This window comes from Bufo gargarizans, chromosome 7 (assembly GCF_014858855.1).
Source record: "Bufo gargarizans isolate SCDJY-AF-19 chromosome 7, ASM1485885v1, whole genome shotgun sequence".
NCBI lineage: Eukaryota > Metazoa > Chordata > Amphibia > Anura > Bufonidae > Bufo > Bufo gargarizans.
In genome coordinates this window covers 63,067,077-63,139,165 of record NC_058086.1, presented here as the reverse complement: position 1 = coordinate 63,139,165, position 72,089 = coordinate 63,067,077, and the positions used below count along the sequence as shown (strand labels likewise).

The 72,089-nt window shown below is 44.8% G+C and overlaps 1 protein-coding gene across 1 annotated transcript; it reads right to left on the bottom strand.

The window, feature by feature from the left end:
• Window positions 1-25,760: 25,760 nt before the first annotated feature.
• GLUL (glutamate-ammonia ligase) lies at window positions 25,761-38,366 on the bottom strand. The gene is made up of 7 exons (XM_044300534.1): window positions 38,216-38,366; window positions 35,430-35,615; window positions 34,622-34,783; window positions 30,847-30,993; window positions 29,533-29,660; window positions 28,756-28,955; window positions 25,761-28,202 (listed from the first exon to the last, which is right to left on the bottom strand). The coding sequence occupies exons 2-7, from the start codon at window positions 35,593-35,595 to the stop codon at window positions 27,884-27,886; spliced, it is 1,122 nt and encodes a 373-aa protein (XP_044156469.1). The 5' UTR covers window positions 35,596-35,615; window positions 38,216-38,366; the 3' UTR covers window positions 25,761-27,883.
• Between the last annotated feature and the right edge of the window lie 33,723 nt (window positions 38,367-72,089).

Below are 72,089 nucleotides of genomic sequence, written 5' to 3'. Positions count from 1 at the left end.
GTTCCCAAAATAACATAAATCACCTGACCACAGCAGGCTTTAGGGTGCTTGACTCCGAGCAGGGGGCTCTCATGCAGCTCTCAGCCTTGCAGTATGGCAGATCTCCTCAGCTCCCAAAAACCACAGCGCTCCCACATCTCCACTATCACTTGGCGATCATACCACACCCAGCTGAGCTGCTGGCTGGGTTTTTGAACCCAGCCCAAAACCTGGCCTGGACGTGAGGAACAGCCACCCACCCTGCTCTTTGGCTGCTCCCAATAAGAACCGGCCTGGATTGACTTTACAGCCACACTAAGTAAAACAGTGGCAGTGAGCACTAGCTGCCACTGACAAAGAAAATGACTGGTTCTTATCTCACCGAGGCCAAGAACCTCGGTGACAAGTATCTTCCGTCAATGACGGACCCTTGCGCCTTCCTACAGTGTACAAAAACGTTTCAGAGACCCAAAAGTCCTTGTAAGGACTATTGTGTGTGACAGCAGCAATATATTTTTGGAGCGCAACCTGCGCTAAATTGCTCGGTGTTAGGGAGAGCTGTGCATAGGAAGGGACAGACCGTGTAGGGAGTGTAATAGGAAGATTTTTATACAAAAAATCTTTTCAGAGACCCAAAAGTCCTTTTAAGAACTATTGCGTGTGACAGCAGCAACATATATTTTTAGCGCATCCTGCGCTAAATACTGTGTAATAGGCCGCTGCAAACAGTTAAATTATCTGCGCCACATCTCCTGTTTAAAGTGTGCGCATCCCTAAAATATCAGTGACATCCAGTGCAGTTTTTCGTAGACATGTTGGTGTTGTAATGCAGTCACTGCACACCTTGAAAAATAGCGGTGGCTGGGGACTGCGTAACGCGGGATGGCCGCCGACATCAGGCTGCAGAAGGCCTCAGTGTCCACTAGACTTTCACCAACCTGGTAAGGTGGCAAGCCGAGCGAGAGAGCAGTTCAGATGGGGTGAGATCTGCAGCACCGCAACAGGCTAGGAGAGGCAGTGGGGTGGCAAAAGGGAGAAGGCAGGCCACACCAAACAGGCCCACAACTGTTCCACGGAGCACCCCCTTGCAGAAATATCCCTTACCAAGGGGTAGATGTTCCGCAGTCTGGCGCTTTTTTGAAGAAAGTGTGAACGATAAAAGAATAGTAGTTTGCAATCTGTGCCATACGAAAATGAACCGGGGCGTGAACACTAAAATATCAGTGACATCCAGTACAGTTTTTCAGTAGACGGTGTCCACTGCGGACTGTTAAATTATCCGCGGCACATGTCCTGTTTCAAGTGTGCGCATTCCTAAAATATCAGTAACATTCAGTGCAGTTTTTCTGTGGACACTGCGAACTGTGACATTACCTGTGGTACTTGTCCTGTATAACATTTCCTCATCACAAATACTGTTGTAAATGACATACTTTCAAGAATATATCACATTTAAAATGAAGAAGGTGAGCAGTAGGGGATGGGGCAGTGGTCGTGATGCTGATGGTGCACACAGAGGCCATGGCCCTGGGCGTGGAGAAACTGTCCCTGCTGCCAGAGCACAAGAAAAAAATCATCCAAGATACCTAGCTTCATGTCCCAGTTTGTAGGGCAGCGCAGGACACCACTCTTGAAGTCAGCCCAGTGCGAGTAGGTGGTTGTTTGGATTGCAGCAGATAATGCTTCCAGTCGGTTAAGCACCACCCTGTCTTCCACCAAGTCCAGTCTCAGTAGCCAGGAGTCTGGTCCACTCAATCCTCACACTGATCCTCCTTCCTTCCACCATTTACAGTGTGGCCGAACAAGTGATCCCACACTCAGATATTACGAGTAGCTCTATTCAGCGCCATTACTTGATTTGGCCTTCTCGACAAGCGTGCTTGAAGAGGGACATGAGATCTTGTGCCCTGATTCCCAACCTCTTGAGCATCCACAGTCACAAGAACATGACAGTGGTGAACGGCAATTAGAGTTTAATGAGGTGGATGATGCTGAGAAACAGTTGCCAATGAGTCAATCGCAATTACTGTCTCAAGAGGTTGATGAAGAGGATGAGACACAGTTGGCAATCACTGAGGTTGTGGTTAGGTCAACAAATCAGGAGGATGCAAGAACAAAGACGACCGGCACTCGCTGTATTGGATGCAATTTTATCTTTTAAATCAGGAGGATGATCAGAGTGAGGAAGTGGAAGAGGAGGTGGGGGATGATGAGGCCACTGACCCAACCTGGTAAGGTGGCAAGCCAAGCGAGGAGAGCCGTTCAGATGGGGTGGGATCTGCAGCACCGCAACAGGCTGGAAGAGGCAGTGGGGTGGCAAAAGGGAGAAGGCAGGCCACACCAAACAGGCCCACAACAGTTCCACGGAGCACCCCCTTGTGGAAATCTCCCTTGCAAAGGGGTAGATGTTCCGCAGTCTGGCGCTTTTTTGAAGAATAGTAGTTTGCAACCTGTGCCATACGAAAATGAGTCGGGGCGTGAACACTAGCATCCTCACCACCACCACCAGCATGATCAGCCACATGGCATCCAAGCACTGTAATGAGTGGGAAGAACGCCTGGGTCCACAATCTGTGTCTGCGGGTCACACCACTGCCTCCTCTTCCCCTATGTTACGTGCTGGCCAATCCCCTGTCGAAGGAGCAGGCCCGGATGCCTCCCGCCCTGCACCTGGACCTTCGCAAGCACTATCAGCGACCACATCCACTTCCATTTCCCAGCACAGCGTACAAATGTCCTTACCCCAGGCCTTTGAATGCAAGCAAAAATACCCAGACACCCACCCAAAACAGGCCATGGCACTGAATGCGCATCTTTCCAAATTACTGGCCCTGGAAATGTTGCCATTTAGGCTAGTGGACACTGAGACCTTCTGCAGCCTGATGTTGGGGACCGTCCCGCGTTACGCAGTCCCCAGCCACCGCTATTTATTAAGGTGTGCTGTGCCCGCCTTACACCAACATGTGTCCTGTAACAACAAACGTGCCCTGACCAACGCAGTTCCTGGGAAGGTCTACTTAAAGAGGACCTTTCACTACTCTACAAACGAAAAACTAACTATACCTGTGGGCAGAGCGGCGCCCAGGGGTCCCCCTGCACTTACTAGTATGCCTGGGCGCCGCTCCGTTCGCCCGGTATAGGCTCCGGTGTCTGCGCTCCCTCTGACTGATTTCTTGTAGGAGGCGTGTCCCTTGCTGCACTGCTGGCCAATCGCAGTGCACAGCTCATAGCCTGGCTATGAGCTGTGCGCTGCGATTGGCCAGCAGTGCAGCAAGGGACACGCCTCCTACAAAAAAATCAGTCAGAGGGAGCGCAGACACCGGAGCCTATACCGGGCGAACGGAGCGGCGCCCAGGCATACTAGTAAGTGCAGGGGGACCCCTGGGCGCCGCTCTGCCCACAGGTATAGTTAGTTTTTCGTTTGTAGAGTAGTGAAAGGTCCTCTTTAACCACGGACACATGGATAAGTGCATTCGGCCAGGGATGCTACATTTCCCTGAAGGCACAGTGGGTGAATGTTGTGGAGGCTGGAAGCGAGTCGTACCCTGGGATGGCACAGGTGCTACCGACGCCAAGGATTGCGGTCCCTACGTTGATCAGGGTTTCCGCCAGCACCTAAGTTAGTGACTTCAACCTCCACTTCTCCTCCGCCTCCTCCTCCACTTCCACTTCTGAATTATCCACGGGCAGCACCAGTCAGTCATCAGTTGGTAGCTGGAAGCAGTGTAGCACTCCGGTGGGGAAGTGTCAACAGATCGTGCTGAAGCTGATATGCTTAGTGGACAAACAGCACATCGCCGCAGAGCTGTGGCAGGGGATAAGAGACCAGATTGAGTTGTGGCTCTCGCCACTCAACCTAGAAACAGGCATGGTTGTGTCTGATAATGGCCGTAACTTGGTGGAGGCTTTGGAGCTTGGCAAGCTTAGACACATCCCATGCCTTGTCCACGTCTTAAATCGTGTGGTTCAGCGGTTTCTCAAAATCTACCCCAATTTTCCTGAGCTACTGGTGAAGGTGTGCAGTGTGTGTAAACATTTCCGCAAGTCACCAACAGCTTCAGCTGGTCTGTCAATGCTGCAGCAGCGCTTGAAATTGCCAGCTCACCAGCGGTTGTGCGATTTGAGGACGCGCTGGAACTCCACGTTCCACATGTTGGCCAGGCATTGTGAGCAGCAGAGGGCAGTAGTGGAATACCAGCTGCAACATGGTCGTTGCCTTTCCAGTCAGCTTCCGCTGACTTTGATGAATCAACACAAAAGGTGAGCGGCGATAACGCTATTATCAGCGTAACCATCCCACTTCTGTGTCTACTCAAACGCTCGCTGCTCACAATTAAGGACGACACTTTGCATGTGGAAAAGGTGGAAAAGGTGGAAATGGGGGAAGACATTTCACTGGGTAATAGCCAGACCACCCTCAGTTCGTCTTCTCAGCGCAAATTGGATGATGAAGAGGAGGAGGAGGAGGAGCAGGAGACAGTTGCCTCCGCTACAGAGGGTAGTACCCATGAAAGGTAAATTCCATCTGTTCAGCGTGGATGGGCAGAAGAGGAGGAAGAGGATGAGGAGATTAAGAGTGATCCTCCTGATGACGACAGCGAAGTCTTGCCTGTTTGTAATCTGGCACACATGGCTGACTTCATGTTAGGCTGCCTTTTCCGCGACCCGCGTGTTATACGCATTTTAGACAATACGGATTACTGGTTGTTCACCCTTCTCGACCCCTGCTACAAAGAGAACTTCTCAACTCTCATTCTTCTGGTGGAGAGGACGAGCAAAACAGTGCAATACCAGAAGATCCTTGTTGAAAAATTGCTCCAAAAATTTCCATCTTACAACGCTGCGCGAACAAGTGGATGGGGTGAGTTAATTTTTATTTATTTTTTTAACCCCTCAAGCAACATTTTAGTAAGCATTCTGTATTAAGAATGCTATTATTTTCCTTTATAACCATGTTATAAGGGAAAATAATAAAATTAATACAACACCTAACCCAAACCCAAACTTCACTGAAGAAGTCCGGGTTCGGGTCTGGGTACCACATTCAGCTTTTTCTCACGCGCGTGCAAAACGCATTGCACACTAATCAGACGGAGCACACTAATCAGAGTCTGGAGACTTACTGGAGATGTTTTGTCTCTGAGAACCAGGAGTGGTCTTTGTTTTTGTCTTTGGCAGAGTTTGCCATAAATAATCGTAGACAGGAGTCCACTGGGAAGTCTCAGTTTTTTGGGGCATACGGGTTTCACCCGCAGTTTGGCACATTTTCTGATTTAGATACTTCAGGTATCTGAGGAGGAACGTTTTTCATCATCATTGTCATCTATATGGCGGAAAATTTAAGATAACTTGATGAATATGGGCAACAAGTATAAACGTGTGGCTGACAGGAAACGTATGAATGGTCCGGACCTAAGAGTGGGTGATTCTGTGTGGCTGTCCACAAGAACCATTAAGTTGAAGGTACCTTCTTGAAAGTCGGGTCCAAGGTTCATTGGTCCATATTAGATCACTGCCATTATTAATCCTGTAGCTTTTCGTCTTGAACTTCCTCAGGCCCTGAAATTCATAAAGTGTTTCATAAATCTTTGTTGACGAGATATGTTGAACCTTTGGAGCCGACTTCCTTGCCACCCGCTCCTGTCATGGTAGACGGTATTTTGGAATTTCAGATCGCCAAGATAATTGACTCTTGAGTTCTTTGTAGATCTCTTCGGTATCTTGTTCACTGGAAGGGTTATGGACCAGAGGATGTGGGTACCGGCATCTGATGTGAATGCCAGTCATTTGGTGAAAGCTTTTCACAGGTCTCACCTGGATAAGGTTGGTCCTGGGTGCCCGAAGGTCACCCGTAGAATGGGGGGGGGGTACTGCCACGGATGTACCAAGACATACGGACGTCCCGGAGACAGTGAGTGGCAGGAGATCTGTGAGACTGGCAACACATGATTTGATCTGACAGGTTTTCCTTGTGGATCAATAGGTGTCTGTGTCGTTCCTGGTAATGGCCACACCCCTTGCCTCCAGGTGTTGCTTATGTGGTCATTTAACCTTCCTTATTCATAGTTGCTTCTCCCACTATACTGTGCGGTTTATAGCTTCTGTGCCTGTGGATTGTTTGTGGTTGGATCTCGGCTAAGTTCCTGGTGCTTCCATTGCCTCTTTGGAGTAGTCTTTTCCTTTCCCTTTTGTATTTTGTTTGGGTTCTGTGTTTTGCATTTCCCTATTGTTTGTATTAGGCCTCAAGTAGACTCCTGTTCGTCCTTCCTTTTGGAGGAACAGGTAGTCTCGTCCCTGCCATTAGTACCAAGGTCCTTAACTGCTTGATAGGACTCTAGGTACAGTATTCCTGCGTATGAACTCACCTACCTTTGGGGTCTGTTCATACTGGTAGTCAGTCAGGATTTTGGTTAGGGTTTTCACTAGGAGGTGTCCATCTTCCTTTCCTAGTTCTCAGGCCTGATTCCCTGTTTCCCCCTTCTCTTCTATGCTCTGTGTGGTGTTTCCCTCCCACACCGAAGCGTGACACAGGGGTCCAGAGGTGGGACGGGACCCACACTGGTTGGATATGTATGCATACTTACCAACATTACAGTTGATAAATTAGGGACAAACAAACTCAGCCCCTGGGAACGTCCTCAAACTGCATGGGACCACCCATTTATGGACAGGACTTACACAAGTCGAACATGTTTTTTGTCCCTGGACTACTCAAATTTGCAAGTACTGTCCCTGCATTTTGGGGCTGTTGGCAACAATGTTTATGGTATAGCCTATTGTATGACATGAATGTCCAGATAGGGAAACCCCTTTAAAGTCTTGCATAAGTCGGTGTCGAGTGAAAGCTCACCACTGTCAACGCCTTCCCTTACTTACCTTCCTCCTAGTCAGAGGCACCTTCATTATGCATTACTATGTCCTATGCCAAATGCCTGAATTAAAATGGACACTGGCTGTAGCATCAGTGTGAGTTCTAAAATATTGGGACAGTTTTATCAAAATTGGTGATTTTGATAAATCTCCCTCATTGTCACTGGATGAGCACAAGGAACAGTTTGATCTGTATCCATGACAACAATGGAAAAGGAGGAAATAAAGAGGCAAATCCCTATTTTGCAATTCAGGTTAGGCTACTTTCACACTCGCATTTTGGCTTTCCAGTTTGTGAGATCCGTTCAGGGCTCTGACACGCGGTCCAAAACTGGATTAGTTTTGCCCTAATGCATTTTGAATGTATAAGGATCTGCTCAGAATGCATCAGTTTGCCTCCGTTCAGTCAGCATTCCGCTTCGGAGGTGAACACCAAAACGCTGACGAGACTGAGGCAAATGGATCCGTCCTGGGACACAATGTAATTCAATGGGGATGAATCCGTCTTGGCTATGTTAAAGATAATACAAACGCATCCGTTCAGAATGGATGCAGACTGTTGTATTATCTGAACAGAAGCGTTTTTAGCAGATCCATGATGTATTATGTTCTGCAGCTTCCATCTCTCAATGAGGACAGCATGTGAGCCGTATTTTGTTTCTACGTTTTCTGACAGAATTCAAATGATAAAACCATAGGAAAAGGGGACTGGTCCTAATGTTCTCAGTACAGAAGTGTAACCATGGCAACAAGGCAACTTACAGCGCCCAAAGACCTTCTACTAGGATTCAAGCTGGCGACCTCAAGCCGTGATTGATTTTTAAAGTAAACAGTTTGCAGCATCAAGTATTTGAACTGTGAAAATAAAATAAAAAAGCCTCATGAAAAGAAAAAATTGCAATGTAAATGGCATGTATTAAAGTGCACCACTCATCACTGTTGGCTTCTATAAACAGGCTGGTCATATATCTATACAGTAGCATAAGTCAGCCAGTGACTGGAAAAAAAATTGTATTCTAGCCGTTTTTTATAATGTGTCCCTCTGTATAGGAAGGTGTGACGTCCCTCTCAGGGGCGTAGCTAAAGGCTCATGGGCCCTGGTGCAAGAGTTCAGCTTGGGCCCCCCTTCCCTTGTTGGCAAGGGGCAGGGGAGCACATAGCCTTCCTGCTGCCAGAAGCAAATATTGAAAGGGCAACCCTTAATCTAAATTCTTGACCCAGCCCCTTTCCTCCAGCCAGAGATGTAAATTGACCAGCATGCACTTTCTATAATGCCAGTGTCTTATGTGGCACAAGGGTTTTTAGGCCTCCTCAGGCTCCTGGGCCCGGTAGCGACTGCTACCTCTGCACCCCCTATAGCTACGCCCCTGATCCCTCTGCTGAATAATGACAATGCATCTGTAGCTCTTACAACATGTGCTCCCATCCGACTGTTATCATCAGTAGTTGCAGGCCTAGAGGAGTCCATAGTGGACCTCTCCTCCAAGTCTGAGCTGGCTTGTAACTGCTGACTGTCCTCACAAAGCTAATCCTCACTGTAAAGCAGAGCAGAGCCAGCAGCATATTTTACTTGGCAAGCAGAAGGAGCAGCAAAAGCAAGAGGCAGGTTCAGGACAGGTGAGGACTCAGAGGCAGTTCCTGGTCCATGCCAACTAAGCGTTGTGTCAGAGGAGCCCACTGATTCCTGGCTGTGTGTATCTGTTGTCACCTGAGATGTTGTTAAAGAGCGAGTCAACCATTCCAGTACAGCTGGACTGTTAATCAAAACCCAAACGCTGGATGACAGTGGCATCTCTGGTCTGTTGCTGCAGCTGCTGCTACCACCAAGCCCTTCTTCTGCTGCTACTTGTGCCGGCTACAGCAATACTTTTGCCAATGCTCATTCCTCTGGAGGGCCCAGGCAACTGTCTGTTGGCCATAGTGTACAGTATTCGACTCAGTAATGTAACAGATTAAGTACGAATGGCGCAGCAAGTGAACAAGATAAATGCAGCAATATATTATACCACCTGTTAAAGGGAACCTGTCATGTGGATATTTTATTATAATCGAACTAATTATATGCAATCACTAACTACTAAAAAGTACCTTAGATGTATTCACTTACTGGTGTGACAGATGGTTACCTCCTAATATACACACAAAGATGCCACATGCCGCATGCTAATGAGCTGATTTGAGTCCAGCGTGACATCACTGAGTCCAGCGTTTTTTTTAATTCAGAGCTAAAGCCACGCCCCTGCCCACCTGCTGCTGATTAATATGGAAAATAACTGTCAATTAGCAGCAGGTAGGCGGGGAGAGTCAGGAGCTCATGAATATTCAGGACTCATCATTATGAACTGGAGCTTTTTAATAGAAGATGTTGGCAGATTGACTGGGTCAATTAAAGAAAGTGACCCAGCATTTTGCTAAGAGAATCAGTCTCTTATTTATGTTGCCCTTAGTTAGGACACCATAAAACTGGTGACAGGTTCCCTTTAAGACTAAGTCTGACGCACAGTAAGTCTATGTACAACAGAAAAGATTAAGTATGAATGGCACAGGCGGTGAACAAGATAAATACGGCGATATATTAGACCGCCTGTTGAGACTGAGTCTGATGCACAGTAAGTCTATGTGTATCAAAACAGATTAATTATGAATGGCGTAATTATGAATAGCAGTTTCAAAAAACTCTCCCTACGATCTACCTGCACTCTCCCTTTCCAATAGTCTTTGTTTAACTGTTTGTAGCAACACCACTGTCCCTAGCGCGTGATAGCTCTAAACTTCTAAGAGAGCATTTAACATGGGGATAACTACTGTGTTTGGGCACAGTGTGGGCTTCCATCATATACAGTGCAAGACCCCTGTTTGCCACTGGAACTCCCGAGGCACAGAATCGCCATCTATCCAATATATATGGTCATGCGACATAAGCGCAAGTATCGGACCCTAGTGGCCGAGTTTAAGATTTTACTATTTGTATTTCTTGTCCCCTTTTGTTGATTTTTGAGGGGGCTTTGGCCTTTATTAATAGTGAACCAACAGAAAAAATGATGTGGTGTTAAACAGGCAGGAGGTGCTCAAACCCATATGCAGTTGTGCATGTGTATACAGGGGAGCAAATCCTGCACTTGTCGCCCATTGCTAATGGCAATCCCCAGCAAAAATGCATACAGTGGAGGAGGCCCGCAGCGGTCCACAAGTACCACAATAGACATCCTACACAAGATAGCAATTATGTGGATGTGATAACCCATATAACAATATAATAACATTTGCAAAGACAGGGGCACTCTGCGGTCTTACTAAACCCTCATATTGATGTTAAAATTGATAGATTAGCCAACATATCCTACTGTGGACGACATGTCTGAGCCCGAGCACCGCGCCAAGGTTTCTTAAGTAGCTCGGGATCTAACAGTCCAGCAAATATGGCCTCCCCTGAACACCAGTCCTTGGGTAGAAGTGGATGAGAATGTATTACACTCCCTTTCAACAGAACCCATCCATGTTAGATTTGTCTTTTCCCAAGAAGTGCTTGCCCGGTTGCTGGTCAGTGGTAACGTCCCCTGTTGCCTCCTGGGTACCGATTTGCTTGCTTGATAAAACTCCCTGGTCCATGTTTGTGTCAGTACTCCCGGAAGATGAGAAGGAAGCCCTGCTTGCAGGAAGTGGAGATAAAAGCTGGCGCCCCACTTCCCAGGAAGATGTAGTACCTCTTGAGTATGGCACAATGAGACTTTTTGAAAGTAAAAGGGGTTATTAAAGAGATTGTAACCCCTTCTAACACTCTTTTGTACCCTGTGAAAAAGAAAAGGGAGAAGGGCAAACCCTCCTAGTACCAGATGGTACGCGACCTATGTGCTGTCAATGAAACCACAGTTTGTTGGCTCAGGTTCCCACTACCCCTACCCACTCCGCTGTGATTGATTTGACAGATGTTTTCTTTTCAGTGCCACTACATTCAGATAGTTGGTAGTTGTTTGCCTTCATACATGAGGGTAAACAGGATACCTGGGTGATACTACCGCAAGGAGCCCAGAACTTGCCCAGTATATATACTGCAGCCATGTCACTCCTGTCCTTTTTTTAACTGATCATGGCTGCAAGGTGTCAAAAATAAAACTTCAGTTTTTCTGCATTATTGTTACCTTCTTGGGGTGAAACATCTCATCTGTTTGCCCAGAAACATGAATGTACTGAGGACGTTTTTGGGCCTTGTTCCTTATTGCAAACCTTGGATAAGCAAGTTTGATGTAGCCTCTTTATGATTGTTTGTCTTTTAGTCCCTTCCACCTTACAGATGAGGTGGTAGATTCCTTTTATGCCTAAAGATGACAAGTTTGTGCTCCCCCGCACTGGGCCTATCAGATTACCACATTTAGATTGAATTGCACAGAAATGAATGGCCATTCTTCAGCTGTCCTCACCGAACTGCATGGCCAGCAACAACAATGCCCTGTGGCATATTATTCAGCCAGACTTGACCCCGTGGCTAGAGGTGCCCCTTACTACATCAGAGCTGTAGCAGTTGTACAAGCCATGCTTGATAAAGGCTCTGAGTTAGTCCTGAACCACAAAGTGACAGTGATATTATATCTATCCTCATGTAAGTATAGCCCAAGAACCTTTATGTTGTCCGCAGAGTTAGATGTGATAACTTGTGGTTAAACTCTGCTAAATCCCTATGTGCCGGAAGAAGGCCACAGTCCCGTTAGGACTGAACCTCGGTATGAGTGAATTGGTTCTCACATAGTTTTATAGGGCTGAGAAAAGACATCTGCCTATCCAGCTCAGCTTAGGAATTCAGTCCAAATTTCTCAAAAAGGCAAGATAGACACAACGACTAGTACACAAATGTGTGTTTCTCAATGGTATATATGTGTTTTAGTACACCAAAAAGTTACCAAATTAACAGTCAATAATTGATCCTGACCATATGTTTATTGTATTGATTTCTTAACCTACTACTAACACATAGGATCATGTCATGGATTCTAAATTGTATTACCTTTCTTGGTTTCTCACAATTGACACTGTTACAGATGATCATGACATATCAAAAACTTATTCCTGAAGCTTATAGATCAAGTTTTTTAAGTACTATCATGGATTCATCGTGTTGATTATTTGTCCTAATTACTAATATATGGGACCATTCTAGATAATATTATCTTTATGGAATTGTTTCTCTATGACAGAATTCCAGCTATTGTAACTTTTTCCATCAATCCATTCATCAAAACATTGTGCCTATCAGGGATATGATTGTGTTAATGTATGATCATACACTTTGTTTGATTAATGTAATGTGTTTTCGTTGACAAAGGGTATTCATATGACGCCTGAAATGTTCAAAGATGTAATATTTTGGATCCAGCCACCCTGTTGCCTCTAGAGCAAGGGGGAGGGAAGACTTAAACTTTTCTTCCAGACTTCCAGATCCAGGGGAAGAGGCTCATGACTGTTTACAGATAAATGTCACAAGGGACAGCAGGATTTGGTAAATCAGCTATTAGATAATCTAGATCATGTGCTCTTTGTGGATGGATCGAGGTATGGTCAGGATGGCAGTTACTTCACAGGCTGAGCAGTGGTGATTTAACATGACACTAAAAAGCAGAGTCTTTACCACCACACATGTCTGCCCAAGAAGCAGAGCTAAGGGCTCTGGAGATGGCTTGCAGTTATGCAGATAGAAAAACAGCCAACATTTACAGCTGATTTCAGGTACAGCCCATGACTATGGGCTCATTTGGAAGGCCAGAGCCTTCCTTACCGCTCCAGGTAAGCCCATTAAAATAGGGGAAGCAGTGAGGTCTCTTATAGAAGCCCTTATGTCGCCAACGTGAGTGGCGCTGATAAAAACAAAGGTTACTGTAAAACAGACTCAGAGGAGGCAAAGGGAAAAGCCTAGGCAGATCAGGCGGCAAAAATGGCTGCCAAATTGCCTAGGCAGACCCCTGCCTTAAGTGGCCACAGCTCAGGTCCCTGAAATAACTCCTCCTGTCTTACTGGAAGTTCTTAAGACCTTACAGAACCAGGTGGGGAAGGAGAAAGGGGCCTGGTGGATGGAAAAGGGGTACTACAAATGAGGAAGGCCTAACACAGTTCCAAGGGAAACTTCTGCCTTTCCAGGTCCCTCTAATCCACGATGGCACAGGCAACCCATGGAGTGACACACCAGTCAGAAACTGCTGTGTTTGATTTAGTACATAGCCCCAGGGTTTAGCACTGTAGCAGTTAGATATACTCAAGGATGTATGATTTTTGCCCAGAACAACATGAGACAAGGTGGTTAAGGTACCCCAGAAACACACATCTTGCCCTTTGTATCTGTTTCAACGCTTGCAGACTAGCTTCAACTAACCAAGGTGGGCATGTGTGAGTATGTATTGGTGTGTGATGACTTGTTTTCAGGATGACCAGAAGCATACCCAGTACCTGAGACCATTGAAAGTGACACAGGTGTTCACTTCACAGGTAAAGTGATGCAGAAGATAATGAAGGTTTTGGGTGTAGAACTTTGGGTGTAGCCTTACATGCTTCGTACCATCCACAAAGCAGTGGTAGAGTAGGGAAAAAAGGAACTGAACGGGACACTAAAGGTAAAGATAAAAAAAAAAAGCCATGGCAGAGACTGGTAAGCCATGAACAGAGTGCCTGCTGGTAGCCGTCTTTTCAGTAAGTTATACCCCTAACCGTGAGACAGGCTTTAGTCACTATTAGGTCCTTTGTGGGTCAGGCCCTAGGACAGGATTGTATTTCCCACAGTGGCTCCAGATGCAACATGGTTTTCTGACAGATTATGTGATCAGTTTGCACAAGCATTTGACTAAAATACACTCTCGAGTTTTTGCTTCACTTCCAGATATTGAAAAAGTACCAGGAACCCACCCACTTGTGTCTAGAGATTGGCTGGTGGTAAAAAGACACGTTAGAAAAGTCCTGTCTTCAAATCCTGGTTTCATGGTCCATTTCAAGTGTTGATGACCAGAATCACATGAATGAAGCTTGAAGGAAAGCCTAATTCGAGTAATTTCAAGAAAGTGTTGAGTCGGGAGACATGAAAGGATGTTTCTTGTTCCCCCATGTGTGACTGCTGATACTGACTAAAAGAATATGGATTCTAATTGAGATAGTAAAAATAGGTTTCTGGGCTGGGGAAGAGGTGTGCAAAAGGAAGAACAAAGTTGTTACAGTCCGATACTTCTAGCCAAGTGACCCATTAATAGTATAGCCCAAAGACTCCTAGTCTTAATAGTTCTTATGTTCACAATAATCAATGGCCAGGTCATGAATGTCATGAATGCTGTAAAAGGGCTTACTTCCTATTCCTGAATTTTATATTTAATTCTGCTATTTGCGTTAATTGTTTGATGTGTCATCCCCTGCATTAGGAGGTTTTTGTTCAAAGTCGTAGCTGAGGCTACCACTGAGATGCTCATGGGAGACCTCCATAAGGATGGGAGACCTCCGTGAGGATGGGAGACAAGGGCCACTTCGTTCTTTTGGCCCCCCCCTTCTTAGGATGCCACCTGGAGATCATCGATCATACGGACTGACATCTGACTTTCCCATGCTAAGTCCAGTGTCATGGGAGGCTATACACTAGGCTAGGTTGTCATGGAAGCTGGCAAAGAGGATTCAAAGCATGGGGACAGATGTGCTAGGCTTTCATTAGGGTAAGAATGATGTCCAAGGGGGGACTGATAGAGATGTGGACTACATTCTTTGATTCAGCTATGAAAGCTCCCACATACTTTAGCTTTCAGACAACACCTTAGGTTCCATCCTACTGAAGAGAACATGTCACTTACTCTGTCACATATGCTTTTTCTGCTGTTAGTGAAAACTCCATTACAAGATGGCGTTACAGCTAGATATTTACATAGTTCATATACCACAGTTAGTAAAACAATGCACAATGGGCAGATGCTAAGTGTTATCTCTTTTCTTATTTTCATATTTCAGCCAATGTAACAATGCCACATGCATCAGGGGGAATGCCTCTCTGATGTCTATATAAACGGCTGTACTTCCTATAAAAAACAAGAATTTGCTTTCACCCCAGTGTGTGTGTCACAGTTATCTTCTTCCAAACACGTAAAAGCCTTGGTTTACTATTCATTTTGAGCAGTAGAGCAAACATGATCGGCCCTGGGGCATCTTTCACAGTTGGCGCCCAACGTGGTCCCGAGCTACTTGAGAAACCTGGCGCTGTGCTCGGGCTCAGACATGTCCTCCACAGTAGTATATGTTGACTAATCTCTCAATTTTAACATCAGTATGAGGGTTAAGTAAGACCGCAGAGTGCACCTGTCTTTGCAAATGTTATTATATTGTTATATTGGTTATCACATCCACAAATTGCTATCTTGTGTAGGATGTCTATTGTGGTACTTGTGGTCCGCTGCGGGCCTCCTTCACTGTAAACATTTTTGCTGGGGATCGCCATTAGTAACGGGCTACAAGTGCAGGATTTGCTCCCCTGTATACACATGCACAACTGCAAATGGGTTTGAGCACTTCCTGCCTGTATAACATCACACCATTTTTTCAGTTGGTTTGTATATAGAGATGCTTGGAGATGTATAAACTCCAATTTAAATGTACCTATTTTCCATCCACAGGCTACATTTAGGTGCACCTGCGAGGCCTGGGCCATATCAGCCAGTCTTGAGTGGTACTCGTAATTGTGAGCAGCGAGCGTTTGAGTAGACACAGAAGTGAGATGGTTATGCTGATAATAACGTTATCGCCGTTCACCATCTGTGTTGACTCCTCAAAGTTTCTTAAAACCTCACAGAGGTCAGACTTCCATGCCCACTCCTCCCTTATGACTAGCGGAAGCTGACTGGAAAGGCGACGACCATGTTGCAGCTGGTATTCCAATGCTTCCCTTTACTGCTCACAAAGCCTGGCCAACATGTGGAACGTGGAGTTCCAGCGCGTACTCGCGTCGCACAACAGCCGGTGAGCTGGCAATTTCAAGTGCTGTTGCAGTGTTGACAGACCAGCTGAAGCTGTTGATGACTTGCAGAAATGGGCACACATGCGCCGCACCTTCACCAGTAGCTCAGGCAAATCGGAGTAGGTTTTGAGAAACTGCTGAACTACTAAGTTTAAGAAGTTGGTTAGGCATGGGATGTGTGTGAGCTTGCCGAGCTCCAAAGCCGTCACCTAATTATGGCCATTATCAGACACAACCATGCCTGGGTCTAGGTTGAGTGGCGAGAGCCACAGCTCAGTCTGGTCTCTTATCCCCTGCTACAGCTGTGTGGCAGTGTGTTGTTTGTCCCCTAAGCATATCAGCTTCAGCACGGCCTGTTGCCGCTTCCCCACTGCAGTGCTATACTGCTTCCAGCTACCGACTGATGACTGACTGGTGCTGTACGCGGATAATTCAGAGGTGGAAGTGGGGGTTGGAGCCACTAATGTAGGTGCTGGCGTGAACCCTGATCTACATAGGGCCCGCAATCATTGACATTGGTAACAACTATGCCATCCCAGGGTACGACTCGTTCCTGGCCTCCACAACATTCACCCAGTGTGCCGTCAGGGAAATGTAGCGTCCTTGGCCGAATGCACTTGTCCATGTGTCGGTGGTTAAGTGGACCTTCCCAGTAACTGCGTTGGTCAGGGCACATGTGATGTTACGGGACACATGGTGTAAGGCAGGCACGGCACACCTTGAAAAATAGTGGCGGCTGGGGTCTGCGTAATGCGGGACGGCCGCCGACATCAGGCTGCGGAAGGGCTCAGTGTCCACAAGCCTAAATGCCAACATTTCCAGGGCAAGTAATTTGGAAAGCTGCATATTTAGTGCTATGGCCTGTGGGTAGGTGGCTGGGTATTTGTACTTGCGTTCAAATGCCTGGGGTAAGGACATTTGGACACTGCGTTTGGACACAGAAGTGGATGTGGTCGCTGATGGTGCTTGCGAAGGTCCAGGTGCAGGGCGGGCTTGCTTCTTAGACAGGGGATTTGCCAGCATGTAACACAGGGGAAGAGGAGGCAGTGGTGTGACCCGTAGACACAGATTATGGACCCAGGCGTTCGGCCCACATCTTACAGTGATTTGATGCCATGTGGCGGAACATGCTGGTGGTGGTGAGGTTGCTAGTGTTCACGCCCCTGCTTATATTTGTATGGCACAGGTTGCAAATTGCAATTCTTTTATCGTCCGCACTTTCCTCAAAAAAGCGCCAGACTGCAGAACACCTACCCCTTGGCAAGGGAGATTTCCACAAGGGTGTGCTCCGGGGAACAGTTGCCGGCCTGTTTGGTGTGGCCCGCCTTCTCCCTTTTGCTACCCCACTGCCTCTTCCAGCCTGTTGCGGTGCAGCAGATCCCTCCCCTTCTGTACTGCTGTCCTAGCTCGGCTTTCCACCTTCCCAGGTTGGGTCAGTGACTTCATCGTCCACCACCTCCTCTTCCACTTCCTCACTCTGCTCATCCTCCTGAATTGTTGGCTTAACCACTACCTCAGTGATTGACAACTGTGTCTCATCCTCTTCATCAACCACTTGAGACAGTAATTGCCGTTGAGTTATTGGCAACTGTGTCTCATAATCATCCACCTCATTAAACAGTAATTGTTGTTCCCCACTGTCATTTTCTTGTGATTGTGGATGCTCAAGAGTTTGGGAATCAGGACACAAGATCTGTTCCTCTTCAAGTGTTCTTGGCGAGAGGGCCAAATCAAGGAATGGCACTGAAAAGAGCTCCTCAGCATATCCGAGTGTGGGATCACTTGTTGCCCAGACTCTCCATGGTGGGAGGAAGGAGGATCAGGATGAGGATTGGGTTGAGCAGACTCTTGGCTACTGAAACTGGACTACTGAAAGATAGGGTGGTGCTTAAGAAACTGGAAGCATTATCGGCTGCAAACCAACCGACCACCTGGTCGCACTGGTCTGACTTTAAGAGTGGTGTCTTGCGGCGCCGCCCTGCAAACTGGGACATGGAGCTAGATATCGTGGATGATTGTTTTTCTTTTGCTCTGGAAACGGCACAGTTTCACCGTGCCCAGGGCCACGGCCTCTGCCGACACCACTGCACCGTCCCTTACCACTCGCCTTCTTCATATTACATACTGTACTCGGCCGCGCATCGACTAAAATCATTCATTTGTGTCCCTAACCTGATCAATGTCCAGACAATATAAAAACCTTCATTCGAGAAGATGACTTGCGTGTAACTCACTCTTTATGGAAACATATTGTCAGCTGCATGTATCATATTAATAACTGGGGTTATTTGGTCTGTTTTTATCAATCCTGTAAATCCTGTTACTAAGTAATTAAATTTATTATCTCTTGCTGTTCTATAATTACCATCTCCACCTTATCCTCATGTGAGCCTAACGCCATGTGATTTCTGGATTTTGGGATGGTACACTGCTGCACATGCCAGGGCCAAGAAAAAAGGAACTGCATTTGTTTTAATTGGCAGAGAGGGAAATATTCAAGAACAATGCTCAGCCACTGTAGTATTGCCCCAAAAACTTAAACGGGTTGCCCCATGTAGACAACCTCCTCTTAAATGAAATTTAACATGGTGATCCATGCACACCCCCAGTGATATGTTGTTATTACCAGGGTGAATTGCTTCTTGCTGGACCATACTGCTCTAGTAGCATTACATAGCAGGCGTATACATAAAGGAGAAGGGGGCACAAGTGGGGTACCTCTGTCTATAACGTCTATATGGACTGATGCATTTATTCACCCATAGGTTTACACATGGATCCTGCTGAGACTTTTGAGGGCTCCTATATAGTACTGAATTATTACAAACCTATAGTTTAATTAAAGGAATATTCTAAAGTTATTCCCTATCCACAGTATAAGGGACCACTATTATATTGGTAGGGGGCCCTCATCAATCACAAAAATGGGGCCCTGTACCGCATGGAGCCCTCAAAATAAATGGAATGACCGGTCAGGCATGCCCGCAGCTGCTCCATTCATTTGTCTAGGAGTTCAGGAGAAAGCCAAGTGGCTGTCTGCTTGCATACCTGACCGGCTGCCCCATTTGGGGATCTCCACTGAGCATGGGGTCCTCCTTCTAATGATCGTAGGGGTCCCAATGGTAGGACCTTCAGCAATCTAATAGCTATCCCCTATTCTGTAGATAGGGATTACTTTATATATGATATACCAAAAGTGTTCCCACTTGCACAAGACAGGTGTGATCATTAGGCATATCCTGTGGATCTGCCATACATGTCCAGATGGGAATACTCTATCAAGTCTCATAGAATCAGAGTTAATTTGTATGAACACTGTACCAATATATATATATATATATAACCTAAGACTGTCCACTTGTATTGTTTCAGACTGGTAATGCAATCAGCTGTTTCAAAACTTTGCAACGGGAGTAAGCTGGACTGAAAGCTAATTTATTAGATGTCTACATAATTACATGTACTGTATATCCCTATATGTACAGTAAGTGTGTTCTCACAGAATGGAAGGGGATATTATTTAACGTATCTTTGCCTGGTCTGTAACCCATGCTGGCTACTTTTGCTCTAAACAAACATAAGTAACAATGCTAAGTTGCAATTTCGTGACCTTGCAATTTCTCACTGTATCAGGAACCGAGAAGCATAAAAAAATATGCCTAGACGTCCTAGGCTGACAGAAAAGTCTCACTAGTGGTCATGAGAACAGCATTACAAAGGATCCTATGCCCAGCGGTATCCCTTTAATTAATGTGATCACTGATCAGGCACGGGACTGGGTATCAGTATGGCATGCTTAGCAGAAAATCTCATTAGCTTATGTGCATGTGACGCGACTGACTCACATTCACTCATTTAACCGGCAGCTCATTACTGGTTTGTATTTTTTCTTTTTTTTTGGACAGAAGGACATCTATTTGCATCAGAGTCATAGATGCAATAACACAAGTAGGGGCAGCTCACCTGGCTCTTCAATAATTATCTACAGGGTGCACAGAGAAGATAGATGGAGAGCCGACAAACGTAGTACAAAAAAATCCTGCACTCTCATGAGTGGTATAAAATCGTCTATGCTTTGATTCCAAAAACAGCAACTTGGAGACATCTGCAATATTCTAGTTCACGCGTTTCGATCATGCAATCTTAGCCGAAATGCGTGAGTAAAAATATTGCATTTGTGTTGATGTTGATGTTTTGGAACGAATGCACAGAAGATTTTATATCACTCATCGGAGTGCTGGATTTTTTTCTTTTTCTATGTTTATGGCCCTCAGAGTCATAGGTTATAAAGAGAATGCTTTGAGAACTAGGCATACTTGGAACACAGTGGAATTACTAGTTTCATAGTTTAAAGGGGTTGTTTACTTTGAACAATGCCTTTTTGTTGGAAAGCGTGCTTGATGCGACAATGATAATTGGGTGCCCTGCCTGTGGGAGTTTCAGTAGCCAGTTGCAGTTTGTGAAGGAAACTGGGAGCAAGAGTATGATTTTCTAGCAGTGCCACCACAGGTGAAAGTGATGTTTTTTGTAGCTGATGCCTGCTCTGGATAATAAATAAAGCTCCTCCACAGTGGAACCGCCACAATTAACTCAGAGCTGTCTAGTTGGGTATATGAAATTTGGTCTTTGAAACAAGACAATTCTTTTGAGAAGCAAAAATTATATAACCGATCACTTTGCTTGAATCAATATTACAGATGCATATAAGAAACTTTGTAATATATATTATCAGTGAAAAATTTCTTGTTCTACATTTATCAGCTGTTTCTTCCCTCCTCCTTTTCCTAATCTAACTTTCTCTCTAAAACTTGTGAGAAATCCGTCTGGTAGCTCTGCTGTTTTGATATTTTACTAGTGATCCATTCTGGAGAAAAGCGTATATTTAACCCATATGCAAATGAGCAGTTAAGTGCACCAAGGGTGGGCCTAAGTCACCATGCTCCCTTGCTCCCTCTGCTGCCTCTGCCAGTCTCTCCCTATCCTTCTTGATTAACAAGGCCAGACCAGATGACTATGTGGAAACTTGTCTCTATCTGGATTCCCTCAATCAGTACATCTGGTCCAGAAAGTAGGATTGTGAACAAATATTGAATTCCCAAAATTCAAGTGGGTGGATATCCCAATAATTTTACTATCATACTGACCCATTGGACCTCTGTTACTTAGCAATATAGATGTCATTCTGCATCACAACTGCTCTTTCCTGAAGACCTCATTTCACAACTTTGCTATGTAGTGAACAGAGCTCGTACTGTTTGTCATGCTATGATTCAGGGAAAGTTCCTGGTTACAAATGCAAAGCAGCCACATCACTCATCTGGCTTAGTTAAAAAAAAAAAGTCAAATTAATAGGTCTTCCCAGAACAAAATTAAAATGAGAAGAATAAAAAAAGAACAGAACAACGTTACATAAACCCATCTTGGAAGGTTGTCTTAAAGGGGCAAAGTACAGAAGTGTAGCTCATCTGCACAATTTGCAGGTTCCCCAGGTCTGTGGTACTGCACAGTTTCCAAGAATTTTTTATCCAATGCCACAATGGAAATGTAATGTAAGTGTTGTTAAATGTATTTTGGCACTGAGAGAGTTAATAAGGCCAGCTGGTGTGGAGACCACAGAAGAAAACTTCTGTGTTGGGAAGACTTCTGGGTCTTCCAACTGAACACCAGACATCCCGTAGGTTTAGATCATAGATATAATGTGACATATTATTTTTAAACTATAATGTCTGTAGTCTGATTAAATATAGGAGGATGTTCTGTATTTTTTTAGGATGATATAATTTCATGCATGACTGTAACCATGCTTTATAGTAGGAAACGATGATTCATGCTGCCTAGTATTTCACATATTGTTCTCACCAAAAATGATTTGACAAATGCGGCAGAAACTTTTAGAAATATTCTGCATTTCAATTAAGTTTATTGTTTTTAGACTACCAAGATATTTAGACTTTCCAATAACCAAGGCAGGTTAGATATGCCGTATCTAAGCCAAGTCCAGATGAGTTATGTAATAGGTTTCTTTAGCGTAACAAAGAGCATTCCATAAGGGCTCATGCACATGAACGTATTTTCTTTCCATGTCCGTTCCGTTATTTTATTTTTTGTGGACCGCATGCATAACCATTTATTTCAATGGGTCCACCAAAAAAAAAATGGAAGCTACTCCATGTGCATTCCATTTACGTATGTCGATTCCGCAAAAAGAATAGAACATGCCCTATTATTGTCCGCATTACGGACAAGGATAGGACTGTTCTATTAGGGGCCAGCTGTTCCGTTCCCCAAAATACGGAATGCAAACAGATGTCATATGTATTTTTTCTGGTCCTTTTTTTGCGGACTGCAAAATACATACAGTCGTGTGCATGAGCCCTTATCTAAACCTTTCACTTGTTTATGGGTTTTACTTGCACTGCACCAGTTCTCTAGAATGCACTACTATTCCCAGACAGTCCAATCAGTTCCCAACATCCATAGTCTTAAAGGTCATCCTTCAGCAGTTTTGTACCTATGACACTGGCTGACCTGTTACATGTGCGCTTGGCAGCTGAAGGCATCTGTGTTGGTCCCATCTTCATATGTGCCTGCATCGCAAATTATATGCAAATGAGCCCCTAGGATGTTGTCATTACACCTAGAGGCTCAGCTCTCTCTGCAACTGCCGCGCCCTCTGCACTTTGACAGGACTAGGCGTGATGATCATGTTTACTGTATCTATTACCTTGTATGTCAGAAAAGATGGCTGGTCTATTGTGAAAAACAAGGCACTTTTCCTTTTTGTGTCACCTCTTTCTCCTCAGAGATTGTGAGCTCTTGTGAGCAGAGAACTTACTCCTATTTGAATTGATTATTAGTTTGTCACTATGTAAAGTCAGATATTATTTTTTTTGTACAATGGAAAATGTTGGTGTTACAGTATATTGATATAAATGAATTTAGGTTACAACAGGTACAATGGGCCCCAAAGGAAAATGAGCCACATGATTTTCTAACGAAACAGTGACCTCCACAGTGCCTGCCCCTTTAACAGTGACCTCCACAGTGTCCTGCCCCCTTAACAATAACATCCACAGTGAACGCCCCTTTAACAGTGACTTCCACAGTGCCCGCCCATTTAACAGTGATCTCCACAGCAGCTGCCCCTTTAATAGTGGCCCCCACCCCCTTAAAAGTGACCCCCCTGTAAGGCTAGGGCTACATGATGACATGTCGCGCAACAATTTTTTTAATGATAGGCTATGGTGTCGCACTTAGACATGCGACATTCTGCAACACGACAGTCGCAAAAAATCCATCCAAGATTGATGCATTTAGCAGTGTAGTTGTGCCCTATGTGTCGTGTGACTTATTGTCGTTGTGTATCCCTAGCCTGAAGCTGACCTACAGCAGTGAAGAAAAATGGCAGGATTGTTATGGAAACCTGGAGTAAAAACTTGCAGGCTTGTATTGGCTAATGCAGGTAATTTTTGGGGAATACCTCAGGAACGGTAAGTCCTAGAGAGCTGAGACATGGTCTAAAACCTTCCCGGACACCTGTTGTACCTGTGTGCCAAAGTTGGCGAAGATCAGTCCAGTCATTTGGTCGCGCATAAAGAACAGACAGACAGACAGAAACTCATTTTTATATATATACTAGCAGAAGGACCCGGCTTCGCACGGGTATATTTCATTTAATGTTTGTGTGTGTTGTTATCGACAGTATCCCCCATAACAGTGAACTCTACAGCACCCCGCCTCACTGTCTGCTGAGCTGTGTATCTAATCCTATCCTGTGTGATACTGTCTGCTGAGCTGTGTATCTAATCCTATCCTATGTGATACTGTCTGCTGAGCTGTGTATCTAATCCTTGCTGAGCTGTGTATCTAATCATATCCTGTGGGATACTATCTGCTGAGCTGTGTATATAATCCTATCCTGTGTGAAACTGTCTGCTGAGCTGTGTATCTAATCCTATCCTGTGTGATAAAACCTGTGATCAGTTGTTATGGAAACCTGGAGTAGGACCTGCGAGCTTCTATTGGCTGATAAAGGACATGTGACCGTGTGTATGGCAGTTGGCATATGAAGAGAAACACTTGCAGGCTACATCCTAGAGAGCTGAGACCCGCTCTAAAACCTTCCCGGACACCTGATGTACCTGTGTGCCAAATTTGGTGAAGATCGGTCCAGTAGTTTGGTCGCGCATAAAGAACAGACATACAGATGTCCAGACAGACAGAAACTCAATTTTATATGCCAACACTTCCTGAACTTTATGGTGGCCATTATGGCGCATAACAGGTAGTATTTAGTGTTAGGAACTGTCTTACAGAGATCACCTTGACGTCTGGCAGACGGGCTCAGATGGTTTTGTACAAAATGCATTTGCCAAGCATCTCACTTTATAAATAAGCGTAGCATTAGCACTATAATATTTTTTGACTATGGCATTATTGTACTTTATCTGATTTGCAGGGTGCTGTTGCATTGTCTTTTTTTCTCTAGGTTTTTGCCATATAAAAATGCTACAGGACAAATTCTGGTCAATCTTCTTTAAAGACTCCTTGGACTTCTACCAGCCTAAAGAAGTTGTCCAAGATTTAATATTCATAGCCTATCCTCAGGATAGGTCATCAATATCTGATCAGTTGTTTCCAACATCTACTACCGTGAGCACCATGAGCTCTTATTTAGCCAGCAATGACATGTTCATTGGTAACATGGTCTAAGCACAGCTCATCTCCATTTATTTTAATGGACCTGAGCTACAATACCAAGCAGAGCCGCTATACCATGTAAGGAGAGGTGCTTAGTATGCTGTGAAGAGCCTGCAGTGTTCACTAGAGCATCGTGGCCTTTTAAAACAGCTGGGAGTCAGCCCCCCAATCAGATTTTAATGACATCCAGAGGATAATCAAAATCTCAGACAACCCCTCTAATTGGAATAATATAACAAACAAAATAATACCTTACCATTTTCTCACCACTCGTATGCCACCTCCAGTCTCTGTATCCTGGCCTCCAGTAAGACGTTTTGACATGGTCATGTGATAGCTGCAAACAATCACTGACTGCAGCTGTTACAGTTGGTGTGGACCCACTATACCAACCAACCGGTTTGACTTTGGGCTAACTCTAAGTGCGTTATTGGCAGTCTGGCATATTCACTCTTTGACCTCTATACACACATCTAGACTTCGTTGCAGACCAACCACCATACTGCTACCTCTTGAGATAATCCTGGTGTGGTTGGCAGTTGACCCAAGGTGTCAGAGACACTAGGGAGAAGCATTAAAGGAAGAGGCAATATACTAGTCTGGAGACAGGCCAACCTCATACTAGCATATCCATAAGTCTAAGGTCAGGGCAGGCAAAAGTTTGCCAATCCAAAAAACAGGCCACGGGCAGAGCAGGCAGATAGAAGTCAGTGTCGGTAGTCAGGCTGGAGTACAGTACACTGGTAGACAGACAGGGAACACACCTATGCTGGTTACTAGAGGCTAGGAAACCTAAAGCTCAGGCACCCTCCAACTGTAGAGAGTCTTTTAAATACCCAGGAATGCCCAGCCATTGGCTGAGGAAGTATTTGGATGCATATGAGCTGGCTCTTTAAGAGGCTGAAAGGAAAAGCTTACCCTAGTGGACCAAGACAGGTGGGCACAGGAAGAAGCATGCATACAGCAGCCTGTAGAGGATGCCAGCAGCCTGCAGTGGAGTGGGACTGGACACCTTGGTAAGAAATACGGCATCCGGGCATGGACAACCGGCATAACAGCAGCAGTCAGATGTACAGTACATGTCCAAACATCATGGCTGAAAGCCTGGATACAGAGATGGAGACACAAGTGCAGCAAGGATAGTGGTAAGGTATTGTCATTTTAAGCTATGGTTTGCTCTTGACAAAAACTGTCAAAGGACTAGACTACCCCATGGGCAAATAATGAAATGAACAAACAGAAACAGATCTAGATTTAGTTTTTTTTATTATAAAAAGAAAAACAAAATCTATTTTAAAAACCAGACTATGTCATAATGAGATGCGAGTCAGAAGCAGTAATTCCTAACCTGCCATTAATACCCGAGACCCATTCACAAACATGGAGAAATCAATGTATTTCACATGTGTGCATATCAATCAGACAAATTTCATGGGAAAATAAAATTCTTTTCTCTTTTCTTGTCGCTTGGCACTGAAAATTATAATTTGCTGGTACGTCACCTTGCAGTGCAAGTTAGGTAGTGGTGTAGTACATGTACCCTAAGAGCAAAGATTAAATATTAGCCCAGCTCTTATCAAACCAAAACCTTTGGAAGTGTATGTTAATACGTCAAACACAAATCAGTTTTTGACCAAGCTCAAAATGACCTATATGTTTCACAGATCGCCAAGTTATCTTGTTTATTAAAAGTGAACAGGATGAGAAATTTCTAAAGACGAGATGCGCTGAGCACGAGTGTAAACATCACAAGTTGACGCTGTTGTCTGTTGTTCTGTTTCCAATGCAATGTCCTGAATCTTGGATGTCTCCTTAACATTCATAAAGTTCCCAAGGGCATTGCTAGAGGCTTGCCCTGGAATTAACAAACTCAGTGATGGATTTGCAACACTTATCCATCAAGGTCTGCACATATTTCCCACTCTCCTTGCCCATGAGATGAATTGTGCCATTACCGTATACTTTTTGCTTAGCACCAACTTAAACCTTGATTTTTTTTTTATATATTTTTTTTATTATTATTATTGAAAACACCTCAATACATATCATCCCATCTTCCAAACCTTACGGTAGACTTCATTTACACGTAAATAGAAAAATACTACAAATTTGGACCCAAAAGACAACATTACAATGATCAGGGACATCCATGTATGGACAGCCCCAAGGATGTCCTGGCACATTAAATGACCCCTGGTTCACTTGAGAGATCTCACTGCATCCTGCTCCAAGAATTGCAACTGGCTAGCAGGGTCAGCCAAGAACATGTCAAATGAATGAGTACCTGGCATAAGTTTGAGGGTGAATGAAAGATCCCCCCTCCGTATCTTTTGTTAGTGGTTATCATAGAGAGCAGTGAGGCAGAGTACAGATTGCTACCTCCACATAGATCTTTCTGCTATTCCCATGTATATCTCTCTGTGCCCTTTTAGATGCTTAGAGATATTATTTTGTGACCTACTGTACATTTTAAGAATTATTTTCTTTCTTACACTACTTTGCAAAATTAGGGGCTGAGTTTCTAATAAATATAGAATTTTGGGGACAGCCCTGACAATTACGATAAATTGACCTTTCCATCTTGTGCTAGTCATACCATTAAAGGAGTTCTCTAGGCATTTATGAAAAATGCAAGAATTCCTCAGACCTGCAGTTAATACTTACTTGTCCGCCGTGCCACCAATGCCACCATCTGGGCTGCACTTGTACAGGCGGCAAGCTCTTCCAGTTGTCCAATGCCCTCACACAGACTGCAAGCTCTTCTGCTTGGCTCCCAACCGGTTTTGTTCCCTAGTCTTCCTGTTCAGTTACATTTACTACTATGCAGCTGAACATGAAAAGAAGCATGTACATGTGGTCGGGACCTGAGCGGAAGAGCTTACAGCCTGTGCAAGTGCAGCATCAACGTCGTGGAGGACAGGTAAGTATGAACAAAACCATCATTCTTCAGCAGGTCCGAGGAATGCTTATATTTTTCATGGTGCATGGAAAACACCTTTAAAAAATATATATATTATCTGGAGCTGTCCCACTGATGGGTTGGTGGCCAGTCCTGTTTCTACCTTGTGCTTAATTTATATAAACTTTATAGTGAAAGTAAAGCATTTCACCAATTACTTTTATATTTTTGTAAATTCTTCTATTCCTGATATTTTATGCATCAGAAACTTAGATTGTAGAGAATAAAACCAGGCTAATCAGAAATATGAGAAACTTTTGTGTTCTATAAAATACTAGCAATGTCCCTGTCTTATATCTAAAAGACAAGGAATTACAAGGGACTTGGGTCTAGTGTAAAGGATAAAAACAGAACTGGGAAAGAAACTCGACAAAGTAGTCAAAGTAGTTGCCATCTCTGCCTTTTGCATCTCTCTAGTTCTTGTATTGAACAGGTTCATCTCCAGTTTCATTCAGCACGCAGGTTCGAATCAAGGCTTCCGTCACAGCATAAGGATCACAGTTGGCCGATGGACGTCGGTCTTCGAAGTAGCCTTTCTGCTCTTGTCCCACTTGGCGGGGAATGCGGATACTTGCTCCCCGGTTTGCCACTCCAGCAGAAAACTCATGGATGTTGGAGGTTTCATGGAAACCTGTTAAACGACGTGCATTGTCTGAACCCCCCTTGGGGTCATAGCTTTGAATGTGATATTCATGACGCTTAGAGAGGCGCTCAATGGCTTCTTCTATATGCCTAGAAGTATGAAGGATAACATGTCACTTAACTATTCTACGCATTTCTTTACAACATGGCATTTTTCCATTTAGCATCATCTAAAGGGGACCCTCGCCTTTCAGGAGAACAGTAAGCTGGTGACCTTCTTGTGCCAATTTCAGGCCACCACATTTTCCATACATTTCAATCAGAAGGTGGCCTTGATAAGAGAGTTACAGCTACCACTCCATTGAATTGTATGGAGAATGCAACAAACAGGAATCATCAAACAGGGTCATCGTACCTCTTCTCCCAATAGGTGAGGCTCCAAAAGGTCTCATCTATCAAGCATTTATGACTTATCATGTACATATGCAACAGATTTAAAAGATAGTAATACCTCTTTATTTATTTATTTTTTTCAAAAACAGCACCACTATAGTCCATGGGTTGTGTCTGGTACTGCAGCTCAGTCCAATTTAAATGAGTGACCCTTTTTTAAATCTCATAAACCAATTTAAGGCCCACCATGTAAAGTGTTTTGCATTTGGAAGCTTAGATTTGTTCCCCATTATATTATGCTTTTACTTACTTGAGGCCTCCTTCATCTCGCATGCGATTTGTGCTAAAGTTTGTGTGGCAGCCAGCTCCATTCCAGTTTCCAGTAATGGGCTTAGGGTCAAATGAAACCACAATTCCAAAGTCTTCGCATACTCTGTGCAGGATAAAGCGGGAGATCCACAGATGATCTCCCATATCAATTCCTTCACATGGACCCACTTGGTATTCCCACTGTAACAAAATAAATACAGTGAAACCTGGGTTAACTGAGTTGTCTTCTCAAAGAAGATGGCCAATATGCAAAATAATATATAGTGGAACTGAAATAAAATCTGTCACCAAAATATGGTCTGGATAAAGGTGTGATCTTCTCAAAGAGGTGGTCTTTATAACTTACTTTGCAGAAGAGCACATTGAAAATACTATAGGAGTATTGTTATTGACTTTTGAGAATATTTTTTGGTGGTAATGAAAACAATCAAGTAAATCCATAATAAAATCAAGACTAATGTTCTACTAAAAGCACAGTTGACAAGATTGAGGCCCTGTCTCATGTTGGATATATTATGAAGAGACCTAAGCATCTGGAAAGTATTATTCTGCCTGAAAGACATTAGGGATCCGAGAATGGAGAATGCCATAACTAAACAGAGGAATGGAATCATAGAACGTCAGATCATGGCAATTAATTGTGGGGCAATCAGAAGAAAAGCCATTCTCAAAACAGATATTCAAATGGTGACCTATTGTAGTTTTAGATAATGTGAAACAAGTGTTTCCACTAAACCTATGGCTTGGATGTTCTTACCTGAGCTGGCATAACTTCTGCATTTGTTCCTGCAATTTTCACTCCGGCATAAAGGCATGCTCGATAATGTGCTTCTACAATATCGCGCCCATAGGCTTTATTTGCTCCTACACCACAGTAATAAGGACCTAAGGGAAAACAAATCTCATTAACTGATGTGGTAAAACACAGGGCAGTAGATGATCCCTATGATGTTTAATGAAAATTATGCAAAACATTATCAGGCAAAAGCCTATGATAATAAAATATTTTCTCCATAGCAGATGAAAGTGTATGTTATAATTTCAGTAAACCATAACTACATAAGGTATATGAATAAGATAAATGTCTGATTGCTAGGGGCCCCACTGTTGGGATTTCCAAAATTCATTGATCCTCCTCATTACAGTTGAATGGAGCTGTGGTTCAGCATACGCCCTGCGCTCCATTTATAAATTGTCTGATTGCTAAGACCCCACCCTCTGGGACCCTCACTGATCACCAGACTAGAGTTCCTGAGCTTTTCATTCCTTCCTACTGTGCTCGTATGCACCCTGCTGCTCCTTTGAAAGGGGTTGTCTGAGATTTTGATATTGATGACCGATCCCTTGCATAGGTCATCTATGTCAGACCGGCGGGGTCTGACTTTTAGCACCCACACCAGTCAGCTGTTTGAAGAGGCTGCATTCACTGGACATTTCCTAGGCCAGAGACATCACGTTTATTGGTCACATGGCCTAGGCGCAGCTCAGTCCAATTCAAGTTAATAGGGATGAGCTTCAATAATAAGCACAGCTACTATCCAATGGACAGTGCTGTTCTTGGAAAGCTGTGAGGACAGCTCATCTGTAATTGATGACCTATTCTTAGGACAGGTTTTCAATATCACAATCTCAGAAAACCCATTTAATGTCTACGGGGCTGACGGAAACAGACAAAAGCTGTGCTCAGCTGTCTGCAACAGTCGTAGGGGACAGCACCAAGCATGCTTGACTGTCGCTCCATTTAAATGCCTCCCAACAAATTTTGTGCAATGAGAAAGAAGGGGGGCTCGTGACCCTCATTCTGATCAGTGGGAGTCCCAATGATGAGGCCCTCAGCAATCAGACATTTATCACCTATCATGCTAATATTCCAACTGCAAAATGGAATGGCCTTTTCTGGATACACAGGTCACTCACATAAAGCAATTGACAACATATATTTGTTATATACCTAAAAAGACTACAGTGGAATTCAAACTCTCTTCACAAATAACATCACTAGAGAATAATATAGACTTCATGTAACCTTGGTACAAAAATTGTGAAATGAATACATTTGAAGATAATGTACCTTGAGGTCCTGGAAAGCCATTGGAGGGCCAACCAAATGGGTGTCCATCCACTCCAAGCAAAGTATATTCTTGTTCCATTCCAAACCAGGGGTGTTCATTAGTGACCATATCCATAATTTGTTTACAAGTGTGTCGTAGATTTGTTTCTAAAAACCAAGGTGATGTCTGTTACTGAGAAGTTTTTGGTTCTAAGACAATTTCAAAGTAAATGCTAATATAGAAAAATACTAAGCTGAGATTTAAACAGAACCAACCAATATGTGGGAGGTATAGCAAGTGTTATAAGCTTCCATCATGCCAATGACATTAAGTATATTACGCCTACTTCTTTTGCATCTACTGAATTTTCATACTTTACCTACTGAATTGTTACAAAACCTATAAACCATGCATTTCTTACATACACGATTTTAAGAGTATATGCTGCAAATCATAAAAAATTAAGAAAAAACTGGAAATCTACTTTTGTTGGGCCCATCGAAGTGTCTCTTCGCGAGAATCCATGGTTTTAAACATCTACTCTCGCTTGGATTTGTCTTTTATATTTGGGAATAATGTATTTTGATACTTTACAGCTTCTTTAAGCATCAGAAGGTAAGTTACCTGAACCTAATGCTCAAGATATAAAAGTAGGAGGGGGTCTAGAGTGAAGATAACTTATGCATCATGATGGTGTCAATGGAAACATCCCACTTGCTGTCAAGACAATGGTTAAGTCATTTCAACTCCAAAAACTTCTATGCCTAATCTACTCCGAAATATGCATTTGACAAACTGTACAAAACATTTTCATAGTGTGATATGATGGGATCTCCTCCATGGTTTTCTGCTCTTTTTCTCCACCTACTTCTGGCTTCGAGCCTCCTACTCTCCAAGTTCCTACATTGCTGGCCGACCCTTCTTCTACTGCCGGTGAAATATCTCTAAAGAATTTCTGATATCGGTTTTTCAGAAAGAAGAGAAAATAATTTTGGAGGTTGATATGGTTTAAGAACTAGAAGGGTCTAGTAAATGTGACACCTAATTGGGCATTATTAACCTGATACTGATCCTACATTGGATGATTGATGATCCTACATTGGAGTCTGTCATGTTTCCGACTGAATCCGATTTCACACAGTCAGTGTTTGATCAGTTATTTCCATTCCAATCATGATTGTGAGCCAAAACCAGGAGTGGAGGTCACACAGAGATAAGGTATAATAGAAAGTTTTGCCCCTGCTCTTTGTTTTGGACCTGCACCTGATTTTGGCTCACAATCACTGATGAAAATCACTGACCAAACACTGACTGTGTGAAAGTGGCCTAATTATATAACATTAGCCATTCTCCAGAATTCCATTATACTTGACATTTTAGCAACTTTAAGGCTAGGTTCACACCTTAGCGTTTTACAGCGCATTCCTACGCGCTGTAAAACGCTCAACAGGCAAAAACCAATGCTTCCCTATGGGCACGGTTCTCACCTGAGCGTTTTACAGTGCGTGCGAACGCGCTGTAAAACACCCTATGCCCCAAGAAGTACAGGAGCTTCTTTGGGGCGCATTGTCGCTCGTTCCCGCACATAGACCTAGCGGGAACGCGCGACAATGGGCGTTTGCTTGTTTCCTCGCACGTAAGTTCCCGCACATAGACCTAGCGGGAACGCCCGACAATGGGCGTTTGCTTGTTTCCTCGCACGTAAGTTCCCGCACATAGACCTAGCGGGAACGCGCGACAATGGGCGTTTGCTTGTTTCCTCGCACGTAAGTTCCCGCACATAGACCTAGCGGGAACGCGCGACAATGGGCGTTTGCTTGTTTCCTCGCACGTATGTAAACACCCGATAAGCACGCTTGTAAACAGTGCATATCGGGTACGCTTATGTGTGAACCTGGCCTTACTCTTTCTACACATAGCAGTGATTTCAAATAGAGTATGCTATGCACATAATATCCAATTTAGCTATTATAATAAATGCGCTGTGGTCCTGGGTTCTAATCCGACCAAGGACAACATCTGGAGTTTGTATGTTCCCCCCGAGTTTGCATGAGTTTCCTCCCACACTCCAAAGACATAGGAATAGGGAACTTAGATAGGGATAGGGGACAGCCCGACACTAATGTCTGTAAAGCGCTGAGGAATATAGTACAGCTATAAAAGTGCGTAAAATAAATAAATAAAATTAAGCGAATCTTAACACAGTGCCTCACCCCTCCCTTATCAAAGTCACACCTACCCTGAAGGAGACTCTCTCCTTAGCGTGCAGACTACTGCTTCAAGCACTTTACACGCCTCTCTGTCTCTCTGTTCCAGGAAATTACAGACTGTACTTTTTTTATATCAAAAATGCATCAACAGCAGAAAATCTCTTCATTTATATTTGTCCTTGCTAATTCAGTAACTGAATTTCAGCTCTGGAGTGAAAACCCTTCTCGAAGATTTCTTGATGACTTCCTACAACTCGCTTTCAAGACTGAGCTTTACTATCCAACTGGCTCCTCAACCACAAAAGGTAATATTAATGAAATAAAATAACACAAGATGGGCGGCAGTCCCACTAAACATGCACTATATACTTTTTTTTATACTCTTACAGCTGGGCAGTTTGCTTAGTCCATCTGTTGGGGAGTCTGAGGACAACATTCAGCTACAGGGTTAGTGACACAGACTGCAATCTGGCCGGCCAGCTGTCCAAATGTAGACGGGGCTTTTAGACTTCACCTGTCACCATGTACTGTATATTTAAGGAAAGGTGTTTGCTGTAGCAAACCATGGTGAGAGTAGTAGTGAAGTATATGTAAGTCCTTGACCAAAAAGTGCAGTGCAATTTTTTATAATGTAAACATTTAATGCTGCATTTTTGAAAATGTATAATAATACCATAAAAAGGTTACAATAGACCTGGTTTTCATGTCCATAGACTAACAATTGTAAATGAACAGTGCCATCCATTCAATGGAGGGTCCACTAAAGGCTTTGTCCAGGCTCAGATATAAGGGTCTTGTATTTTTTTTCCCCAGAAACAACAGCACTCTTGCCCACGGATTGTGACTATATCGTCAAGTCAATAGAGCTGAATTAGCTGCAATACTAGACATAGACCATGGAGAAAAGTGGCGCTGTTTCTAGAAACAATACAAGCAAATGTATTTAAAGGGGTTTTCTGAGATATTTTAACTGATGATCTACCCTCTGGATAGGTCGTCAGTACCTGATCAGTGGGGGTCTGACACCCGGGACCCCTGCCGATCAGCTGTTGAGAAGGCACCGACGCTTTCTTGCAGCTTTGCCTAGGCCATGTGACATCACATTCATCGATCACGTGGCCTAGGAGCAGCTTAGTCCCATTCAAGTGAAAGGGGCTGAGCTGCAATACCAAGCACAGCCACTATATAATGTACGGTGCCACTGCAAGTGCCAGTGCCTTGTCAAACAGCTGATCTGCGGGGTTCCCAGGTGTCGGACCTGCACCAATCAGACACTGATGATCTATCCAGAGTATAGGTCATCAGTATAAAAATCTTGGAGAACCCCTTTAGTATTTCCAATTCCCAGTCCTAAGTTATACTAAGAGATAAAATATTTGCTTTACTTTTCTCTATGGAGGCAGTCTATAATTTCCAGAGTTTAGTTGATGACCTGACTAGAATTTTAATTGTATGGCGGGAGTGTATACTTATATACTAATATATGATATAAACAGCAAATACTGTATGGGAATGATTGAAGCCATCCACATGTCTGATATTACAATGAATTTGAGGACTTTGTCACACTTTTCTGCTTGCCTACCTGCTGTCATCCTGTTGTATTTCAGCACTTCACAGAACACAAGCTTGTTGGGGTCTCTGCGGAAGGGGTCTCTGAATATGGCCACTGGTATCAAAAACATATCGCTATTCGATCCTTCTGACTGATGTGTGCTAGAGCCATCGAAATTCCATTCAGGGAGATCTGTATTGGACATAACATAGGACAGATCATGACTAAGTTTTTGCCAAAGTTTATTATTTTCTGTTTCAAAGCTTTAAAATTATGTGAAGTTAGTAGGCACTAGAATAAAGGATAAAACAATGTTATCTACACATAAAGCATTTCCAAATGCATGTAATTAAAAATTTAGCATAGCCTCTGAGCTATTTAATCAAATGTATCTGTATAGCGCCACCTGCTGTTTGTTCTTTTTCTTATTTCTTTGGCCTGCTCACTGAGATGGCCGCACATCCTTCTACTACCTCCTTAGTTGTGATAGGGAGAGAGCTTCAGCAGAATGGACACGCCCCCTGAGTGACAGCAGAATGGACACGCCCCCTTAGCTGCAGCAGAAAGGACACTCCCCTTGAGCTGTCAGCTTGATATAGATCTAGCAGAGCAAGGAATGGGGAGATCTCTGGATCCATGTGAGGTGCAGGGCTGGTTCTAGCTTTGTTAGAAAGAGATTGTCCTGTATACAATGTCATTTTTTACATTAATCATGACATAACCCCTTTAATACCAGAGTTTAAACATCAAGGCTATGTGTGTGCATTATGTTGCAATATTTATTTTTCCTTTCGTGTTTGTTGCCTTGTTTGTTTTCAAATGATACATTGTTGCGCACCTTCAATCGACTTGGGTTCACTGTCGAGGGTGCGTGTTTTGCAGCGCAGGCCTTCTCCGGTCCCATCAATCCATATGTACATCGCCTGAACCTTTTCTCCCTGTGGCAGGGTCATATACATCTGCTTCATGGCCTTGCTTAGCTGTGAACTGGCCGAGGTCGACATGACTGCAGCAGGATGTTTTACTGCAGAGGAAGAAAGAGCACAAATGGTTAAGATGAGTTCCGACTCATTTGAAAGGCTATACAACACTGCCTCTGGAGGAACAATGCAGGGCTTCTCATGGAGGTTCATGGAGGGTGCAAGTAGAAATTGCAAGAAATGTGGAACTGATTACAGCTCACCGCTAATTCCAATCCAAACAGGATGAAATGCAGATGAAAAAAATTCTGCAAAAACCCGATTACTGCATGGGACATTGGCATTTAAATCGCATTATTTATAGGATTCGCCAAAATTTAGATTTAGCTATCCTAGACCGGCAGAGCTAATACCTATGGGATGGTAATAGATTTGTATCGGGCACATGAATTGTCCTATTTATTAGATAAATTGCAGTTGCAGAGGGCGTCTCATATGCGTTAAGCCCTTTCAATGCAATGATAAATATTAGTACATAGGGTTCTCAATACTTCTTTACAGGGCAGTGGCAATGGGGGTAATAGGAATGATCAAATTAATTCACTCTGTGCCTTTAAATCACACTTGTCATTGAGGTATAGATGTATATTGTGTCGGCACAATGTGGTGGTTCACTGATCCTAATCTTAAAGATAGCCAAATGTATCACAATGGCTCAGGCTAGACTCGATAAAACTGGTGCACAGCTATACCATGTACTGGTTGACATAGCTTGCAATGCAATTTTATGCCAAAATTTTGGTGCAATTTTGGCACATAATGATGCATGTTAAGCCACGCCCCTTTCTTGGTAAGCCACACCCCCTTCTAAGTAAGTCACACACCCCTTGACGAGAAAATGAGATTTGTGCCATGAATGTACCAGATTTTGGCCAAAATAAGCCACAATTGAGTTGTAGCCATGATAGTAAATCTGAGATTATTTAAAATTATTATTATTCTAAGGGATGTCCCTACTAAAAACATTGCAAAATGACATCTTCAACCCCAGAATTTTGGGGGTGCTGATCAACACTTCGAATGGTCATCCAAGGTAATCCTATAACCTTCTTCTAATGATCATCCTTGATCTGTTCTGTATGTTTCAATTTGTTCCTCAAAAAGTTCAAAATAAATAAATAAATGAGAGAGAGAATGCTTGTATCACACAAGAAAAGCCAAGAGCGGAAGCCACATATCCTGAGATTCAATTAACAATGTTTTGAATTGCAAATCTAGGTAAAAAAAGACGGCTCAAAATGGCTACCCCCACCGCTCGCACCAGGAATGAAGAAGGCATGGCCAGCTGAACCCCTTCCATAGGGACGTACGCTCCATGGTAACACAAGGCATACAATAAGAGATTTACATAAAATCAAGATGGTAGGACAGGCGTACAATACGTCCACGGTGGTCGATACCACTGCGATATTACATAATGAAGATGCGAGGCTCTCCTAGGCAGACGGTATAATACACACACAGGTGCACACCTCACACACGCTCCAGGCAAATGATGCTGGCTGCTGTTTTATGGGGGAGAAGGGTTTACTGTTCCATTGCTGAATATAACCAGCAGGAAAAGATCTATGACCCCAAAAATATCACAGAAATGCCTCAACGAATGCAGAGAAATAACAATTGTGAGATATCCAAAGCGCATGGAACAATAGTCTTGTCCCCTCTGGCAGACGAGGGGTTAAACACCGTACCTTGTACTTCTAATATAATATAAATGGATGTATTTTATTTATTTTTTTATACCTGCATGAAATCATTTCAGTACAGGAACCTGTCATGGCGCGTGGACTGATCAGTGAGTTCAAATGACTTCACTCCTCCTAAGGCCTCTTGCACACGACCGTATGGCTTTTTCAGTATTTTGCAGTCGGCAAAAAACGGATCCGCACAAAATACGGATGACGTCCGTGTGCATTCCGTTTTTTGTGGAACGGAACAGCTGGCCCCTAATAGAGCAGTCCTATCCTTGTCCGTTATGCGGACAATAATAGGACATGTTCTATCTTTGAAAGGAAAAACGGAAATACGGAAATGGAAGGCATACCTTCAGTTTTTTTTTTTGCGGATACATTGAAATGAATGGTTCTGTCTACGGTCCGTATACGGAACGCAAAAAAATAAAACGTTCGTGTGCAAGAGGCCTAAGGAAATGATTATTCATTATTTAGCATGATATTAGGATAATAGGCCAATTTATCGAATATATCCCTAATTATACAAAAGAAAGGCAAGCCACCTATTACTACATGGGGGAAACCTTGTCCAAGCACCAAAATAGTGAATTGATAACACTGGACAGGTAAGCAGTCATCTGACAGTCAGTGCTCTAGTCTATGTTGGTGCTATATTAATAATAATTATCATGATCGCGCGCCGCACGTTAAATACGCACCAATGTAGTACATCCCTGTGATATCACACACACAGGTGAGAGCTGTAGGTAAACCTTTTCCATCTTTACTTTAAAACATTCTGCCCCAAAAAGACTTCATTGACAAATTCAGCTCTGCTACATCTACACATACATTTGTTATGAAACAAAGCAAATTGCAACAGGCAAAATAAATAAATAGATCAATCAATAAATCAATAAACCCAAAGCAGAATGATAGGTGACCTATGAAAGGCTACATCCCCGGTTTACCTGTATCAGATGAGGATGGAGATGAGGATGCAGATAGACCACAGGGCTGTGGGTGTTGCTGGTTTTGATGCCGGGTGTTAGTTAAAAGCTCCCATTCTCAGGTTTGAGCTAAGGCTGTTCTCCCTGTACATATATCGAGCAGTACAGTGCCAGCCCCTAGGCTGGCGATTGGCCGCTTGCAAACATGATTTCTACATGCCACACTGGAACCGCCCTCATGGCATCGTGCCATTGGCCATGCTCGTGGAAGGTGCAGCCTACATCATCCTAAGGATCTCCCCAGCACTGAGAAAAACAAGTCTGGGAGGGGGTGTGAGAGGCACAGAGAGAGAAAAGATGAAAAAAACAACACTATAGAAACATCTAGTTAATAAATAAAAAACAGTGTGAGAGGAATCCTGTGCAGAGGAGAAGAAGAACACGTCTAAATCTAAATAGGTGATGTAAGGGAACCCTCATCTCGTAAGGAAATCTGCAAGCAAGCCAGTCAAATTCTGAGGTTTCTTTCACACGAGCGCGAGGGATTAGCTCCGGAGGCGTTCCGTGAAACTCGCACCATTTTGCAAGCAAGTTCAGTCAGTTTTGTCTGCGATTCCATTCAGCGTTTTGACGCGTTTTTTACGGCCGTGATAAAAAAAACTGAAGGTTTACAAACAACATCTCTTAGCAATCATCAGCGAAAGACGCATCTCATCCGCACTCGCTTCCGGATGCAATGCGTTTTTCACTGAAGCCCCATCCACGTCTATGGGGCCAGGGCTGCCTGAAAAACGCAGAATATAGAACATGCTGCGTTTTTCAGAACTGATGCGTGAAATAGAAACGCTCACGTACACAGACCCATATTAAAATGAATGGGTCAGGATTCAGTGCGGGTGCTATGCGTTCACGTCACGCGTTGCACCCGCGCGGAAAACTCGCTCGTGTGAAAGGGGCTTTAAGAAGCTGTGATACATTGTAAACAACATAGTAAACAAAAACATCACCGGTGCCCAATGGACAACCTGTCCTGATTGCAACACATTAGAGGTTAACATCACCGGTGCCCACTGTGCCACCTGATTACAAAAACGTAGTGGTCAGGCTGAAAATAAATGACTTATACACATGCCCCCCGCTCAGAACCAGCTTGAAGGGGCTTTACGCTTTCGCTCACTAGCACCCATGTAGCTGAAGTAAACAACCCGGTCTCTATTGCATCCAACACTCATATGTCCAGGGAAAATAGCATAGCATCGCTGACGCACCTCCCCTAGCAAAGCACACAGGCACCTGAACAGTTAATTCGATCTCAAAGGGTGGAAGCAGCTCATTAACCCTTGGAAATGTTCAGCCTTTTGTTCAAAGGAGTAGAAAGGGCGCACGATTTTATTTGTTACCGTGGATGGTTTTATGTGCGAGATGTCCTTTGTTCTTGTCCAGGGGATGTGTCACTGGACACCATGCTATAGGTCCAGATTGTGGATTTTCACAGCCGAGTGTCCCATATTCCAGAGGAGAGAGGTTATGGTGGATGCATCTGCAGGAGCAGCACTGTTTGGTGCAATAATATTGCGCTGTAAGGTGCCCTAAATAAAGCTAAAGAAGTTGTTACAATGAAACCCTCTAGCACAGGGATGCTCAACCTACGGCCCTCCAGCTGTTGCAAAACTACAACTCCCAGCATGCCCGAACAGCCTACAGCTATCAGCCTACAGCAGGGCATTGTGGGAGTTGTAGTTTTACAACAGCTGGAGGGCCGCAGGTTGAGCATGCCTGATCTAAACAGAACCCGCAGCTTTAATGGGGGACCAATCGAACACTCAAGGGGACCTTTGTGCATCAAATAGTTCGGCACAACACAGGTCCCCTAAAACTACTGTGTATTGTTTGAATAATATGGCATCGTTTGTCCAAATAAAACCGCCACATAGTGCATTACAGTCTCCAAATACTGTCTCCATACAGTGACAAAACAACTTTGCCTTACACAGTGCTAAAATAACAGAGCCATACGTTGCCCACATAATTCCACCATACTGTAGTAAATAAGTAAATAATACTACCACTGTTCCATATAATACTGCTTATGATGCTCAAATAATACAACCATACACTGCTTAAATAGCAATGCTATGCGACAGGGATGCTCAACCTGCGGCCCTCCAGCTGTTGTAAAACTACAGCTCCCACCATGCCCTGCTCTAGGCTGATAGCTGTAAGCTGTTCGGGCATGCTTGGGAGTTGTAGTTTTGCAACAGCTGGAGGGCCGCAGGTTGAGCATGCCTGCTATACAACAACCAAATAACACCAGCATAGAGATCCCAAATAATTGTACCCGGCCTACACTATCAACAGTCAGCTCTTTTTAGTGATTGGCCTGAGGAGTGACATGGGAGCCCCGAAATGGGAAAGACCCAGGGGGCATTTGCTAATTTTGTTTCCCATACCTAGTCTTTGAGAGTGTGATGAGAGTGATGTACTAGTCCAGGCATGCTCAACCTGCTGCCCCCCAGCTGTTGCAAACTACAGCTCCCATAATTCCCGGACAGCCTACATCTATCAGCCTACAGTAGGGCATGGTGGGAGTTGTAGTTTTACAACAGCTGGAGGGCCGCTGGTTGAGCATGGCTGTACTAGTCCATTGATGGGCTATACAGAGCCTAAATAATACCTCCATGGCACTGAAATGATTCTGCCTATGGAACTCAAATAATATAACCAAAAATTGTATGATCAGTTATAGGATCAAATACAATATCCAAATAACACCACCATATTCAGTATCCCAGAGCAGGGGTCACTGGCAAAATGTTTGCTGTTTAATGTTTATGTTTAGGGATGAGCGAATTGACTTCGGATGAAACATCCGAAGTCGATTCGCATAAAACTTCGTTCTAATTCTAATCCATCCTTGCTCAAATCTATACAAAACCATCTGGGGAGATTTGCACTGTACATTGTGGGAACTATAAGGGCCATTTATTAAACAGACATCCGCCTATATTAGGCGTATTTCTGGTGCAGATTGTGGCGCCGAGGTCCTTTGCACCACAATCTGAAACTTTTTCCCGCTCATTTCAGGTCTAAAAAAGTGGGCGTGGGGTGGGGAAGCGGACGGGTCGGCAGGCCGGTCTCATTCCTCATTTTCTAAGCCTGTTTTAGGCATAACAAATTGTTTAAATCTATGCCAGAAGCGCTGGTGGATCTGCCGGTTATGTAGAGGCCGGTGCCTCTACATAACTTCGGCGGATCCACTGCCAGGGCAAGGCCCCCTATGTTTTATTGCTATTGTTAGGTATACTACAACTCCTATTTTGCACTTGTATAGACAGAGACGTTTATTCTGCACATTTGTCCTGGTTAAGGACTCCTTAAAACACCATACACTGGCCTTGCACCCATAAGAAAACCATCAGACAGGAGCCTCAAAATCAGGGTGTGTCCTGGGGAAGATAAGGGCGCGCCATCCTTTTACTGCACAACCCTAGTTAGCAACAGCTTCAGGAAAGCCACTGTAATTGACTCTAACATCTAGAGCCACTACCACTCCTATCTTCCACTCCTGCTCCTCCCGGGCCACTGCACCTAGAGTGCATAAAAACAATACTGTACCCCATCCTAAGAACATCCATCAGCTTTATCATATAATAGTGTGTGGATAAAAATAATGGAGATTACACCATTTTTATTTACAACTATGATGAACATACCTATAACCTGAAACGCCTCCATTGCATGTAGATGGGACCGAGGTAATAGTGAAAACCTGACGCAAGCATATTCTATTCTCTGCTGCTCCCCTTGGTGAGAATGGAAGTAATGTTTAGGACCCTCTGGGCAAGCCCTCTCCTCTCTCAATGGATCGGCTACAGGTATTGTATAGGCTGTGTTCACATCAAATGATGCCGTACAGTGGCATTTGTCACCATAGGTTTCCATAGTAAAAAAAAAACATCTATTTAACATACACTTGGCAGGATAAAAAAACATAGTATATTATAATTTTGCATCCTTTTTTCTGAATGTATATATTAAACATGGGACAAAAACGTGTTGTGAGTGAACACACCCTTAACTGTTGACGGTGCTAGGAAGTTGGGGATTATCCTGCACCGGCTCTCGCCCATTACCTGACTTGATCCTGCTTGTAAAGTGCCTGGTACTGGCATATATATTAGATACAGGATGAAATGGAAATTAAAATAGAACTTTTAATTTATGATAATGTAAAACGTCATGAATATTGAATACAATTTAACATTTAACTCCTTCAGGACCCTGCCATTTTTCACCTTAAGCAAACAATGGCCAGAGGGTAGAGAGAGGCGCTCATAGGGTGAGTATGTTCAGTAAGTGGATAATCCACACTAAAAATTAGTTTGCTCACCTATTTGGATGCAACCACAATAAAGGCTAAATGTAGATGGTTCACAGTTAATGCAGCCCGGGTTTGTCCAAACACATTGGGCGGGAGCCACCCGGGCGGGAGCCACCCCACCCCTCGGGTGAGACAGTAGGGATGAGAGGATGCTTGACTTTTCAAGTCGAACGTATGAACAGTAGGAGGCGCACTTTGACAACTGGGTATTTGGCAATTTTCAGGTTTATTGGTAGACAATGCGTTTCGGGGTACTCCTGACCCCTTTATCAAGTTATGTTTTTTGTGATCGTTAATAAAAACCTTGTCTGGGTCAGCGGTGCAAGCGGCATGGCTGGTGTTTCGGCAGCACGTGGAGAATGCTGACATACCATATTTTTCACCTTAAGGCCTCTTTCACACGGGCGACCAGGATTTGCTCCAGATGTGTGGTGTGTGCATTGCGGGAAATCCGGCCAGTGCGCACGCAATTTCAGTCACTTTTGACTGCAATTGCGTTATTCAGTTTTTATCGCGCGGGTGCAATGCGTTTTTGCACGCGCATGATAAAAAACTGAATATGGTACCCAGACCTGAACCCGGACTTCTTCACTGAAGTTCGGCTTTGGGTTAGGTGTTCTATTCATTTTATTATTTCCCCTTATAACATGGTTATAAAGGAAAATAATAGCATTCTTAATACAGAATGCTTACTAAAATGTCGATTGAAGGGTCCCCAGCCACTGCAGCGTGGGGACCCAACGGAGATGTGGAGGGCACCCGTACCCTCCGCAAACAATCTGCATGCTGCGGTCAGCTTTGACCGCGGCATACAAGGGGTTAATACACTGGCATCGGTATCTTTACCGATGCCGATGTATGCCGCAGGGACCCGACTGTCAGTGACTGCCGGTTCCGTGCCGCTGATCCGGCTGGTGCAGCTCCTGCACCCGCCCGATCAGCCCGCCGTACATGTACGTCTCTATTCCTTAAGTCATGTCCAGCTGTGACGTACATGTACTACCCATAATAACAGCTAATCACTCACTGGAGGCCTTTTGGCACCAGGAGAGGTATAGGGTGGACTTTCATTGCATTCGTTGGGGGTCATCTGGCACTGGGAGAGGTGTGGAGTGGGATGGGCATGCATGCTGGTACTTGCTTTCCCTGGATTTAATGGAGGCCATTTTGGCACCAAAAATGACAAAAATTAAGGTGGTCCCAGCATGCATGTGGAACCTACACTCCCTGAATTTTATGGTAGCCGTCATGGCACATAACAGGTAGAATTAGTGTTAGGTTCCCATCTTACAGAGATCGCCTTGACGTGCGGCAGACAGGCCCTAATTATTTTGTACAAAATGTATTTGCCAAGGATCTCAAATTTACTTAATAAGCGTAGCATTAGCATTACTTTATTTGGTTGGCAGAGTGCTGTTGCATTGTATTTTTTTCTTTTTGATCTCAGCCATAGCAACGTGCACCTGCGCATTGGGATGTGCTGACTGACCCCCTTTTTTTTCTTTGCAATCACACTGGTGGTGTATGAATCCTGCACAGGAGGAACCTACCTTTGTAAATGCCCTAATGTGCCCTAAACCGTCCAGATGCGTTTCTCTATGTTGGGTTCATCAGGGGACATATAGAAAATTGGGGTAATGATAATAAAACAATTTGCACAGAAGCAGTCCTCACTAGGGATGAGAGAACTTGTGTATTTGAAGTTCAGCGTGCAAGGTTCGGGTTATCTAAGAATTCCGTTATGGATTCCGCTACCACCGATGATAAGTTATGGTCCGTGGTAGCAGAATCCATAATGTCATTCTTAGATAACCCGAACCTTGCACGCTGAACTTGAAACACAAGTTCCCTCATCCCGTCACCAGTTGTAGCCTCCTGACTACCACCAAGAAGCGTCAGTGGCCCCATTATGGGCCTGGTTATCTTCTCCCACTAATCGTGTGGCTTTTTACAACTACTGGATGAGAGTGGCTGACCTCTCAGTTAGCCTACATGCACACGTACGTTTGTGTTTTGTGGTCCGCAAATTGCGGATCTGCAAAAAAAAAATGGATGACGTCTGTATGAAAAACGGACAAGAATAGGACATGTTCTATTTTTTTTTGCGGGGCTACGGAAAGGAGCAACGAATGCGCATCTTTTGCGGCCCCAAATTCTGTAAATCTTGTCATTTATTGCTGTAAATTCCTGCTCATTCTGGGCTTTGAAGTCAAGGAGGCGGTCATATCAGTGATTGACAGCTATCTGTGTATACATAGTCATAGAGCGGCTGTAAAACAGCCTAGGGTAGTGCTAAAGACCGCCCATTTATGCCGATGATGTCACCAGGCTCACTGCTAGGCAGAAGTCTCCAGCTAGCATACCCATGTGAAGCAGCCCGGTACGTCACCGGTAGTGAAGAAAAAGCACGTTGCCCTGCGTGATGCAGTGTAGGGCAAGGGTCAAGGGGGAGCATCGGCACAAGAAATTCTCCAATGCTCCACTCATACATGGAAAATGAGTGAAGGGGAGCTCCGAACCAGGACAACCCCTTTAATGGTTTAGATCATTCTATGATTCAACTTTCAGATCACCTCTGTGAGAAGACCATCTTTATCAGAAGACCACCTTTGTGAGAAGACTACCTTACCACCTCTGCAAAAAGACCACCTTTTATGATAATAACTTCCATGAGAACATTCAAGTGAATGGGCCTGGGCTGCAGTACCAAGCACAGCCACTATACAATATACGGCACTGTGCCTGGTGAGCTGTGAAAAGCCCACAGTGCTCATTGGGGCGCTGCAGTCTCAAACAACTGATTGGTGGGGATGCTGGGAGTTGTACCCTCTGCCGATCAGGTAGGATTGGTCACCAGTATTTCACTCCAAGAGAAATATTTAATAAAATGTGTAATACTTTTTAAAAGTTTTACCTTTATTATTATTTTTTGTTTTTATAAGGCTAGTTTTAGACTAGCGTTGTCAGATCCTGCAGGCTGTTCTGGCAGCAGTGGTTAAGTGGTTAACGCAGTGGCTTCAGGAAATGCTGGATCCAGAGAGACCTTGAGGCTGTTCCTGCCGGATCTCACAATGATAGTGAGAAACTAACCTAATACTTTTGTTTTAAAGGTGTATTCCCATTTTGGACGTTTATGGCATGTGTACCCATAGAATATGCCATAAATCCCTCTTGCATGCAGGTCCCATGACATATCCAGTGCATATGGCATGTATGTCTAAGGTGGGAATTCCCCTTTAAAGTTCATATTTTGTTACATCCTATACTGACATATTTATGTATACTGCTATATTGTTTCTGTGCATACAAACACCACTGACATGTCCTAACAAGCTTTAAAAATAGACAGTCCTGGTGACCTTTTCTGGTCCCAGGCAGTCTCTATAGTTATGTCAACTCACCCGGCCATGGCTGCAAGGGGGGTTGTCCAGTGCTTTCATCAGGCATTGTAGCAGCACCTAAGGTTGGTTCATACACAGGTTTTCAATGGTGTTGTTTTCTGCATTTTGATGCTTTAGTGGTGTTTTGCACCTCTGGCTTTGGTGCATTTTTTTTGCAGTAAAAACACCAGCTCCACTTGAAAGTATATGGGAAATATGAAACACAGGACACCCAAATTTATAAAAAAAAAAAATTCTACTGGTGTTTTAGTTGTTATGGGGGCCTTTGGACCATGCTGAAGCTTTTGTTGTTGTTTTTTTTTTTCAGTTTTCACATCTCTATAGAAAAAAAAAAACAATAGAAAAAACACTTGGTTCACACTGTCATTTACAAAAAAATGCAGCTAAAAAATTCCATAAACATGAGAAGTTTCTATTGTAATTTATAGTGGTAGAAAAAAAAACGCGGGTGCAAATTCATGTGCAATAACTGCAGTAGTAGAGGCAGGACTGCATGCTGTCCACATCCGTATGATCCCTTCCGCAGTCACCAAAAAAGATAGAACATGTCCTATTCTTTTCTGTTTTGCGCAAAAAGAATAGGCATTGTTACAATGGGTCAGCAAAAATTGAATGTAACATGGACGTCACACGGACGTCATCCGTTTTTTTTGCAGGTCTGCATTTTGCGGACTGCAAAATACATACGGTTGTGTGAATGCCTCTTTAGGGTGTGGGAAAGCATTAAAAGGCTATTTTCATCTCGAGCCTTTCATGGTTAAGATGGGAATAACCTAAGTAAACTCTGTTTGGGAGCAAATGGCGGAGCGGGTTGCACTCCCCAAAATGTTTTTATAGCTATAACTGTTAACTCCTTAGTTGTAGTTCGCCAACGAACACATGTGGGCTGCCATCTTGACTCACCCGTCCGGCGATTGCACAGGTAATCCCTTACCTGTGCCTGTGCCGGGAGCTGGTCTGAAATCAAATGCAGTCAAGGGGAGCAGGTAGTTCTGAGAACAGTCAGATGAAGGCCCCCAGTGGCTGTTCTCGGAACTGCCTGCTCCCGGTGACCGCATTTGATTTCAGGCTCCCGGCACAGGCACAGGTAAGGGCTTACCTCATTAGTACAGTAGGACCAGGGAGCGGTGAATACAGCGTTCCCTGTGCTGGCTCTGTACTCACTGCTTCCTGCTCTTCCTTGGCCGCACTCTGTGCCAAGACCTGCGCACAGTGTGAGGATGTTGGCTCGCTCTGTGACCTCAGGCTTTGCAATGTTGGGTCACAGCACAGCGCGGCAGGAAGAGCAAGAGCTGGATGTCAGGAATGGCAGTGTCTGGAGCAGGAGAGGTGAGTAGATTCATTGTTTTTCTCTGATCTGAGGTCTTATTAACATTGGGGCTCTGATTTGAGGTCTAAACAGGGCTCTTATTAACATTGGGGCTCTGTGCTGAGGTCTGATGAAAAATATATTTTTTATTATTGTTCTCTTCTAAAACCTAAGTGAGTCTTATGGGCAGGTGCGTCTTATTACTAAATTGCCTATAACAGTCAGGAATAGATGGTGGAACCTAGAAATCACTTTCTATGATGAGGACAGGAGCTTATCCAGGGTCCTGTATAGTACACAATGTACTAGAAAAGTAAAATGGAGCCACCTTCTCCTGGCATCCAAAGGAGCAGCTTATCCTGGCAAAGACATAGGGCAGTACACAACATGTTATACCGCACTATACTGTAAAGAGGAGCTAATGAACAACCGATACAGGTGTTTTACCAGAAGAATTGCTATTTTTACTGGCTGGATCTGAGTCTGATGTATTGTATGTTGAGTCTAGTTTCAACAATTGGTTGCCCAGGAAAGACCATTGTATGTTGAAAGTATTGTATCCTGAGACCATTGTATCTTGAGGGACCACAGTATACTTGTATGGGAGCTGTACAGTATTATAGCTCCAGTGTGTGGAGCCATAATACAGCCATATGCATAGCTAAAGTTAAAACCACCCTGGGAAGAGCAGAACACTTACCTGGTGACCTCTTTTTCTTTTCAGCTAAAGATCTGCCGACTTCTCTTCTGTTATCTAAGATGACCACACGGCTCCACAAACCGCATGGTGCATCGGTAGTCCAAGACACTTCCTGCTGCCCTTGGATTGGCCAGCACTGCTCACATGAGTGGTTCTGGCCAATCCACGAGCAGGGCATGGACACTTAGGAAGCATCTTGGACTACCCAATGCGCAGTGTGCATCAGGTCGTCCGAGAAATGGTGCGGCCATCTTGGATGGCAGAAGAAGAGCCAGAGAATAGGCAGAGCTGCAGCAGGAAATGTGAGAAAGAGGTCCCTGTCCCCGTGTTCTGTTCTTTCCCGAAATGTGATTTTTTTTTTTCTTTTTGCAGGAACTGGAGGGTTGCTTTACTTTCTAAAGAACATTTCTACATGGCCCTGTTTTATATACATTTACTTGGTAGCTATCTCTGTTAATACTTGTAAAAGGCATACATAAAGGCAATGTGTAAATGTAATTTCGGGAACATATATAAATTGAATGCAGAAGTATGCAGCCGGTGGGTTCCGTCATGTGGGCTTACATAACCAGTCTTGGCGAGGCACACAGAACACAATGTCCCGCTTCTCCTCCCATCACTACAAAGATTTCTATCTGCCATAACAGACCCTTGTTTGCAGGACAAGGTGGAGAATACAACAGTGAGGCGACAATGGACCATTTCAGAAAGGAGGAAGCCCGTCATCTGGTGGAGACTGCTGGGAACTGCATCTTGTTTGTGTCTTAAGCTCTATGTCTCGGAATGTTCTGTACTGTTTCTGATGATGCCTGCAGCAAACACACTCAAACAATTTTATATAGGAATATTCAGTCTTGTTTATGCTTACAAATATTCCGCTATTGCTGGTTTGCAAAGCTTTTAATACTGTCAACAAAAAGTTCCAATTTATTTTTCGCAATTGAGTTTGACGTCTGGGGTGCATGTTGTCCAGCATGGAGCAAGTGATAGAGATGGTCCGGATTAACATGTATCATGTGGTCTATCCAATAATGCTGATTAAGGTTACATTTTAATTTTATTATTTTTAAATTTATTCAATGATTTTTTTTCTTACTCTTTTACATCCCATATGGTGTTTTTATGTTATTTTTGTATTGCTCTGTCTGTATTTTATGTGTGGGTGTGATTTGTACTTGTCTCTAACCTATGTGTAGCTAGGAACAAGGCCCCTTCTGTGTCTCCCCTATTACTAGTGACTCAGAGTCTGCAAACAAAGCAGCCGGCAGAAGGATTATATAACACATGGAAGCAGAGATCACAGTTTCTTGATGTGATAAACGTGCGGGGAAAGACACTTCAGGACACTATCAAACCTCACATGAGACCTTCATGTTAAACCCCCCCCCATACCTCAGATCAGACCCCTATTACACCTGCATGTCAAAACCCCCACCCTATAGCAGACCTCAGATCAGATCCCCTTTAGACCTCCATGTGAGACCCCTATATCAGACCTAAGATCAGGACTCCATGTCAGACCCACCCCCATATCAGACCTCCTTTAGACCTCCATATGAGACCTCAGATCAGACCCCCATTAAACCCCCAATTATCAGACCTCAGATCAGACTTTGAAATAACTAAATTAACTTACCTTTCTTGCTCCGCTGCCACTCTTTCGGTCCGGCATTCTCCCCTGAAGTCGCGCTTCTTGTCTTTTCTGGGCCCGTGCTCTACAGTCACCAGACTCCCTACATCATCAGGTCATAGTGTGCGCACAACTTCCTGATGCTGTAGGCAGTCAGAACAGTGGGGTGCAGCCTGAAGGAGACCAAGGAGGAGGGATGAGTACAGCGCTGCCCTGGCTTAGGCACCCAGTCGCAACTGTGACCGCTGCAACCCCTATAGCTACGCCAATGGCATTGACCCCCCCCTCCGCGAACAGTGGGCCCCGGGTATGCAGGGTGCTGACACCGGCCCTGAGGGCATTCACAGTGCAGTCATTTCAATTTTAGTTTCAACTAATTGGGTTTGTTGAGTGTTTTTGAGGAAAGGGATGTAAAACTGCCTTTATCATCACTCATTTTGAAATTCAACGCACTTGATCCTGGTTTTCTGTGACATCTCCCAGACACAAACATGTTAGGCTGGATTCACATTACGTTTTTGTGTTACGTTAAATGTATACAAAAATACATTAAAAAATACCTTTGATAGATGCTGTACAGTGGTATCCATCACCATACAGTTCCATTGTAAAACAAACATATACTTTAACATATATTTTTGTTTGCTGGACTCAGGATGCAAGAGCGGGTTATAAAACAGGAATGGACAGCTTACTGGACGTACTTGCAGGGTGGTTTATGCACATTGCTTCTGTATCTCTGAAGGACATCCTTAACTTCCCATGTAAGGGGAGGGGGAAACAGACACTATTCCTGATCCCCACTTGTTCCAATGTCGGCCACCCTGTGCTGGTGGCACTGTGCTATGCATGTGTATAGGAGTGGTCCAGTCACTAGATGGCACAAAATTAAACCTGAACTAAGCATTATTTTAGTTGCCAAATTGAAGTGGAGATGTGGAGGAGGTGCTGGCCCCTTTGTGATGTGAGTGGGGAAGCTGATGACCCACTCTGTCGGGTATTTATCATATAACATATGAAATTATAAAAATTATGATTTCATATTTTTTTATGAAAAATAACAAAAATAAAAATGGAAATTTAATTGGCGGACATATAAACGCCAGTTCTTTTATTGATGAGATCTAAAGTTAATTTGTGCAGCTAATGAAACAGGGTGCAATTAATTATACAAAATATAATTTATTATAAATACAAGCAGTATAAATGGCATACAAATGAATACAAAGATAATATCAAAATTGACCATAAGATGGTGCTCCACCGTTTACAGGCTGACTTAAGTACAATACAATACTACTTTTTCTTTTTACCAAATTATTACCGATTAATATACTGGTAATCAAAATATTATAATGCAACAACAACAAAAAAAACAATAGAAATGAATCTGTGGAAAATTCCTTATGCTCAATCAGAGAATATGGCAGTAAGAGACACCTTATAAATACGCCCGTTGACCTAACTACGGATAACAAAATCCGATCAGAGATTCCACTCTGATAGCAATATTACAGGAATTCTAATGATGTGCACGTTCATTAAAATTTCCCATAAAATTATTGTTTTAACACTATTGACCCACTAATAATGGGGTCTCAACTATATGCCAATTGGAGCGATTTATAATTACTGCAAGTAAAATAGATTATACATTACCCCTTGCTTTGGGATAAAGAGCTTTTAGAAGGGACCCAGCTTTCCAAGATTCAGATCTATCCCGTCCTGTGGTACGTTCCTGACGTGTGAAGTGATGCTGATGAATGAATTCCCAAGTGTTCTCCCTGAAGAAGTTCCAAGTGAAGTTTGGCTCAAGTCCTCTTTGTCTCAAGTGATTTTTCAAGTGATCTTAGTTTTTTTTTCTCTCCCCAAAAACTGGTTTAGATATCCACATCCTTATCTATGCCCATCCCCTCTTGGATTAGGGATTTCCAATTAGATAAGGTGGGTGTTACGTATGGTAATCATGGGGATGATGTCATTTAATTGGCATTCCTTCTGCCCATCTACCACTTGATGGCACTGTTGTATCATATAGCAATTTTTAGAATTAACATATATATCCGGCTTTATTACACCTCTTAACCTTTGGTCTCTCCCAACTTAAATCAATTAGGAGGTACTCTTTCTGACACTTTAGGATCACTTTCCCAGACATCACGGATCCATTTTGACAGTCAACAGACCATCTTATTTATGGTCAGATAAGAGAACCATAAACTTCTAGCTTTTGCCCTGGTTTGTATACACCTAATTGTCACAGCTATTCGAGTAATGATGTTTGAAATACCATCAGTTCCTCTGAATAGATCCTTCTTTTAAGAACATACAACTTAGCTCTCTATATTCTCTCAGTGAGATACAATACAAAAAGATACATTATTAATTGGTTATAATACATTAATATTGCATAATATATATGAATCATTAACAAATTCAAACGCTAAATAAATGCACACATATATATATATATATATATACGAAAAGATACCCATTCCACACCAGATGTGTTTTATGGACGTTTCTTATCAGATCATGACTTAGTCATGCACACCCATTGTTCCTCAGACTGATATGTTTAGAGAAACCAGTGTTTTTAAGCAATAACCTCTCATGACCCCGGTATTTGAGACAGTTTATGTGAGACCCATTACATTCTCTTAAGATACCACATCTGTTGGCAATAACTTTTTAAAACAATATACATTGTATGCCAGTGACCATCATGATCTTCTCTGGCTTATTCCAACAGAAAGTTTGGCCTCTTAAAGGTAATGTGAATCTCCATTTTGGTTCTAATATTGTCAGACCTTAATGTGCAGATATAAATATGCCCGACAACTCTGAGGAGAAAACAAGAGAAGCCCCGTGAATAGGTGTCACTGTATTGAGTAGTGCAGTGCATGCTAACTGGTATGCTCTCACCCTGCTGCTGGGGGGAATGCTAAGAAGGCCTGCAGCAGGTGAGTGAAAAACATATAGTAGCACCATCAAAGAGTGTAATTGAGAGGGATTCTCCCTTCAACATATGCATGTGAGAAATGGTGCTAAAGTCCTAGGAGTACTGTGCATCCAATGGCTGAGGGGGGGGGGGCTTAAGAAAAAAATTAGACCCTATCCCTGACTGGGACCTGTTAGGGAAATGCAGGAAAATGAGTCAGTTCAGTGGTGTTGCTACTGAGATCGAATCCCAAAAAGCTGGGCTTTTACAGTCAGATTTTCTTTAATCATCTTAAGATTCCTGCTATTTTGGTGTCACTTACTGTCTCGCTGTCACCCATGAAGGAGGGCAGCTGCCTACAAGGTGAGTGACTTTAAAGAAGAAGGTTGGGAAGTGATTTCTCCCATCAGTTTTTTCAAGAAATAGGGTTGCCCTATGAAACACTGTGTGTTCCTTTTTTAATACAGATATTTGGGACCTGAGTGTAGGGAACTAGAAGTTGCGATCATCCCAGGTGCCATGGCTAGAAGACAGCCACACAGGGTGTGGGAGAGAAAAGAGCTTCTCTACTGCAGGTGTGCCACAAAAAGAGTCAGCTTGGCCTAAGCAGAACAGAGCCAGTGCAGATGCTAGGCTACAGAAAAGGCCTAGCAATGGACGAGCCGATGAAGAGTATGGGAGGAGTGGGTGCCTCCTCCACTACCAAAAGTAGCAAGGGAGAAGAACTGGCTCCATGAGGGAAAAAGGTAGAGAAGCTTGTGCCCCTGCGTCAAAGAGGAGCTTATATCCTGCCCTATGTGTCAGCATTGCCCCCGAAATATAGTGGAGCAAGCTGCAAAAGGAAATTGAGATCTGTCAAATCGTCCCTGAGTCAGTGAGGAAACCTTTAGGAGACTGCAACTATCATGAGGATTACAACCATTAGGCATAAACACCTGCATTAAGATACATGCAACCGTAAAGCATGTGAATCTGTATGATCTTTCCAACTTGCCCTCTTGTGAAGAGATTAATATGTGTATATATGTAGATGTATCTCCTCCCCTTTCCCTACACGTTCTTCCCCTTGTTGGCGTCTGTTACTTGGAGGGTGGAAGCCTTACCAGTAGCTAGGACTGTTGCTAGATTGGTATTCCCTTTGCAGCAATGTGTCAGATGTGAAAATCTCTGTGTGATTTGTACTCATCATTGGAATTATGTGATTTGCAAAAATGTTGAACTGCTTGTTGCTTGTTACATTTGGATTGCTCCAGAAGAATAGTTCTTTAGAATGGGCTTCATTGGCAGTGCTGCCCTTTGTGCCAAGACCTTGTACTACGTATGTGAAACAAAATTCAATAGTCTTTCCAGCTCTGACTGATGGAGGCCACAAGAATTGACAGCCTGGCTCCACTTGAACTTTGAACAGATCCATGAAGGTTAGAGGTCACTGAAAGGACTGATGGAGGTGACATATATCCTAGATAAGATGCATTGTGAAGCTGTTGGGGTTCAAAAGGTTGTGGAATGTGAATAACCCCTTAATGACCACCCTGTTTTAGCCCTTGATGACCAAGCAATTGTTTTTCATTTTTGTCTTCCAAGAGCTATAACTTTTTAATTTTTTTGTAGCCATATGAGGGCTTGCTTTTTGTGGGACAAGTTATAGTTTTTAATAGTGCCATTTTGGGGTACACATAACTTACTAATTAACTTTTATTAACTCCTTCTGGGAGGCAGGGAAACAACAATACTGGCACAGAGTTTTTAAGTTATACATTTTGCAGCGTTCATTAATTTATACAACAAATTACAGCGATACCAAACACATTTTAACATTTGTTTTTACATTAAGAAAATGTTTTTGCATCTCTGCATCCCAAGACCCATAACTTTTTTATTTTTCGTTCCAGAGAGCTGTGTGAGAGCATGATTTCTGTTGGACAACTTTAGTTTAGACGTAGTTTAGACGTAGTTTTCATTAGTATCATTGTGGGGTACATAACACATTTTGATAGCTTTTTATTCAGTTTTATTTGGTGGCAAATATGCAAAAAGCAGCAACCCTGTTTTTTTATTTTATTTATTTTTATGGCATTCACCGTACGGGATAAATTACATGGAATTGTGTAGTGCAAGTCTTTACGGATGTGGCGATACTAAATATGTGTAAGTGATTTTATTTTTGCAATTTTTTGCATTGAGAAAATATATATATTTTTTAAATAAAACTGTTTTTAACCATTTAATAGTTCCACAAGAGGACTTTAATGGATGATATTTTGATGGCTTCTAAAATACATTGCACTGTTCATGCAGTGCAAGATATTTTACTGTCAGTGCTATACTAACATCCACCAAACTTGGGGCCTTCACTAGGCATTTCATTTGTGTGGTACCGATGAGAGACAGAGGCCTTTAGTGATCACTATAAAAAGACATATTTGTGGTCACTAAGTAGTTAAAGAGGTTAGTGGTATAGAACTAAAATATGCACTCACTGTCTGATCAGTGGGAATCTGTCACGGGGCGCCAAAGGCGCACTCGGTCTCCCATCAGCCGCAGACCTACTGCTTAGCTTCGGGAGCGAGGATCTGTGTTTGGCCTCGTTCCCAGGGCGGCTTTGCTAGCTGGGAGGCTCCCTGCTTCTAGGTCTGCCTTGAGCGCCGAGCTGATCACTCGGTGCTCGACTTGTCTGTCTGTCGGTCATGTGACGCTGGCCACGTCACATGACCCTCAGACCCCACTATAAATACAGGCAGCCTGCTGGCCACAGGTTGCCTGTTAATTCTAGGTTCCTGGCTATTTGTTGGACTACTGAATACTCACCTGATCCTGTTCCCTGACGATCCTTTGCCTGCTCCTCCTGTACTGCGCATCCGTCCTGGTATTGTGACCTCGGCTCCCACCTGACTACTCTTTGCGGACTCCTCTGGTACTTCTCTACTCTCCTGACCATTCTTTGCTTAACCCTTTGTACTGCGTAGCTCTCTTGGTTCTGACCCAGTCCGTTCACGTTCCGTATTTTGTCTTGTCTGTCTTCCCTGCACATATCCTAAGTAAGGGACTGTCGTCCAGTTGTCCCCTGTCGTCAGGACTCGTGAGGCAAGTAGGCAGGGCCAGGGGTGAGGGTGGAGCGCAGTGGTCACTATCCTTCCCCCTGAGTGTGTGTGTGGACGTGATCGTTACAGAATCCAACTGTCATGATTCGCATTGAAACACTGTAACAAAGCGACGGACACGTTGCATGTTCTACACTGAACAAAAAAAAAAACGCAACACTTTTGGTTTTGCTCCCATTTTGCATGAGCTGAACTCAAAGATCTGAAACATTTTCTACATACACAAAAGACCCATTACTCTCAAATATTGTTCACAAATCTGTCTAAATCTGTGTTAGTGAGCACTTCTCCTTTGCCGAGATAATCCATCCCACCTCACAGGTGTGGCATATCAAGGTGCTTGTTAGACAGCATGAATATTGAACAGGTGTGCCTTAGACTTCCCACAATAAAAAGCCACTCTTAAATGTGCACAGTTTTGCCTTACTGAAAGGGGGTCAGAAAACCAGTCAGTATCTGATGTGGCCACCATTTGCCTCACACAGTGCAACACATCTCCGTTGCATAGAGATGATCAGGTTGTTGATTGTGGCCTGTGGAATGTTGGTCCACTCCTCTTCAATAGCTGTGCGAAGTTGCAGAATATTGGCAGGAACTGAAACACACTGTCGTATACGCCGATCCAGAGCATCCCAAACATGCTCAATGGGTGACATGTCCGGTGAGTATGCTGGCCACGCAAGAACTGGGATGTTTTCAGCTTCCAGGAATTGTGTACAGATCCTTGCAATATGGGGCCGTGCATTATCATTCTGCAACATGAGGTGATGGTCGTGGATGAATGGCACAACAATGGGCCTCAGGATCTTGTCACGGATGCCATCAATAAAATGCACCTGTGTTTGTTGTCCATAACATACGCCTGCCCATACCATAACTCCACTACCTCCATGGGCCACTCGATCCACAACGTTGACGTCAGCAATCCGCTCACCCACATGACCCCACACACGCTGTCTGCCATCTGCCCTGAACATTGAAAACCGGGACTCATCCGTGAACAGAATGTGAGCATTTGCCCACTCAAGTCGGTTTACGACGACGAACTGCAGTCAGGTCCAGACCCCGATGAGGACAACGAGCATGCAGATGAGCTTCCCTGAGACAGTTTCTGACAGTTTGTGCAGAAATTATTTGGCTATGCAAACTGATTGTTGCTGCAGCTGTCCGGGTGGCTGGTCTCAGATAATCATGGAGGTGAACATGCTGGTGTGGTTACACGTGGTCTGCGCTTATGAGGCCGGTTGGATGTACTGCCAATTTCTCTGAAATGCCTTTGGAGACGGCTTATGGTAGAGCAATGAACATTCATTGCATGGGCAACAGCTCTGGTAGACATTCCTGCAGTCAGCATGCCAATTGCATGCTCCCTCAAATGTTGAAACATCTGTGGCATTGTGCTGTGTGATCAAACTGCACATTTCAGAGTGGCCTTTTATTGTGCACAGTCTAAGGCACACCTGTGCAATATTTATGCTGTCTAATCAGCACCTTGATATGCCACACCTGTGAGGTGAGATGGATTATTTCGGCAAAGGAGAAGTGCTCACTAACACAGATTTAGACAGATTTGTGAACAAAGTCTTTTGTGTATGTAGAAAATGTTTCAGATCTTTGGGTTCAGCTCATGCAAAATGGGAGCAAAACCAAAATTGTTGCGTTTATATTTTTGTTCAGTGTAGGTGGCTGCAAAGTCAGCCATTTACAGCAATAAATTGATCATGTGGTCTATTTATTATGAGACAACCCCTGTACATATCACTACTACCAAACCATAACGATTGCATAAACATTATACTATAATAAACGACGAGGTGATCATGATCATCTAACCTAAAATATACAAGGAAATTGTGTTTCTAGAATATATTAATTGTTTGAGTCAATACCTTTTAGCTTTGAAAAACAAAATAGAAAGAGGAGGTTGCACATGGAAGATCACAGTGTGGAGAGGGAGGAATATTCAAGTTTTCAGGGGGCATCCTTACAATGTGCAAAGGCATCACTACTGTGTACTGACATTCTTACTGTGTGAGAGACACTAAAGGGACATATTTTCTGTGTGGGGGCACTAAAAGATCATCCTTAGCATGTGAGGGCACTATAGAGGCATCATTATTGTCAGGGGGCCCTAAGGAGGCATCATCACCATGTGGGAGATTACTATGGATGGCTAGTGAAGGCTGCAGCATCCTAGACACACAATATACTGTATCAAGGGATCTGAAAATGATTTAAGGAATACAGATTGCAGCCTTAAACTAAGTGCAACTTTTTTTACTCAAGGTAACCACTAACATAAGAAAGCGTTTTTTTCCGTGTGAAAGTTGTTCACTTGGGGCTGGTAGTGTGTGCTTTAGGTGCTTAGTACCATAGGAATACCAATAACCTGGTCTGTCTTGGCCAGTGTATTTAGATACAGAGATTGGCAAACTGAATCTGCCCTGGTTGAAGGAAAGCTTAGACACAACCTTGCTTCACAACGATCTGAAAGACTCCCTACTGTAAAGGCCAGTGTCACATGGAACATGATAAAAGGGTAATCATACATCATAAAGGGAGACACTGCAGTTCTCAACATGAAGAGAAGTTCAGTAGTCTTTAAAAGCCCGAATGCTCCTCAGTCTGATCTCTGCATGAAGTCTGCGGATAATGCAGCTATATTGATATGGCAGGGATAACAGCGCTCCCTATTCACTTTCATGTCACGCTGACTTTATGGAAGATCGCTTTAAAACATCACGGTTTTCTGGACAAAGAAACATCACCGTGTTCTTTACATGTGACGCTGCTTTAACCCTGTCCTGTTGTGGACACACAACCCAAAGGTTACAATTAGTGTTGAGCGACGTCACCACGCTGGAAAGTTTGTGCTGGATCTTTAAGCAATATGGCCACAGCGGGCTCTTTGCACTCAAATCGATGAGGTAAGTACAATTTATTTTTTATATGAACAACTAAAATGCTTTAATATTGATCTCAGATGATCAGTGATGAACGCTGCATCCAAGGGGTTCAATGAAGGGTGGCAGCGCAATCGTTGTTCCCTGTCATTGCACCTGCTACTTACAAAGAATGCTTATTTTTTTCTAAAATTCTGTGAAGCAGCTGAATCAAATTTTTAAGAACTTCGATCATCTCTAGTTACATTTTATTATATAATGTTTATAAGAAAATCTATTATTTTGCATTCTAAATAAAAAAAGGGCCAACATTCTGCCCTCAATCTTTTTTTTTAATTATCTCTTTAGTGGTAGGTGCTCAATTCTCAGATTCAAATCTCTGATTTTCTTGCAATTATGTACAGTTAAAGGAGTCCATCATCAGTTGTCACCCCTCACAATTTCTGACAGCTCTATATAGGTAATGGGGTAGGAGTCTAAGCATACCTGGGGTGATAGTCATGCAGGTGGCATTACCAAGAAATCCAGCTTGTAAACCCCGGTCTACCAGTGTCATGGAGGTGCTCCCATTATGTTCATTGCCCTAAGCCCTCTGCACTGAACTCTCTCCCAGCCACTACCCTCCATTCTCAGTGTCTTTTCTAGTAGTCTCCTGATTGCATACTAGACATACAGAGGGCAGTGAACGTGAAGGAACCACCTTCATGAACTACCTCCATAGATTTCTTGGTTATATAACCTGCATGACCATTACACCTCTCATCAAGATATACGGCTGTCAGCAATTTTGTGGAGGCCGTCAAAACTGCTGACAGACTCCCTTTAAATATTAAAATTTGGCTACCTGCAGCCATCACTAGCGGGAGCTTAAGATTTTACTACACAATGTTATATGGTTGACATTTACTTTACAGCAAAGAAATCATCGCTGAAAATTAAGGAACTGCATATAAAGCATGTTATGAAAGGTATGGAACAGTGCAGCCCTGTACTGCACCCATGTCACGGTACGGTTCACCGTGATGCGCACTTCTCCTTTAAGGTGTGTCTCCCTGCTGTTTGGTGAGCGAGGGGTTAATCTTCTAGCTGGTGGGGATTTAGGTGTGTCCTGGGTGTGGCCACTAGCTTGACTTTATCTGTAGCTTCCTGGCTAGGGGCAGTGGTACTCCAGCCTTGTTTAGTGTTGGAGCTCTGCTTCTTTCCTGGGTGATTCTGCCCAGTCCTTGAGGGCCACCTTGTTGGACATAAATTGTCTTCCTCTTGTTTGCTCCTTATACCCTACCTGACTAGGTGTGGGTTTATGTTCAGGGTGTGTTGTACGTCTTGATTGTTGTTACATGTCTGGGCTGTTGTTGGTGTTTGTCCCTGCATGTATGTAAGACGTTTTCCCTGTGTGTTGTGTCCTCCGGAAGGGGGTTGGTTTCCCGGAGGGGTGAACCACTAGCCTGTATGCAGCGCTGCCTGAAGCTGCCATGCACCTTGCGGCATAGGGGTCCTGGCGGAGTCTGGTGTGCTGGATTCCTGTGTGAGATGTTGATACGGTGTCCTGTTTGGTGTTTGGGCTCCTATACGTATGCATGGGTTCCAGTTGTGGAGACTTCGGCAGGTAAGTGTGTTGTCTTGTGTTCTTACCTGCGGATCCTCTTGCTGTGTATGGTCTCTCCTTTTCCCTGCTATTAGGTCTTTAGAGACTCTGGTTCTTCTGTGTCTTGGATGAACAGGACGTCTACCCCCTGCTCCTATCTGAGGGATTATCAGGAAGACTCAGGGTCCCAGGTTTCCAGGGTATGAGCCGTCCTACCACCGGGGTCCGCTCATATGATGAGGAGTTAGGGAGAGGATTAGGGACGCTATAGGAGGTGACCTGCTTCCCTTTTCCTGGCTTCTTGGCCCAGTGGCTATCACTTATCCTGTTACATTTTACGGGGGGGGGGGGGGTTCCCCCACTCCCCACCGTGACAGGTTTTGATTAAAGTGGATTTTGGGTCTGAGTTTTAGGAGTGACCAGAGAGTTTGGGTGGGGCAGGTCACTCCCGTACTCCATCCAGGTTTTTTTCCTAACGGTGTGTTTAAAGAGGCTGGGGAGATCTCAGCTAGGGAGATCAAGTGTGGATGGGCTATCTGAAAGCTGAGCAAGGCTGGGAGTTGGTCTTAGAAAGATCCCAAAGAGTGGTGCTATTCTATATTTTTATTACCCTGCTTGGACTGAACCAAGATTGTGGGACTTTATGTTATCAAATATGTGTGGGCTGAAGAAAGCTAAAGCTAAAGCTTGGACATGTTTATTATTGTTTGCTGGAATAAACTCTGCCTGTGGTGAAGACTAAATTGAAGCCTGTGTGTGTGAACAGTTACTGAGTTAAAAGCCCGACACTAGAGATGAGCGAATTGTTCAAAAATTTGATTCACCGGTTCGCCGAATATTTTGGAAAAAATTAGTTCAATCCAAATTTATTTGCGGCAAATTACGTTAAAAACCAGCTATTTTCTGGCTGCAGAGAGCCTTTATAGTGGTGTAGAACACTGTGCCTTGCAGTAACACGCATAAGGAGTCTGCTCTGGTAGTAAAATAATACTGTGAGTCCGTACGACATGCAGATGACAGGCGTCGCTCTTAGAATCACTGCACACTTCACTAATTTGGGCAGTCACGTTGACCAAATTACTCAAGCATAAACTCAGCCTTACAGGTCGATGTTAGCGCCAAGAAGAAGCGCACTCCTTTTACACCGTCATCAGCTGATTCCACATTGATGTCTACAGAACCTGTTCTATTAAACGCTTATACAAGTACAGCCCCCCGACAGAGTGGAGAGGGTGTCGGCAATAGGTTTGTGTTGATGTCACTGATTATTTTGCCCTTCCTCTGAATCGTCAGAACAATAAACCCCCAAAAAATGAATCCTGTCTGTTGAGCATCCGCCTTCACTCGGCCAGCATTTGGTCAGTAATCCATCAGTATTGTTAATGCCAAAAAACACAGGAGTTGATCCAAAACAGAGATGACACGTGAATAGAATATTTGCATGTCTTCTGTGTTTTGTACCCACTCCTGCTTTTGACTACCAAATCACAAGCCAATTCTGATGGGTCCCCATACAGGCCTTACAGATCAGAAGAAGAGTCAAATAAATGATGATGTTAGCCAGGCCGAAAGGCAAAATAGTTGCCCGTCATGAAGTGGAGAGGGTGGGAACAGCATGAGAAGTCCACAGAGTGGCCATATGACATAGTGGTAAGGTGAAAGCAGCATGAGGAGACCATAGAGTGGCTCAATGACAGAGTCTGGAGGTGGTGGCAGCATCATAAGGAGGCCACAGAGTGGCACAATGATAGTGTGGAGGTGGCGGCAGCATGAGGAGGCCACAAACTGGCAAGGTGACATAGTGTGGAGGTGGCAGCAGCATGAGGAGACCAAAGAGTGGCAAGGTGACACAGTGTGGAGATAGCAGCAGCATCAGGAGACCATAGTGTGGAGGTGGCAGCAGCATCAGAAGATCACAGAGTGGCAAGGTGACATAGTGTGGAGGTGGCAGCCGCATGAGGAGACCAAAGAGTGGCAAGGTGACACAGTATGGAGATGGCAGCAGCATCAGGAGACTACAGAGTGGCAAGATGACTTAATGTGGAGGTGGCAGCCGCATGAGGAGACCACAGAGTGGAAAGGTGACATAGTGTGAAGGTGGCAGTAGCATGAGGAGACCACAGAGTGGCAAGGTGACATAGTGTGAAGATGGCAGCAACATGAGACCACAGAGTGGCAAGGTGACACAGTGTGGAGGTGGCAGCAGCATGAGGAGACCACAGAGTGGCAAGGTGACACAGTGTGGAGGTAGGTGGCAATATGAGTACCAGCTGAAGATGGTGGTTGAAAGAAGGTAGACTTGGCATCAGATGTGTGGCATGAGGTGGGTGTTAGCATCAGAATAGTAGCTGAGGCAGGTAGCCATAAAAAACGGTCTCCTTGATCAAAGTGTTGGTGTTGCACCATGGATGATACATCAGGCATTGGTGGGTGAAAATCCTGGCTGATCCACGCCTGATTCATCTTGAAAAACGTCAGTCTCTCCACATTTTGGGTGGACAGGCGAGTTCTTCTTGGGCTAACTATGGCCCCTGCTGCACTGAACACCCGCTCTGATGCCACACTACTGGCCGGGCAGGACGGCTTTTCCAGGGCAAACTGGGCCAGTTGCGGCCACAAATCCAGTTTGACTGCCGAATAGTCCAGCGAATCTTTAATGACGGCTGGCAGGGTGCACTCCAAGTATGCCACCACCTGCTGGTTCAGGTTCTGCTCTATGTCTAGTTGCTGGTGAGTAGTTTCTTCACTATTTGGGTGAAGAAAACTGCTCATCAGTGACTCTTAACAGGCTGCTGCCATGCCCTGCTCAGTTTATGTGCAGAGGTCTGCCAGGTTAGCAGCACGTGTGTAGCCTTTTGTTTTTGTTTTGGAAGTTGAGCTGTATCCGCCTCCCTTCAGGTGCACTGGGTGGGGTCGTTGGTATGAGTTTAAATTACGCCCACTCCCAGTGTCCTGTGCGGGTTATAGCTTCTGTCTTGCTGAGAGGAAGGAAGGATTTGCTGATCCTGCTCACTAACTAGATAAGTTGGTTTTGTTTTTCTTGTGATTGTCTGTCTAGGCTGTTAGAGAGACCTCCTGGTCCTGAGGGAGCAGGCTGCCTCTTTCCCCCTTTTCACCATCTTAGGGATTTTAGGGTATCTTCAGCCTAGGCACGAGGACACGTTCATCCCCACCTTCAGGGTCTGAACGTGGGCATAGAAGTCTAGGGAGAGCTGGTAGGGAGTTGTCAGGAGGTGACCTTTATCCCCAGATTCTTGCCTAGACACTTGTTTGGTTGTGTTCTGTGTATCTTGTATCCTGTCCAGCGTGACAGCTGCTGCTGATAGAGCTGGTACTGCTCCTGCCACCCCACCCACCCCTCCCCAGCAGCCATGGCAGTGAGCGTGACCCCGGTCAGACCTCGGGAGGATGGACGATGGCGCAGATAGGCAGCGGCCAACTGACTTACTTTCAGCGAGTGTAAAAAAGGCCCTAATTTTTGACCGGTAGCAAGGGTCCAACATGGTGGAGAGCCAGAAGTCATCCCTCTGCCGAATGATGACAATTCGGCTGTCATTACGCAAGCAAGTGAGCATGCATCATTTGTGCAGGTGACTCGGAGGGACTCCCTGCCTCCATCTCCATTGCATACTGCCACGGTGTCTGGGTCCTCTGCCTCATCTTCCTCATCGCCCTCTAGCTCCTCTTGCTGGTCCTGCCCCTCCTCTCCTGTAACCTGTGTGGAAAAACCACCCATTTTGCTACACATTACTTGTGCTCCAATGTCCTCCTCCTCCTCCTCCAGTTCAGCCCCCACAGGGCTCATGTGGCAGTGAGATATAGGCACCAGTTCTCCAGTCCCCTAACTAGCCAGATTTACCAGCATTTGTTCCAGGACATGAAGCAGTTTAATGACACTGTTCATCCTGTAGTCACGCATGAGCTGCTACTGGCTGACATCGAAGTTACACAGGGAAGTACTGCTGTCTGCTTGGATCATCAAGAAATTGTTTATGGCCTTTCTCTCTTCGTATAGTCGGTCCAACATATGGAGGGTGGAATTCCAACGGGTAGAAACGTTGCATATCAGCCTATGTTGGGGGATGCCGTTCTGTAGCTGTAGCTCAAGGAGGGTGTGCTTTGCGGTGTACAAGTGGCTGAAGTGCATGCAAAGTTTCCTGGCCATTTTTAGGATGTCTTGCAAATGGGTGGAAGACTTAATGAACCGCTTGACAACCAGATTGAACACGTGTGTCATGGAACCATGAACCAGACGTGCAACAGAGATAAGTGGAAATAAGAAGACTTTATTGAAAAGCAAGCTGTAAGCAAAAGTCCAAACGGATGGCTAAACCGAAGCAGGGTCTTGCGTAGACAGAGGTCAGGAACCAGAAGGGTAGTCAGACGAAGCCTGGATCAGGAACCAGCAGGGTAGTCAGACGAAGCCAGGATCAGGAACCAGCAGGGTAGTCAGACGAAGCCAGGATCAGGAACCAACGGGGTAGTCAGACGAGGCCAGGATCAGGAACCAGAAGCAGCAGCAGTCTTAGAAGCATGTGAACACAGGAGGACCAAGCAAGGAACTGAAGCCACAGACCTCCTATATATGAGCTAGGCATCCAGCTCCTCCCAGTGGGAAGGAGAAGCCGCAGGGTGGGAGGCTACAAGAAACCCAGAAACCAAGATGGCCGCCAGCACATGTCAAACGAAGGAGAACAGTGAGAAGGTAAGACCATGACAGTACCTCCCCCTCAAGGGCCCCTCCTCCGCGGAGTAAGGAACGGTTTCTGAGGGAAGCGTGCGTGGAAGGCTCGGAGCAAAGCAGGAGCATGGACATCTGCGGAGGGAACCCAGGAACGCTCCTCTGGACCATAACCACGTCCAATGGACCAAAAACTGCAACCGACCGCGGACCAGGCGTGAGTCCAGGATATTGCTCACTTCATATTCCTCACGATTGCCCACTTGGACCGGACGGGGCCGAGGAACCGAGGAAGTGAAACGATTACACACCAATGGCTTCAACAGGGAGACATGAAACACGTTGGAGATCCGCATGCCAGGAGGAAGCGCAAGGGCATAGGCTACCGGGTTTACCCTGCGAAGCACTCGGAAGGGACCAACAAAGCGAGGCGCCAGCTTGGGAGTGGGCACTCGAAGGTTGAGGTTGCGGGTGGACAACCATACACGGTCTCCGACCTGGTAGGAAGGAGCGGGCGCTCGTCTGCGATCAGCCTGGAGTTTCTGGCGCTGCGCAGAGACCTCAAGGGACCTCTGGATCTGTACCCAAGAAGCACGTAGGACGGAAAGGTGATCCTCCACAGCCGGAATATCCTGGGGAGAGAATACCTCCGGTAACACGGCAGGTTGGAACCCATAATTGGCCATGAAGGGAGACGTCCCAGAGGAAGAGTTCACCGCCGTGTTCCTGGCAAACTCAGCCCAAGGCAGGAGGTCAACCCAATTGTCTTGGTGATCGGAGACATAGCAACGAAGGAATTGCTCCAAGGCCTGATTGGATCGTTCTGCGGCCCCATTGGACTGAGGGTGGTAGGCCGAGGAGAAAGAGAGATGAATCCCCAACTGGGAGCAAAAGGCGCGCCAGAACCTGGACACAAACTGACTCCCCCGATCCGACACAATCTCCTTGGGCAAACCGTGCAACCGGAAGACCTCCCTGGCGAAAATCGTGGCCAACTCTTGTGCAGAGGGTAACTTCTTGAGAGGAACACAGTGGCACATTTTGGAAAACCGATCCACAATCATGAGAATGACCGTATGGCCTCGGGATGCAGGGAGGTCCACAATGAAATCCATCCCCAGGTATGACCATGGGCGCTCCCCGGTGGCTATGGGTTGCAAAAGGCCCAACGGAAGGTGCCGAGGGGACTTACTCTGGGCACAAACGGAGCATGCCGCTACATATGCGGCAATGTCGGAACGTAGAGAAGGCCACCAGAACAGACGTGAAACAGCCCAGGACAGCTGATTCTTCCAGGATGCCCCGCGGCCTTGGAGTTATGGTAGGTTCGCAACAACCGAGTGCGCAACTCCTCAGGCACAAAACACCTGCCGTTGGGTCTCCCAGAGGGAGCACCAGATTGAGCCGCCAAAATCTGCTCACCCAGGGGAGAGGTCAGGCTGGTGCGAATGGCGGCCAGGATCTGATTCGGAGGTATGACCGAAGTCGGAATCGACTCCTCCCCGGACAGCTCGGAGTACTGCCGTGATAAGGCATCCGCTCTGATGTTCTTGGAACCGGGTAGGTAGGAGACCACGTAATTAAAACGTGACAAGAACAGAGCCCATCTGGCCTGACGTGGTGTCAATCTCTTGGCCTCAGAAAGGTAGGTCAGATTCTTGTGGTCCGTCAGGATGAGAACCGGAACCACCGAACCCTCGAGCAAGTGCCTCCATTCTTTAAGGGCCTGCACGATGGCCAATAACTCCCTGTCACCAATCTGATAGTTGCACTCCGCGGAAGACAGTTTCCGGGAGTAAAACCCACAGGGAAGCAGAGGACCCTCGGGTGTTCTACGCTGAGACAGAAGGGCGCCTACTCCCGTCTCAGACGCGTCCACCTCGAGGACAAAGGGCAACCCAGGGTTGGGATGCGACAGAATCGGAGCCGACACAAAGGCGGACTTTAGAGCCTCAAAAGCTCGGATGGCCTCGAGCGGCCAGACCTGGAAATTACTGCCCTTCCTGGTCAGATCCGTGAGAGGCTTGGCTAGCATAGAAAAGTCCCTGATGAACTTCCGATAATAATTGGCGAAGCCCAAAAAGCGCTGCAGGGCACGGAGACCACTGGGCTGGGGCCACTGTAAGACAGCCGAAACCTTCTCAGGATCCATGGAGAACCCCTCAGCGGAAATGATGTAACCTAAGAAGGTTACCTGGGATCGGTGAAACTCGCATTTCTCAAGCTTACCGAACAGCCTGTTCTCTCGTAACCGTTGCAACACTCGTCTGACATCCATAATGTGGGCCTCCATGGATTCAGAATATACCAAGATGTCATCCAAATAGACCACCACACACTGCTGCAACAGGTCACGGAAAACATCGTTGATGAATTCCTGGAAGACTGCGGGCGCATTGCACAACCCAAAGGGCATAACCAAGGATTCATAATGACCGGTCCTGGTGTTAAACGCGGTCTTCCACTCATCGCCCGCCTTGATCCTTACCAGGTTATATGCCGCCCTCAGGTCGAGTTTGGTAAAGACCGTGGCCCCTTTGAGGCGATCGAACAGCTCGGAAATCAAGGGTATCGGGTAAGCGTTCTTGATCGTGATGCGATTGAGACCCCTGTAATCGATACAAGGCCTCAACTCACCGCCCTTCTTTTTCACAAAGAAAAATCCAGCCCCTGCCGGGGACGAGGATTTGCGAATGTGTCCGCGTGAAAGCGCCTCCCTCACGTACTCCTCCATGGCCTCATTCTCCGCTACCGACAGTGGGTAGACTTTGCCACGAGGAGGAACGGCACCAGATTGTAACTCTATGGCACAATCGTATGGGCGGTGCGGAGGTAGGGCAACCGCGCGCACCTTATCGAATACATCCCGGTACTCTTCGTATTCAGGAGGCAACAGAGAGTCCGAGGAAGTACACAGCAACTTGACAGGCCCATGGATGCAACTAGCCCCACACTGCGGTGACCACGAGAGGATCTCGGCCGATCTCCAATCGAAAGTCGGATTATGCTTCTGGAGCCAGGGGTACCCCAAGACCACCGAGTAGTGTGGAGACGAAATCACCTGGAGACAGACCGACTCTCTGTGAACGGCACCAATGGCTATCCCCACTGGAAGGGTCTCATGAGTCACGTGTGGCAGCAGAAGGGGTCTGCCGTCTATCGCCTCAAGAGCCAGTGGGGAACCTCGAGGCTGCAGAGGAATGGAATTGGCGGCAGCGAACACACTATCAATGAACAAACCACCAGCACCAGAGTCCACCAACGCCTGGGTCGTCACCGAGCCCCCGACCCAGGAGAGGACAACAGTGATCAGTGGTTTGTCAACACGGGAAACCGGGGACGAGGAGACTCCACCCAAGATCTGCCCCCGACAGGATCTCAGGTGCGAGCGTTTCCCGGACGGTTCGGACATGCCAACCGAAAATGCCCACCGAGACCACAGTACATGCATCGGCCCTCGCGTCTCCGGAGTACCCTCTCCCCCTCGGACAGGCGAGCAAACCCCAGCTGCATGGGTTCACCCCCAGACAAGTCATCCCCAGGAGGCGTGGGAGGAGAGGGAGGCACGGGTGGGACAGCAAACGTAGGCGCCAATCTGTTAGAAGGCCTCCGCAGGCTCTCCTTAAAGGAAGGTCTCTCCCTGAGTCTGGTGTCAATCAAAATCAGGAAAGAAATAAGAGACTCGAGCTCCACTGGTAGGTCCTTAGCTGCAACCTCATCCTTCAAGGCATCCGAGAGACCATGAGAGAAAGCAGCGACCAGAGCCTCATTATTCCAGCCCACCTCTGCTGCCAGGGTACGAAACTCAATGGCGTATTCAGCTACGGATCGTGAACCCTGTCTGATGGACATAAGGAGCTTCGCAGCAGAGGCAGCACGAGCCGGCACATCGAATACCTTCCGAAGAGAAGCAACAAAACCGGAAAACTCGGCAACCACCGGATTGTTGTTCTCCCATAAAGGGCTGGCCCAGGCCAAGGCCTTGTCCGAGAGCAGCGAGATCAAGAAGCCCACCTTTGATCTCTCAGTAGGAAAGGCATGTGGCAGCAACTCGAAATAAATGCCCACCTGGTTAAGGAAACCTCGGCACTGAGTTGGCTCTCCCCCAAAGCGCTGTGGAAGGGGGGCAGAACCGGTCATACCCCGAGACACCGCAGGCGCAGCAACAGGTGTCGGGGTAGACTCTGGCGCAACAACCGGAGCGGCAGTAGGAGCGGGCCCAGGAGCGACAACCGACCCAACGGCAACGGAAGCGAAATGAGCCGTGCGTTCAAGCAGGGTTTGCAACGCCACAGCGAACCGACCCAACAGGTGATCCTGCTGATCAAGTCTGGCAACCAGCGTAGGTAGCGAGGATGGCCCTGTACCGTCAAAATTCATGGCTTGGTCCTAATGTCATGGAACCATGAACCAGACGTGCAACAGAGATAAGTGGAAATAAGAAGACTTTATTGAAAAGCAAGCTGTAAGCAAAAGTCCAAACGGATGGCTAAACCGAAGCAGGGTCTTGCGTAGACAGAGGTCAGGAACCAGAAGGGTAGTCAGACGAAGCCTGGATCAGGAACCAGCAGGGTAGTCAGACGAAGCCAGGATCAGGAACCAGCAGGGTAGTCGGACGAAGCCAGGATCAGGAACCAACGGGGTAGTCAGACGAGGCCAGGATCAGGAACCAGAAGCAGCAGCAGTCTTAGAAGCATGTGAACACAGGAGGACCAAGCAAGGAACTGAAGCCACAGACCTCCTATATATGAGCTAGGCATCCAGCTCCTCCCAGTGGGAAGGAGAAGCCGCAGGGTGGGAGGCTACAAGAAACCCAGAAACCAAGATGGCCGCCAGCACATGTCAAACGAAGGAGAACAGTGAGAAGGTAAGACCATGACAACGTGTGCCATGCAGGGTGCATGGCTCAACCCTCCCTTGACGCAGCACCGACACCATGTTCTTCTCATTGTCAGTCACCATGGTTCTGATTCTGAGTTGTCGCGGAGAAAGGCAGGATTTGATTTCTTGATGAAGGACATGGAGCAGTTCCTCCCCTGTGTGACTCCGTTAGCCCAGGCAAACCAGATGCATAACAGCGTGAGAGGGATGAGATGGGTCGCACATGGCTTGCATACACTACATGCCTCCAACATAATTCTTGAATCTCTACATGAAAATAATGTATTTGCTGTAAATCGCGAGAGGGGCATAGTTGGAGACATTGACTTCACAAGGGATGCAGAGCAGCAGAGTTTAGCCACCTCTATTTGCTTCACGCTGTTTACTGCTCCTATATTTAAATTGGGGTAACCAGCTTCAGATTCCTCTGATGTGTATGCCTATGGAGTCCTTTTGTTATGGCTTTGCACAGGAAGCAAGAATGTTATGCACAATTCTGATGGAACTCCTGATCTTGAGAAACTGGACTTGGACTCCAAAGCAGAGGCTCTCCTGTCATGTCTTGTGTGCTGTGGAGATCGAATGCAGACGGAACAGATAAAAACACATGAATATTTTCAACTTACTGAAGCTGCTCGATTTAATTGTGAATAGATGGTAAAGGCAAAGTCTGCTGGTGTGTTGTCATCAGCGTCTTAATTTTGTTTACTTACAGATAGGGCGATTTGTCACAAAGACCGAGATTGTCCGAACGGTGTGTTGTCTTCCTGACGCTCGAGTTCGACACATCTCGGATAGGGTTCACAGATTACTAGAAGGGGCTGGAGAAGATCCAGCGGTCATGGTCCATATCGGAACCAATGACAAAGTTAGAGGCAGGTGGAGTGTGCTTAAAAATGATTTTAGGGATTTAGGTCAAAAGCTTAGGGCAAGGACCTCAAAGGTAGTATTTTCCAAAATACTGCCTGCACCACGAGCCACACAAGAAAGGCAGTGGGAGATTAGGGAGGTTAACAAGTGGCTCAAGAACTGGTGTAGGAAGTAGGGGTTTGGGTTCCTGGAGAACTGGGCCGACTTCTCTCGGCTACAGGCTCTATCATAGGGATGGGCTGCACCTCAATGGGGAAGGGTCAGCTGTGTTGGGGGAGAAGATAACTAGAAGGTTGGAGGAGTGTTTAAACTAGGGACTGGGGGGAGGTTATTACGTTATTGGAGGGACAAGATAGTGCAGATACTGTAGAGACCTGGGGCAAGGTAATGGGACTGGGGAGGAGTGGAAGGAAACATTTCAGAAGGAAAGGTGTAGGGTAAAAAATATACATAAACCTTAAATATATATATACTAATGCCAGAAGCCTGACTAAAAAACTGGGGAACTGAAATTAGTGATGTGCGAGGAGGACTAGGACATAGTGGGAATAACTGAGAAATGGCTGGATGATAGTTATCACTGGGCAGTTTATGTACAGGGTTACAGTCTGTTTAGAAAGGATTGCCAAAACCGGAGAGGGGGAGGGGTCTGCCTTTATGTAAAGTCCTGTCTAAAGCCCACAGTCCAAGAAGATATAAGTGAGGGACGTGAACATGTGGCGTCACTGTGGGTAGAAATACATGGAGGCAAAAACAATAATAAATTACTAATAGGAGTTTATTATAAACCACCTAATATACCAGAGTCCACAGAAAGTCTACTACTAAATGAGATAGACGAGGCGGCAAATCATAATGAGGTCGTTATTATGGGGGGCTTCAACTACCCAGATATAGACTTGGAAACTGAAACCTGTACATCTCATAAAGGAAACAGGTTCTTGGCAATAACCAAAGACAATTACCTTTCCCAACTGGTTCAGGATCCGACTAGAGGGACAGCCATACTAGACTTAGTATTAACCAATAGACCTGGGAAATAGTGACCATAAAGTAATAACCTTCCAATTATTATTCAAAAGAGTGTTTCTTCAAGGAGGAACAAAAATACCAAACTTCAAAAAAGCTAAATTTAGCCAACTAAGAGAGGCCATAGGCCTAACTAACTGGGACAAAGTCCTCAAAAACAAAAATACAGCCATAAAATGGGATATTTTTAAAAGCATTCTAAATTCTAATTGTGAGAGGTACATACCTTATAAAAGGTTAAGGAACAAGAAGAAACCAATGTGGATAAATAGAACTGTAAAGAAAGCAATAAATGACAAAAAGAAAGCATTTAAATCACTAAAACAGGAGGGTAGTGAGGAAGCACTAAAAAACTATAAGGAAAAAAATAGAACATGTAAAATACAAATAAAAGCAGCCAAACTAGAGACCGAGAGATTAATTGCCAAAGAGAGCAAAACTAACCCTAAAATCTTTTTTAATTATATAAATGGTAAAAAGTAT

What these genes read in the sequence shown, in the direction of transcription:
- GLUL (XM_044300534.1), bottom strand. Translation starts at nt 35,595, where the DNA reads ATGTCGACCTCGGCCAGTTCACAGCTAAGCAAGGCCATGAAGCAGATG. An exon ending in CAGAAGTTATGCCAGCTCAG is followed by an intron (nt 28,956 to 29,532) that starts GTAAGAACATCC and finishes ATTTTGTTACAG; the next exon opens with TGGGAATACCAAGTGGGTCC. An exon ending in CGAGATGAAGGAGGCCTCAA is followed by an intron (nt 28,203 to 28,755) that starts GTAAGTAAAAGC and finishes TCATACTTCTAG; the next exon opens with GCATATAGAAGAAGCCATTG.